Source organism: Microcaecilia unicolor, chromosome 4 (genome assembly GCF_901765095.1).
Source record: "Microcaecilia unicolor chromosome 4, aMicUni1.1, whole genome shotgun sequence".
Taxonomy (NCBI): Eukaryota; Metazoa; Chordata; class Amphibia; order Gymnophiona; family Siphonopidae; genus Microcaecilia; species Microcaecilia unicolor.
Genome location: NC_044034.1, coordinates 329,315,245 through 329,387,333, shown reverse-complemented (window position 1 = coordinate 329,387,333; position 72,089 = coordinate 329,315,245). Strand labels below are relative to the sequence as shown.

Below are 72,089 nucleotides of genomic sequence, written 5' to 3'. Positions count from 1 at the left end.
ATTTACATGAGATTGACTATATTTAAATGTCATGTGTGCAAGTGCCTGGCGCGCTTGCAGTTTATGGCGGTAACCACGTTGATCATCCGTTGTTAAAAGTGTGTGCAAAAATGGCGCTAATGGGCTTGCGCGTTCGCATTGACTTTTGATCGTCCCCCTGTGAATGCACTGCCTTTATCTCCACAGTAGCAGCATAGCCCCTGAGTTCACCAGCATTGTTTCTCTTGAGCGGATAAGGAAAGATGGTCCACTTGCATGAATGGCGTCTCAGAACTCATAGGAAGCAGGAATGCACCAGGGGCAGCTACGAAGCAAGAGCATCTAGTATAGAGCCCGATGGGGTTAAATGCCCTGTTTGGCATCTGACATTATCAAGTGTGCGCTGGTGCCAGGAGATGCAGATCCCACAATGCGCGATGGATGACTCCTCCCACTGCATGCCGGCAGTGTGGTCCTGGCTCCAGAATCACAATAGGGCCATGACACTGCCCTTCTTCTCTTTAAAATAAATCTGGATCACTAGATATGGCCTAGCCTGCCACCAGCCTGCTGAGATGACCTGCAACTTGCTTGGTAAGCCTACCAAAGACCTAATTGTAATAAACTATGGTAACCTCTATGCAGAGCTTAGTGTCGGGTTCTATGCACAAGTTGAAATTCAAGTTTATTTTGATATACCACAAATAAAAGTGACATCTATGCAGTGTGGTGCGAGACAGGGAGGTAGACAAGGACAGACTCAAGAGAAAGAACAAAATGGAAATTTCCAGCAATGCTATGGAAGAAGGAGTAGCAAAAAGGGGTTAAGACTCCTTCACTCACTGCCCAGTTGTGGAGTCACAGTCAGCAAAGTGAATGAAAAAAGAAAAAAAAAGACAAATTAGTTGGCCTGGGGAAAAGCCTGAGATAAGTAGTGGGCTTTAAGTAAATCCTTAAGCATTTTGTGGTAAGTTCCCCTTTTCTACACACTAACTGCACATTATGGGGTGTCTTAAATAGGAAGTAGTAAGTGCTCTTGCATTAATTTTTTGCAGGTCTTGCATGCTAATGGAAAAATTAACATGGGACCTGCAAACAGAAAGTTTAAAAAAAAAACCCTATTTTACAGCTGCATTAAAAATGGGTTTGACGCATTGGAAAATCCTGCATTAAAAAATCGCTAAGCCCATATTTAAATGCATTTTAGTAAAATGGCCCCTACATTTGCTAAACGAGGATGTGAGGGAGTCTATAAGAAGTTACTTACAACTCCCCCATTAATAGCACTCCCATCGTAACAAACACACGCCAGAGTAGGGAGGACATAACTCATCAAAAGTACAGCAGTGAGAGTGGGGTCCAAGCAAGATAAAAACCCTCAGCCCAGCTCACACAGGGAGGCCCAGAGGAGATAAGAGAAGCCCTCACACAAATGAGGAAGTTGCAGAAGCTCCACTCAGGTAGGACAGTGCTCACAAGTCTCCATTAAAAACTGTGTCTGTTTAGTTACTGATTTTGAAATAGCGAGTGATGCTGAAAGAAAATTGCATGTAACGAGGTTCATGTAAATTTAGCAAGCAGCTCAGTAGGGATAGCGCCTAGCACATGTCTCTCAGTCTCTCAGTAAATGTCCATATTCTACACATTCCCAGGAATCCCGCTACTGTACTCTCTCCTTTTCCCTGCAGTACTTGCTGGCTCCACTGTCTCTCTTATCTCCTTTTCCCTGCAGTGTTCTGCTCCACCTTCCTCCTGCAGCTTACTTGCCTGCCCTCAGGCTGCCCCTGATTATTTTCACTTGGGAATCTCCTCCTTGCTTAGAGCTCCCCCAGCTGACATCATAGGGGCTTCCCCAGCTAATTGGCTGTCTGCTTGATTCTCCTCTCCCAGCTGTCATCATAGGGGTTTTCCCCAGCTGATTGGCTGTCTGTTCCTATGTCAGCTGGGAGGGGTGGAGAAACAAGCAAACAGCCAATCAGCTGGGGCAAAGCCCCTATGATGTCAGCTGGGAGTGGAAGACTTTCAGCAACAGGAGATTCCCAAGCAAAATCATTGGGGGCAGCCTGAGGGAAGGCAAGTAAGCTGCAGGAGGAATGTACAGGAGGAAAGTGGAGTCAGTACCAAAGCAATTCGCTATTGAAAAAAAAAATCTCCTTGCTGAAAGCCCCCTTTCCCCACTTGTTTCTCTGCCCCTCTAAGTTGTTCTGTGCTCTCAGACAAGTTTTGCTATTGAAAAATGCAAGCAAAGTGCTTCTCCCAGAAGTCGCCCTCACACAGACAGCTGCAGACCGCATGGAAAACTTTGCAAGTTAAAAGAAGGCACTCCTTTCTGTGCATTGCTCGGAAACAGCTGTGCATAGCTTAGAATCCTAATTTTAACACTAATCATCTCGTTGTAATACATTTGCATAGGATTATCATTGCCTACTACTACTGCGATTGGTAAGATGAATGCAGAATCCCTTTGTGCATTACTCGTTAAATAACATGCATGCTAACCTGGATAGAACCTGTCAAAATCAGACATTCCTAGCATAGTAAGCTTTGTGCATCAGCCCCTAAGTTTTGAAACCAGGACCCAGCTGGGCCTGGTCATGCTGCACTTTGAAAGCTTTGGTGACCCAGGCCAGAGTCAAATTGTTTGCGTTGCCTTTTTGAGATGCATTCTAGTGCAGGTAATGGCACCACAGGAGCAGGCCACGGGAGATCTACTATAATAAAACTTACCCTCAACGTTCTGAGGACACTGACGTCAGTGAAGCCAAGCTCTGACTTCCTTCAAAAAGGTTCGAAGGTTCGCGGTGGTGAAGCCACCAAAATCGCTCCGGGCCCCGCCCTCGAGGGCGGAGCAATGGCAGAACAATGAAGGGGTTGGCAGGGAGGGAGGCGGGGGGGTGGGAAATCGCTCCGGGCCCCGCCCTCGAGGGCAGAGCAATGGCAGAACCACGAAGGGGTTGGCAGGGAGGGAGGCAGGGAGGTGGGGTGGGAAATCGCTCCGGGCCCCACCTTCGAGGGCGGAGCAATGGCAGAACAACGAAGGGGTTGGCTGGCAGGCAGGGAGGGAGGCGGGGGGGTGGGAAATCGCTCCGAGCCCCGCCCTCGCGTCAAACGTCATGATGTTGGGGGCAGAGCAATGGCAGAACAATGAAGGGCTTGGCCGGGGGGGGGGGGGGGGTTGGCGACGAAAACCTTGCTAGCGCCTGTTTCATTTGCTCTGAAACGGGCTTCTTTTACTAGTGATTCTATATAAAAAGGATTGGTTTTTGAGTTTATTTATTCCCACCTGTGAAAGGAGGTCACCCCACTATGTGGCTGAGTTTATTAAGGCTCTAGGCATGCTCTAACCCACACTGCTACAGAAGACTCGGTCCTGAGGTAGAGGGGAAGATTGTTCCAGAGAGTCGGTGCTATTGCACCAAAGCAAGAGTGTCTGGTGATATCAAGATGAGCCTGACAGTGCAAGGAGATGCTCAAGAGACGGTGTTGAGATAAATGAAGTGTTCTATGAGGGTAATAATGAAGAAGGGAGGCAAGAAATAATGGTAACCTAGGTCACTAGGATTCAGTGTTCAGAGAGGAAAAGAAGTAGAGGAGTGGCCTATTGGTTAGAGACCAGGTCTTGATATCCAGCGGTGGCTGGTTCAAATGTTGGGCAAGTGACTTAACTCTCCGTTGCCTCAGGTACAAAATTAGATTGTGAGCCCCTCCAGGGACAGAGAAATACCCAGTGTACCTGAATGTAACTCACCTTAAGCACCTGAAAAAAGGTGCTCAACCATGGTTGAGTATTGGGTGTCAGCATTACTGTACTTGGAATTGCTAGCATAGTTTGGTAAAAGAGATCCTTACTCTTTCTGTATTTAATTTCAATTGGTATGCAGATACCCAATGCTCAACCATAGTATTTTGTATTTGTATTTGCTGTATTGACATTTTAAAAGAAACATCTGTTTCTGGCTGAACAGTTCAGCATGTTAACTCAGGTTTTACAGCTGACACAATTGGATTACTGCAATGTAGTTTAAGTGCTGTGCTTGTCCCGATTTTTCGATTAAGAAACTACAAACTCTGGAGAATACAGCTGTGAGATTAATTTGCTCAGCGATTCAACATGATAGAATTACACCATTACTATATCAACTACATTGACTCCCGATTAGAGAGAGAATTATGTTTTAAATTCTGTACTATGGTTTTTAAGTCTTGATATGGTCCTTCTCCACATTGTATTTTGAATAATCTCTCCTATACCAGATTACAAAAATTTTGGAATGACCTTCCAAATGAAATACACAAAACCAAGATGAAAACAGTTTTATTTCAAAGACTTCTTTTAAGGTGTGAACTTAAAATCAACCCTAATTAATTTCTAATTCCTAATGTTTGTTCTAGCTCATTGTGTTATGGTCCTCAGCATAGCTTGGTATAAAAGGACACATTTTTGGAGGTAAAGTCCATAAACTGTTACTAAGGTAGACCTAGGAAAAGTCGCTGCATATCCCTGAGGGTAAGTAACTGGGAATCTTTGCTACATCTTGGAATTTTGCCGGAAGCTTGTGACCTGGATTGGCTCCTGTTAGAAACAGGATATTTGGACTGTGGTCTGACCCAGAATGGCAATTCCTTATGTTCTTATGTACCAGAGGAGAGGGGTGTGGCTCCCTTCTCCTCCTTAGAGACTGCTGTTCCCCTGTATCTGATTCTGGCTCCCCAACAAAAGGCCAAGTTTAACTCTGGGCACCACGTTTGTAAGATACTGAATCATGACCTCTCTTGTGACTCTGTCCTTTCCTCTTTAGGACCAGTTTTAAGTCCATTTTCTTCCTTATATTTTGTTTTAATAGACTTTTTTGGTCCTTTTTAAATAACAAATTTTTCACGTTTTTTTTAAATTATTATTGGAGGAGTGGCCTAGTGGTTAGGGTGGTGGACTTTGGTCCTGAGGAACCGAGTTCAATTCCCACTTCAGGCACAGGCAGCTCCTTGTGACTCTGGGCAAGTCACTTAACCCTCCATTGCCCCATGTAAGCTGCATTGAGCCTGCCATGAGTGTGTGTGTGTGTGGGGGGGGGGGGGGGTACAAATGTAACTAAAATAAATAAAAACCTTCCCTTTTATAAACATTCTTGCCCCAGTTCCTGGCATATTCTTCCATTACCACAGCACTTCCCAAACCTGTCCTAGAAATCTCACAGCCTGTTGGGTTTTCATACTAGGCTGCCCACAATGAATATGCATGAGATAAATTAGAACGTACTGGTTTCTAATGTATGTAAATGTACCTCATGCATATTCATTGTGGGTAGCCTGAAAATGGACAAACTGTGGGGTAACTCTGGGTGTCAGTTTGAAGTCTGTACTGAGATTCCCTGGACTGAGGGGATGTTAAAACAGTTTCTTCCCTGAAATGTAATAAAATTCAGAACAAAATAGAGGATCTTTAGGATTATTTTTTTACCAGCTGGCATCAAAAAACAGATGTTGTTAGTACAGCTGTAGCAAATGAAGCACAAAGGATATTTAACATCTGACCTTCCCCCTAATATACAGCATTGTCACACAGTCTGCAATTAGAGAATTTCTGCATTAAATAAAAAAAAATAAGAAAATTATAGCCAGATGAGCAACCAGCTGTACAGACATTGCTCATTCTTTGCCTGTTTCCTCCAGTGGGGATACTGCCCCCCTTAAGAGAGATAAAATGGTTTTAATAGCATTATTTCTCTTGGGACAAAGCAGTTCCCAGATAAAGGGTTTATAAATAAGTGTTGCTTATTATACAAGCAGAATCTGTTCCCTCTGTCAGTGCAGCTCAAACACTTATAGCCTTGTTAAAAAAAAAAAAAACCCTCTAGCTTTACATCCTGCCTGCAGCAGTGCTTTGGTCCAAGGTACCTCTTAACCAGTGTATTATATTGCCCCGTGTATGTAATAATCCTTTTAACTACATCATATCATCCTGCTTAAATAACAAGTGGTGTATGCCATATCCTATATAATAAAACACACCTCCAACATTCTGAAGCTGACTGCATGGCTGAGGCATTCCTGCTCTCTGTATCCATCTCCTGAATTGACATCACGTACTTCCGGGTTCATCACAAACAGAAGTGACCAACCACACGAAGTTTCTCGGCTTTAGAATGTTGGAGGTGCATTCTATTAAATAGGATTGGTCAGTTCCTTGAAGCACAGCCAGAGCTCAGCATCCTGCACAGTAATGCTCAGACACCAGAGAGAGAGAGGGGGGGGCCTGACAATGTCTTTCTCTCTCTCACACACACTGTCTCTCACACACTCTATGTCTCACACTGTATCACATTCACTCTCTATGTGTTACACAGTCATTCACACACTCTCTTGGTCTCATACACTCAGTCTCACAGAGAGTCTGTGTCTCACACACACTCTCTCTCTCGTACACACTGTATCTGTGTGAAACACACTCTCTCTCTCACACTGTGTCTCACATACGCACTTGCACACACTCTCATTCTCACACACACACACTCTCTGTCTCTCACAGACACACTCACACCCAGACTCACTCTCTCTCACACACACACACACACTCACACATTCACTCTCTCTCTCACACACAGTCACTCTCACATACACTCTCTCAAACATACACACTCCGAGGAAAACTTTGCTAGTGCCCGTTTCATTTGTGTCAGAAACGGGCCTTTTTTACTAGTATGTAATAATTCCAGTATTACAGGAGTCTGTATCATATCAATCTATAGATATAATAAACCATACATTGTAACACTGTGTATTATATTATATTATGTAGGTACTAGGAAGTATAGGAACCTGTATCTTTAATATGACATATCAACTTATGGATGTAATCATTCACGTATTAGAGCAGTGTGCTGAAACAACTTATTCAAACTTATTGTGCCAATGCAGTACCAATGGGAATCTCATAGTATAAAAATATGAAAGATAGTGTATATAAAATTATTATATAATGTAATGTGTTAATTAAACAGCAGTTAACCCAAAGACCTCAGTTCTAATTTCACCTTCCTCTCTCCTTGCTGCTAAATTAAACCTGGCAGCCCCAGAAATTATAATGGAAACACTGAGGTAAATATTCAGCTGATGGCAGTCTGCGTTTTTTTGTCTGTCAGCTGGTGTTATACCTGGATATTCAGTGTCGGACCATGTCTGGACAGCAGCATTGAATATCTGGGTTTGTGCATCTGGCTATCCCTTAGCCAGTTAATTCCAATATTCAGCACTTAACCACCTAAGTGAAATCGGACAAAAATAGGACTGAGTGTTATGTGGTCCAATTTATCCAGTTAAGTACATAAGTACTACTATTTATCATTTCTATAGCGCTACATAAGTACATAAGTATTGCCATACTGGGAAAGACCGAAGGTCCATCGAGCCCAGCATCCTGTTTCCAACAGTAGCCAATCCAGGTCACAAATACCTGGCAAGATCCCAAAAAAGTACAAAACATTTTATACTGCTTATCCCAGAAATAGTGGATTTTCCCCAAGTCCATTTAATAATGGTCTATGGACTTTTCCTTTAGGAAGCCGTCCAAACCTTTTTAAAACTCCGCTAAGCTAACCGCCTTTATCACATTCTCTGGCAATGAATTCCAGAGTTTAATTACATGTTGAGTGAAGAAAATATTTCTCCGATTCGTTTTAAATTTACTACATTGTAGCTTCATCGCATGCCTCCTATTCCTAGTATTTTTGGAAAGCGTAAACAGACGCTTAGGGCCTCTTTTACTAAAACACACTAGTGATTCATGGCACACCAAATGTGCCACAGCCCATTCATTGTTAATGGTCTGCGTTGCACTTGCCGTGTGGGAATCGCTTGTGCGGTTTAGTAAAAGAGGCCCTTAGATAGTATGTTTAGTGCAGGCTAAAAATTAGTGTGCACTAAACGTTAAGATGCCCATTATATTCCTATGGGTATCTTAGCGTTTAGGGAATGTGAATTTTTAGTGTGCCTTTGTAAAAGACTTCCTCCTAAGTGCTGAGTATCAGTACTTAACCATATAAATGCGACTTTGCCCCCTGACCACCTGCAAAATCAGCTATGGCTTTAGCAGTTAGTGCTGATATGAGTTTTGTTTTTCATTTTATGGTTTTTACATATTTTTTAAAATTCTTCTTAACATATAATATCTATGTGTATATGTTTTTACATATTCTTATATACCTCTCTTTTTATAGTTCATTTATTTTGCATGTATTAATTATAGTACTTTCATGATTCTTTCTTAAGAGTGTTTATATTTAAAGATGTGTTTTTATGTATTCTTGTATTCTTCATTTTTATGATTTATTTATTGTGCATGTATTTATTATAGCACTGTTCATCTTTTTTTAGAGTGTTTTGTACTCTTATCATGTATCCATTTTTTTGTTCTTATGTAAATATTCATGTAGATACTCTGACTCCTGAAGCAGGCATATTTTTGCTGAACCATGGGACAATGTAGAGTCCATTGTATCTGTCTTTTAGTAATAAAGATTTTTATCCATCTACCTCTGGAGTCCTGCCTGATTTGGTTGTCCTGCATCCCTTCCCTACTCTGTTGGACAGTGATCTGGGAATCCTTCTTTGCTGTGTTTTGGGTGACTGGTTTGGGATGGTGGGGATTTCCTCATGCATGGTCTTACTTTCTCCTTTTCGGACACCGGACCTGGCTTGGAGCTCCTAGTGGCACTCTATCCTAAACCCAGCCCTGAGGATAGTCTGGGGGCTGTAACCCATGTGCTTGCTTTGTACTCCAGTACTGGGGGTTCTCTTATTTCCCATATGGATTCGGAGACAATTCAGGAGAGATGGGATCTCACTATTTGAGCTTACTTCTATGTATTGCTGTGTTTTTGTTTTGTTTTTTTTGTTTTTACTTTCTCTGAAGGGGAAAAGTCTCATTATTACACTATCAAATTTTTGTGCACGGCATTAACTGTGGGCTTCATTTATGAATGTGCCTTTACCGTATTTTGTTATTCCGCATTAATGTATTTAATGCATATTAAATAACTCAAACCCTATTAATCTTAGTGGGGCCTATTTACTGTCCCTAATTTGAATTAATGGGCATTAACACTTCATCAGGTGGTTAATGTGCATTTATTAATAAGGCCCTTAGATGGTAAGTCCTTTGGGGAAGGGAGTCACATACAGTACTTGAACTGTAACTCACTTTGTGCATAGACTTGCGATGGTGAAAAATTAAATCAAAATGTAAGGATGTAGGAACTTATTACCAAATGTTTTCCCATAGATGCAAAATGGGGGGGGGGGGGGGGGGGGGGGAACATGTCCTATATCTGGTTCTGTACCCAGTGAGGTGGTGTTTTAGCCCATGCACCCCAAGGCGGAGGGAAAGGGGTATATGCATTCACATATTTGCTAATCCCTGCCACTCACCAAAATATATGCCGCCCTGCTCTGCTGCATCCCCTAGATTCCCAGCACAGGGGCAGTGGAACATCATTTTGGTTAGAGGAGCCAAACAAATCAATTCAGCCCCCACACCCAAGCTCTCTGGCTGCTGCTAAGGTAAAATGTTGGTGGAGCTCTAGCCCTATGACCCACCCATCCCATTCTGTTGCCTGTACTCTAGCAAGATTGCTTGTGGGCTGACACCCAACCTCCACTGGTCATAGTCATTCATTGTTCTAAGTTTATTAATTGAAAGAATTCATCCACCCTGCCATGATCCCCAGCTACTGGGGTCTGATGTTCAGACAGTGAGAACCTCTTCAGTCCCCAGCTCTGCATAGGGGAGAGGGGAGAAGGTGCTTTCTTGTTACAGGACAGGCAGCTGGAGGCTAACGTGGCCATTTCTTTTTATTCATCATTTCCTAATCATTTCATACCAAAAAAAGGAGAAAGTCCGGTCCTTACGAATATGCAGCGTTGTCTGTGAGACCTCGTTTGTCTGGTGTATACCATCATTTGCATCGTATAAAATGCACAATATGTTTATCCTGTAATTGCCCTGTTCAATCAGCATTGCCAATTGACAAGAGATCAAGACTCCTGATGCAGGCACACTTGCCAAAACACAGCCCTGTCACATCATCCCACAATAGACAATAAAGATTGTGGATATTACACGCTTTCATCTCCTCCTCTTTTGTGACCTCACTTCTCTTTTCCTGTTGCATTTGTCTAATCATTTCATCTCAGCCATAATAAGGAATTACAGAGGTGGGAGATGAGACCTGGAATTCACAGCCTGATACTTTTCCTGTGAATTCTAGGAGGACTCACTCCACTTCCCTGAATTACTTTCCAGGTGCAATAAAGTTAAAGTAGCAGAGAAAGAAAAAGGCTCACTCTGATGGTTGGCAGAGAAATGCAGTGAAGCAGGAGGAGAGTGTACCAATGACATGCAGGATTTTGGAATCACTTCAAGATCCTAAGTAGGAAATGCTGCACTAAGATTGGGAGGGTGTTAAGTATGGAAAGGAGCCCCCCTCCGAAGGGACACCACCTTGTAAGTGGTGGAGGGGCTTCCGTGTTTCAATGACTTCGAGGGCTATGCTGAAGGGTTACCCATATCAGACAGGCCTCTGAGGAGAAACCAGACAAAGAGTGTCCCAAACTGGAGGATCCAAGATGGCGTCGAGGGAGGACGTACGTTAGTTGAGTTCCTGTTTTACACCAGAATACCTGAAGAAGTAGGCGCGCTCCCCAGAGAATGGGGAAGAAAAAAAATGCAAAGCCGTGGTGTTGTCCTCCTCGAACATGGCTGGGGTTCCCACCACTTCTCAGTCTACTTTGGAGAGATTCGGGGTCATAACGTCGGGGATCTCGGTTACTGCTTCGGGGAACAACAAGGCTTTATCGCCGAATCTCAGTGGAGAGGGAGTGACTTTGAGTCCCCCTGTTGGCATGACCTCTCCAAGACCCAGAAACAGTAACGCTTCGCTATGGAGGTCGACAGTGGAAACGCCCGAAGTGGGTTAGGATTCTCACGCAATCCGAGGAGGTCCTGGCGCAGCATTGACTCCGGATAATAAACCAACTGGGGGATTGGAGAGTGAGCTCTTCCCCCAAAAAATATCTGGAGCGGTTTATGTGGAGAAATTGGACCTGGTGAAGCCAAAAAATGTCATAATGGACGCACTATGGGAAGTGCTGCAGAGTGTGAATAATTCTCTTCTTCAGATGTCAAAAATTTTTCAGGAATAAATATGTGATTATATCAATACTTATCTAACAAAGTGGAAGTCCAAGATATAAAAATAGAGACTTTGATTACAGAAATGGTTTCTCTACGAAAATCAGTTAATCTGGTAATGAAGGACAGTCATGTTTCTTGTAAAAAAGTGGAACTTCTGGAGAACCAATTAAGGAAAAATAACTTGAGAATGATAAATCTTCCTAAAATACCTTATATATAGAGTTATATTACTAGTGACTTTTGCCTTTGATTTAGATAGGAACAATATTTTGAAATTGTATTTCCAATACATGGCTGATAGTTTTTTGGGGTTCAAAGATAAATATATTTCCTAATATATCAAGGGAATCGCAGACTAGGAGGTGTGAACTCTTGGCTTTTAAGCCAAGAATCATTGCCCTAGGTGGGACCTTCCTAGAGCGATTCCCTTGTAAGTGTTTTATTTCCTTATTACTTATTTGTTGAACCCAAGAAATTACAAGAGTTTGTGGAGTTAAAAGAACCGATGAAGAACCCTCTGCAGCAACTTCCTTTAGTTACCACTGTACCGGCTGCAATTACCGATTAACCTTCCTCCCTCAGAAAATATGAATTTGTAAGATTAACCACTTGGTGTTTTTCTTATTTTCTTTGAGATTGTTTTCCTGATCTTGGATCCCCCAATTGTGGACAATTATATATATTGTTGAGAGAAAATGTTTTTTCTTTTTCCTTATATTAATTTCTGTTTTTCCTTACATTTATATGATAAATTTGAATGTAATTAAATAAAATGATAAATAAAAAAATTTAAAAAAAGTATGGAAAGGAGCCAGTATTGGAGAAGGGGTACAGTGAAGAGAAATAGGTACAGTCAAAGGCACAGAATTGCAGTGGGAGGGAGTGATCACCTTATTAGACAGAATGAAGGAGTCATTTTGGCATGTACTATCATACTATTTTACTATGAGGGATGCTGTGAGAAGGGATAGAGAGGTAGGTACACTCGTGCAGGGAGGAACTGAGTGCAGTGAAAGGAGACATACTGTTCGAAGGTTCCGCGTTAGGAGTCACAGACCTAGAAAGGGATCTGGAGTCATCGTTGATAAGACGTTGAAAACTTCTGCTCAGTGTGCTGCGGCGGCTAAGAAAGCTCACAGAATGTTGAGTATTATTAGAAAAGGGATGGAAAACAAACACGAGGGTGTTATAATGCAGTTGTATCGCTCCATGGTGCGACCGCACCTCAAATATTGTGTCCAATTCTGGTAGCCGCATCTCAAAAAAGATATAAAGGAATTGGAGAAGTTGCAGAGAAGGGCGACAAAAATGATAAAAGGGATGGAACGACTTCCCTATGAGGAAAGGCTAAGAAGGTTAGGGCTCTTCAGCTTGGAGAAAAGGCGGCTGCGGGGTGATATGATAGAAGTCTACAAGATAATGAGCGGAGTAGAGCCGACAGATGTGAAGCATTTGTTTACACTTTCAAACAATAATAGAAGCAGGGGACACAAGATGAAGCTAGAATATGGTAGATTTAAAACAAATAGGAGAAAGTTTTTCTTTACTCAACGTGTAGTTGGACTCTGGAACTCGTTGCCGGAGAATGTAGTGACAGCAGCTGGCCTTACGGAGTTTAAGGGGGGTTTGGACAGATTCCTGAAGGAAAAGTCCATAATTTGTTTTGGGGGGAGGGGGGTTGGCGGGTTCTTGGAGCCTGGATTGGCCGCTGTCAGAGACAGGATGCTGGACTTGATGGACCCTTGGTCTTTTCCCAGTATGGCGGTGCTTATGTGCTAAGGAACGGGTGCAGTGGAAGGGAGGGATGCAGTGAGAAAAATGAGTGCAGTGGAAGGAGGAGGTGCAATGTCCCTAGTATGAGGGATTCAGAGAGATGAAATGTATGCAGTGGAAGGAAAGGGAAAGAGAATGGGTCTTCATATACTACATTTCTGTGGTTACAATCAGAATGGTTTGCATATTATATATACAGGTACTTATTTTGCACCTGGGCCAATGGAGGATTAAGTGACTTGCCCAGAGTCACAGGGCATTATAATGGGAATTGAACCCAGTTTCCCTGGCTTGCTACTCCTCCACACCATTAACCTTGTTCTTTTTTTTCTTCTTATATACTGCCTACGTTCAAAAGCTGATGAAGCAGTGTATATTCAAGTATTTTTCTGTTCCTTGAGAACTCACACTCTGAGTTTCTACTTGAGTATTAAGTAACTTGGTCCAGATCACACAGAACTGCAGTTGGATTTGAACTAGGCTCACCAGTTTCTTAGCCCACTCTTTTAACCATTAGACTGCTCTTTTGTTTCTCTCAAGAAGCCAGCTCTCAGTTCACAATAACGCATTGCTTACTATCCTATGGCTGTTTAATTTCCTCAGCAGTCTCTCATGAGGGGCTTTATCAAACGTTTTCTAACATCCAGACACTATATCAACAGGTTCACCTTGATCCACATTTATTCATGCCATTTATAAAATATAACAGATTGGTGAGGCAAGACTTCTCTTGGCTAAATCCATATTGACTTTGTACCATTATGCCATGTTTGTATATGTTTTCAGTAATTTTATTCTTCGTTTCTGCTATTTTGCCTGTGACATCAGGATGAGTAGCCTCTAGTTTCCCAGATCACCCCTAGAACCCTTTTTAGAAATTGGCATTACACTAGCCACTTTCCATTCTTCAGGCACCATAGTTGATTTTAATGACATATTACAGATTATTAGTAGTAGATCTGAAATGTCATTTTTGAGTTCTTCAGTACTCTGGGATGTACCATCCAGTCCAGGTGATTTGCTCCTCATTAGCTTGTCAGTTTGGACTGTTACATCTTCAGGTTCACTACTACTACTACTACTACTAATAATAGCATTTATATAGCGCTACCAGACGCACACAGCGCTGAACATTTGACATAGAGACAGTCCCTGCTCCTAGAGCTTACAATCTAGGTAAAACAGACAGACAAGACATTAAGGGAAAGGGAATTGCGCGCAAGGGTCACTGAGATTTATTTCAGGTCCTCCATATTGTTGCCTTTAAATTCCATTTCCAGGGCCAGTGTTATACATGCAATAAGGACTGTACTAAATGGAAGGGAGAGGGGCAATGAAAAAGAATGGGAGAAGTGAAAGGGAGGGGTGAAATTGAAGAATGGGTGCAGTGGAGCAAAGGGGTGCAAACCAGAGAAAACATTTCTTCACTCAAAGTGTAATAAAACTCTGGAATTTGTTGTCAGAGAATGTGTTAAAAGCAGTTAGCTTAGCAGGGTTTTAAAAAGTTTTGGATACTTTCCTAAAAGAAAAGTGTATAAGCCATTATTAAGATGGACTTGGGAAAATCCACTGCTTATTTCTATGATAAACAGCACAAAGTCTGTTTTAATGTTCTGGGATGTTGCCAGGTACTTGTAACTTGGATTGCCCAGTGTCGGAAACAGGATACTGGGCTTGATGGACCTTTGGTCTATCCCACTATGCCAATGATTATGTTCTTATGTAATGAGCAATGTGAAAAGAAAAATGGGTGCAATGAACAGGAAGTATATCTGTTATGAGAGGGATCAGATGTAGTGGGAGGTAGGAGTGCAATGAGAAGAATGGGTGCAGTGGAAAGATGTTCAGTTTGAGGTTATGAGTAGGGTGGAAGAGGGAGGTGCTGTTAGATGGATTGGGTGCAGTTGGAGAGAGGGTGAAGGAGTAGCCTAGTGGTTTGTGCAGTGGATTTTGATCCTGGGGAACTGGGTTTGCTTCCCATTATAACTCCCTGTGCGTCTGGGCAAGTCCCTTAACCCTCCATTGCCCCAGGTATAAAATAAGTACCTGACTGTATATAGTATGTAAGGTTCTAGGTCAGTCCCCACCCACCAATTCCCATCTGGACAATTCCCACCTAGAACAGATCGCACTGAACCAATTCCCACCACACCAGGGAGGACAATTCCCATCCATAACCCCAAAAGTACAAAGCACACTAGGGCAAGTAATCTCCCTCTCTTTCCTCTTCCAGATCATCAGGGGGGGGGCAGTACCTCCCACAACATTATCTTTTACACATCTCGTTCCCCTTTCAGACATGGAGTTTTAGGGGAGGGCAATGCCCCCATATCCCTCAAACTAGGTTTCAACTGGGATCTAAATAAATAAATAAGTAAATAAATAAATAGATAAATACAGACTGCAGTTCATTTGGGGAGGGGGTGATGCCCCACTAGGTTTCAACTTAATTCTTGTTTAATCTGGGATCTACATGTCATAAAGAAGTAAAGAAATACAAACTGCAGGTTTTTTTTTTTTTGTTACATTTGTACCCCACACTTTCCCACTCATGGCAGGCTCAGTGCAGCTTACATGGGGCAATGGAGGGTTAAGTGACTTGCCCAGAGTCACAAGGAGCTGCCTGTGCCTGAAGTGGGAATTGAACTCAGTTCCTCAGGACCAAGTCCACCACCCTAACCACTAGGCCACTCCTCCACTGTTGCTACTATAGATTCTACATGGAATGTTGCTATTCCACTAGCAACATTCCATGTAGAAGTCGGCCCTTGCAGATCACCAGTGCAGGACGTCAGACTCACAGAAACAGAAGCCTGCACAGCCTTCTACATGAAATGTTGCTAGTGGAATAGCAACATTCCATGTAGAATCTCCAATAGTAGCAACATTCCATGTAGAATCTCCAATAGTATCTATTTTATTTTTGTTACATTTGTACCCCTTGCTTTCCCACTCATGGCAGGCTCAATGCGGCTTACATGGGGCAATGGAGGGTTAAGTGATTTGCCCAGAGTCACAAGGAGCTGCCTGTGCCGGGAATTGAACTCAGTTCCTCAGTTCCCCAGGACCAAAGTCCACCACCCTAACCACTAGGCCACTCCCCCACGGGGGGGGGTGGGTGCTACCAAACTAGGTTTCAACCTAATTATTTCCCTCAAAATGACACACATTATAATTTATAACAAATTACCAGTATTTATAGGACCCAACACAAGAAAGAAGCAACGGTCAGTGTAAAAAAAAAAAAAAGGCTAGGGAGGGGGGGAAATGACCGGGGGGGGGGGGGGGGGTGGATGAGGGATGAGGAAGTTCTTGGTGGAAATTGTCCCCCTTAAGTGGGAATTGTCCTAGGTGGGAATTGTCTTGGGGGTAATTGGTGGGTGGGAACTCTCCTGATGTAAACCACCTTCATTGCAACCCCAGATAGGCAGTGTATCAAGTCCCATTCCCCTTCCTTAAGAGAAAATGGGTACAGTAAAAGAGAGGAGTCATATTTCAGTCCATCAGATGAGCATTTTTCCTAACATAAATGCTTGAAAGCCGAACAAATTTGTACAAAATAATTAATGAAATGAAAAGATTACTGTCACCCTGTCTTTTTTTGTAAATGCCAGCCTTGAGTGGGTGGAAAGAGCTTGTTCTCTCTAAGAGCCTCTGCTCTCATTATTAGATTTTTTTCATTTTACAAATTTGTAATTATTGCAGGGAATTAAATGCTGGTATAAAGGTGTAGAATTGAAACCAAACTCCTCCGTTTGTGTAAGAGAGAGATTCCAGGACAGCTCAATATCACATCTCCACCATCCAGCTCTGAGCTTCCCTTCTCTTTCTCCTCTTTTCTTCTGGTTTTCCTTCATTTCTCCCTTCCTTCTCTTTCTACCCTACCCTCCTCTCCCCACCCCCCATACACACTTCCTTTTACTTCTCTCTCCCTCCTTCACTCTCAGAATGGCAGTGAGGGGCAGGAGACAGGTACACCCCCTTGGAGGTAGTCTTCAGCTGTTATTCTCTGAGGAGAGCAAAGAGTGTATTATTCTGTCAGGAGTCGGGAGCTGTACCCACTCTGCTGATGGAGTTATTGTGCACAACTTCCCGTTATAGCAAATCTCTCACAGCGAGTCCCAAATGGTGTGTGTGGGCAGCAGCAATTATCCTCGTATTGCAGCGCAGCATGAAAAAAAAAATCAAAGAAAGATCCCCCGAGCCTGGGTTTTCAATTCTGCTCATTCCTTTCAAAAGCAGTTCTGGGCCTTCAGTAGTAATGCCCTTGGTGCTCTAAGTAAATGGCAGGGCAGGGGGCAGGCTTTGTGCCAGCCACCGCTTACTACCAGCAACACCATTAGAAAAAAGCCAATGGAGACAGCACAGTCAAAGAGCAGCACGCCACCTTTTCCCACAACTGCAGACAGATCAGCCCCTGCGATCTGTGTGTTCACTGGGGTTTCTGGTGAATTCAGCCCCTGCTGTCAGGGCCGGCTTAACCATTGGACCAGATGAGGCTCTGGCCCAGGGCGCTGGCAACCAAGGTTACTAAAATACCCAGCCTCTGACCTCACCTGATCTACAGGTTAAGCCTTTTCTTCCCCCTCCCTGAAGGTCCAGCACTGCTCCCTCACCTCTCTCAGCCCCCCTCCCCCCCCCCCCCCCCCCCCCCCCCGCGGTCCTGTAAAGTTTATGTCAGTCCCTGGAGGCAGCAGAAGCACTGTGACAGGCTGCCTTCAGCCAGCCCCTGGATCTTCCCTCTGCCATATCCAGCCTCCTCTGATGTAGGACAGAGGGAAAACTCAGGGGCTGGACAAAGGCAGCCTGTCATGGTGCTGCTGCTGTTGCCAGTGACCAACATAAACTCTACAGGACTGCAGGGGAGTGATAGAGGTGAGGGGGCAATGCCAGACCCACAGGAAGGAGGGCAGTAGAGAGGGAAAGACAGACTGGATAAGGGGGATATATGCCAGCCCAAGGGAGGGAAAGATGCCAAACCCACAGGGGGAGGAGGGTGCCACCAAAGCAGGCTCAGGGCGCCACTATCCCTTGAGCCGGCCCTGCCTGCCGTCTGCAGGATTCTCGGTTCCTCGGTTTTAACATAGTAACATAGTAGATGACAGCAGAAAAAGACCTGCACAGTCCATCCAGTCTGCCCAACAAGATAAACTCATATGTGCTACTTTTTGTATTTACCTTACCTTGATTTGCATCTGTCATTTTCAGGGCACAGACTGTAGAAGTCTGCCCAGCACTAGCCCCGCCTCCCAATCTCGGCTAAGCTTCTGGGAGGCGGGGCTGGTGGTTGGGAGGCGGGGCTTTGTGGTGCACTGGAGTCTCTGGTATTTTCAGTGCCTGTGCTCTGGATATTACTGGTATTTGCCAGTGTTGGCATATGCATTTCAATGAAGTCTCTGGTGTTTTGACCCTCTCGGTTTTTGCTACATTCATAGAAACAGAGGGAAATGTGAGGAGTGGCCTAGTGGTTAGGGTGGTGGACTTTGGTCCTGAGGAACTGAGTTTGATTCCCACTTCAGGCACAGCCAGCTCCTTGTGACTCTGGGCAAGTCACTTAACCCTCCATTGCCCCATGTAAGCTGCATTGAGCCTGCCATGAGTGGGAAAGCGTGGGGTACAAATGTAACAAAAAAAAAAATCTGGTCTACCCATCTTCACCAGTTACTAAGTTACAATCCCCCTTTCTCCCTCAGAGATGCTTCTATGCTTGTTCCATGCTTTCCTGAGTTCAGATACTGTCCTGTTACATTGTTACAGAGCCAGCTAGATTGAGAGATGATCCGAAGGTCATGTAGTTCATCTTCAGGTGCTTCAGACAAACCCTGACATCTACCCCCTCATTGTATAAAGTAGAATGCACATTTTCCCACTTAGCATTCAAAACTTGCATGCGATTACTGCCTTTTTGAACAAATTCACTCAAGGTGATGTACAGCAAGAAAACGTCAAACATAAGCAATAGACAATTACAGCAGTAAAAATATTCTAACAACAGTACAAAATATGGTATAGTATGCTACATTACAATGTCAACAAAATACATAATAAAAAACAAATAATTAGCACTAATTGAAGTCATGACTGCACTAAGTCGCTATTCTAGAAACTAGTACGCCAAAGCTATAGTGCATAACTCCAAGGAGGCATTCACATGAGCAGGGCCACTGAGAGGGGAGCAGGGGAGGCAAAATTCCCCGGGTGATTGCGTCCCGACAGGAGGCGAGAGAAAACTCCGGTGCTGGGCCCCCCTTGGAGACTGGGGAGGAACAGACACAGCAGGACTTCGGGCCAGGGCCTCTGGTTTGGCTGGCAGGGGTCCCCCCCCAGGCCCCGCCAGCAGAAGAGGCCTTCCTCCAGTGCTGCTCTTCACTCTGCCGCATTGCCTGCCAAGCATCTGCTTTTCCCTTCAGGCCGCGCATGCTCAGTTTTGAAACCGAGCATGCGCAATGTGCCAAGGTATTTGCAGTTGCAGCAGGGGGGGGCAGCAGCGGCAGTGATCCTGGGGGGGGGGGGGGCAGCGGCCCTGGCCCAGGCCCAGTGCCCTGCACATGAGTGGCATAGGCAGGTCGGGGGCGTGCCAGGCATGTACACACTAAGGGGTCAATATTCAAATTAGCTGTTTAAAAACATTGTGCGGAGCTAAGTGGGGATATTCAATGTTACTTAACCGGTTATAGGGGATATTCTAGCTAGTTTGTGGGCGATCTGGGGTTGGAGTTAGAGCGAACCAGAAACGCAGCCAGTTATCAGTGATTTTCAGTCCGCTAACTGGCTAGTAACCACACCCAACAGCAGAACAGCTGCCCTATCTTTATACAGTAAGTTAACCGGGCACCGGTCTGAATATCGACTGGTGTCTGGTTAACTTTCAGGTCAGCGGCTATACCCGGATATTAAGTGCCAGGAGCTGTACATTGGGCCCCAAGATTTTAGAATGGTGTCAGTGACTCACACGTCTGCAACATTTAGTCTCAGTCATTTATACCAGCCATTGATATGGCATAAGCAGTCATGCCTAAGTGTTAGTGTGTAAATGCTGACTTATGCTAGTATTTTATAATGGCAATTATGTGCATATTTGCCAATATAGAATTTGTGCTTGGAGCACAACATCCTAGCACCTAATTTTCAGTGACTTATTTAAAATTACTCTCGACTGTATATCTAATCTTACAGCAGGGAAATAACTATTCCATGACCCAAAGTCCTTAGATGAGCATGTTTCTGTAAGGTTTAAGTACATCATTGTACCCAGAGAAAATGGTAAAAGCAGTTAGCTTAGCAGGGTTTAAAAAAGGTTTGGATAATTTCCTCAAAGAAAAGTTCTTAAGCTATTATTAAAAGATGGGCTTGGGAAAATCCATTGCTTATTTCTAGGATAAGCAGTATAAAATTTGTTTTACTCTTTTGGTATCTTGCCAGGTATTTGTGAACTGAATTGACCTCTGTTGGAAACAGGATACTGGGCTTCATGTACTAATCTATGATTTTCCACCAAAACCAGATTTTAGTCCTGCATATCCAATTTCTTGACCAAAGCATCCCAAGACATCTAATTGTACTTTACTAATTAAAACTGCTGAGGTCAGTCTGACTGATATGGTCTGCTGAACTCTTACTAGCTTCATCCCAGGCTTATTCTCAGGGCTGCTTTTGCCTATGGGCAAAAGAAGCAGCTGCCCTGGACCCAGTTTAACAGGGAGCCCATAAGTAAAAGTGTCTCTGAACACAGGACCCACTCCTGCTGAACTTAGGTGCTCCACAACAGCGATCTCTCCTGACTGAGTCAAATTCACAGGCAGCACTAATATTTACCCTGCCAGTCAGCCAGCTTGTTTAATTCTGAATCCAGGCTAAAGGGTGTCTGGCCCCTCCCCCTCCCCTCAGTCCAGCAGTTTGCTTCCCTTCCCTCTCTCCCTCCCTCCCCCTCCACTTGGGCAGCAGATTTCTTAACTCTCCCCCCCCCCCCCCAGTCCCACTGCTTCCTTGTGAATAAAAAATGGTGTACAGATGCAGAATTTCCATACCACTGATGACTCTGCTGGTCTCGGCCCTCAGAATCAGGAAGTCCATGTCAGAAGGGGTGGGATCAGAAGAGCCATCAAGTGGCATGGACTAGATAGTGGCCCTACACCTTTATGCTGCTTTTTGTTCACCAGGAAGTGCCTTAGCTAGCAAGGGATGATGTTTAAGTATATTGCTGCACCAGGAAAAGGGGGGGGGGGGGGGACCAAGCTTCTGAATGGGAGAGAGAAGAAGCTGTGGATGGGAAAGAGATAAAGAACCCCCCAGTAAATACTTCTTACGTTCAAAAAAGTGGTCAAAGTGTCCTGCTTATTCTCTTCAAATACATCATAGTACAGGTGATAGGGATAACATCACATCAGGGACTTCATCATGTGGATTTTCATCATGCAGAATACGAGATTTACAGAGGGGCTCTAGAGTAGGATGACCCTCACCTTGAGTTTGTTCACAAGATAACAAACATGTATGATTTAGCCTCACTCTTAGACCAAATGAATGTAAATATAGGTCATGGGTATTCATTTCGGATATTCAGGTCTAGGAGTCTGGAGTGCTTTCCTGACAGGGCACAGGTGATTTACTCCTAGGTCAGTGTAAGCAGCACTTCTATAGGACAGTTTAACAGGTCCTGTTCGTGACGTCCATTAGAAATGGATGAATTTTATCTAAAGACCTGGCTATGCTGAGATCCTATTTTATTGGTGTGTGTCAAGGTGACTACACGCCTAGTCTGCAGTTTACACAGCACGTGGCGATTTGGATAAATTTGGACTTTACAAAGTTTACACAAGAAAGGAGAAAAGGATTTTTAGTAATGAGAGATGAAGTTAAGAAACCAGGGGCTTCTTTTCTTTTAGCCTATCCATGCAAGTGTCAAATACATTACTTAGGAGTTAAATATGTGTTTTATGCAACAGAACAACTGAGAGCCTTTTTGGTCTTGAAGAAAATCTCTGGTTGGAATATCCTATCTGAGAGTTAGCTGATTTAAGTATGTATATGCGGGTTAATCATGCTATGTCTTTTATTTACTTAGTAATATTACTTTATTTCCTCCCTTAGGGATCATAACATAGTAACTGACGGCAGATAAAAGGGGGAAAGGGAAATGGGACTTGATATACCACCTTTCTGAGGTTTTTGCAACTACATTCAAAGTGGTTTACATATATTTAGGTATTTATTTTGTACCAAGGGAAATGGAGAGTTAGGTAACTTGCCCAGAGTCACAAGGAGCTGCAGTGGGAATTGAACTTAGCTCCCCAGGATCAAGGTCCACTGCACTAACCACTAGGCTACTCCTCCACTCCTGAACAGTCCATCCAGATGGATTTAGCGTACACGTTTTTGTGAGAAAAATGTTCAAATGCAGATTTATGCCACTTTTTGGATGTTTTTCTCTTTTGAAAATGAGCTTCTAAATCAGGTGTGGACGTTATTCAAAAATACCATCTTGGAAGCCCAGATCAGATGCATTCCACGTATTTGCAAAGGTGGAAAGAAGAGAAAAGGACAGCCAGCATGGTTAAAAGGTGAAGTGAAAGAGGCTATTATAGCCAAAAGATTGTCCTTCAAAAAATGGAAGAAGGAACCAAATGAAGAAAATAAGAAACAACATAAGAACTGACAAGTCAGATTTCAAAGCATTAATAAAGAAGGCTAAAAGAGAATATGAAGAGAAACTTACCACAGAGGCTAAAACTCACAGTAACAACTTTTTCAGGTAAATCAGAAGTAGAAAGCCTGTGAGGGAATCCATGAGACCATTAGATCATGAAGGAGCAAAAGGGACACTCAGGGAGGACAAGGCCATAGCAGAGAAACTGAATGAATTCTTTGCTTCAGTCTTTACAGAAGAAGATGCAAGAGATCTGCCTGTACTGGAAATGGTTTTCAATGCTGATGATGCGGAGGAATTGAAAGAAATCTCAGTGAACCTGGAAGGTGTATTGAGCCAAACTGACAAATTAAAGAGTATTAAATCACATGGACCGGATGGCATACATCCAAGGGTACTCAAAGAACTCAGCCATGAAATTGCTGATCTGCTGTTAGTAATATGTAGCCTGTCGTTAAATCATCCATAGTACCCGAAGATTGGAGGGTGGACAATGTGACACTGATTTTTTAAAAGGGTTCCAGGGGTGATCCGGGAAATTACAGACCGGTAAGCCTGACGTCAGTGCCGCTGAAAATAGTGGAAACTATTATAAAGAATAAAATTATAAAACACGTGGACAAACATGGTTTAATGGGACAGAGTCAGTATGGGTTCAGCCAAGGGAAGTCTTGCCTTACCAAATTGCTTCATTTCTTTGAAGGCATGAATAAGCATGTGGATAAATGTGAGCTGGTTGATGTAGTGTATCTAGATTTTCAGAAAGCTTTTGATAAAGTTCCTCAAGAGAGACTCCTGAGAAAATTAAAGAGTCATGGGATAGGAGGCAAGGTTCTGGTGTGGATTAGGAATTGGTTATTGGACAGAAAACAGAGGGTAGGGTTAAATGGTCATTTCTCTCAATGGAGGAGAGTGAACAGTGGAGCACCGCAGGGATCAATGCTAGTTAACATATTTATAAATGATATGGAAATTGGAATGACAAGTGAGGTGATTACATTTGCAGATGACTCAAAACTATTCAAGGTTGGTAAAACACATGCGGATTGTGAAATATTGCAGGAAGACCTTAGGAGATTGGAAGACTGGGCATCCAAATGGCAGACGAAATTTACTTTTAAATTATTGATGATCAAACATTTGAAACAGAATTATTAAAGGCAAACATTCTGTGGTCATAGTAATACATCATTTCCGTTTATGTCCATCTTATCTGGATCATCAATTTTACCCCTTTTACTCCCCCTCTACCCATCCCCCCTCTTTTAACCTCTGTACTATGAACTTCTTACTTCATGGTATCTATTCCTTCCGAAATCTATCACCAGACTTTACCCATCTAAATCAAGGAGTATATGTCTACTGGGTTATCCATAATTTAGGGATTGCCAAAGTTGTTAAGTACAGCACTTCTTGCTTTATGAGAGATAGTTTGCAAATATGTGTTCCATATATTGATAAAATTCTTTCTTCTTTTTGGGTTGCCATAGGCCGCCCTGGCTTCCCAAAGCATTAGCTCATGGAGCCTATTCCTCCAGAGCCAAACAGATGGTGGTTCCTCCTGCATCCAGTATCTAAGTATACATTTTTTCCCCACTGCATATGCCTTATATAAGAATAACTCCCCATTTTTATCTGAAATCCCATATGCATTGCTTTTGTTCAAGAGTACTCCTCTCCAGGAGGGGAGCAGCCCTTGCCCTAATAATTGTTGAAGGTATTTCTGTACCTCTCTCCAGAATTATTTTATTCTGTCACATCTCCAAAATGCATGCAAAAAGGTATTCCTTTCTCTGTGACATTTAGGGCATTGGGCATCAGCTATGGCAGACGAAATTTAATGTTGACAAATGCAAGGTGATGCACATTGGAAAGAATAATCCAAATCATAGTTACATGATGCCAGGGACCACCTTGGGGGTCAGCACTCAAGAAAAAGATCCAGGTGTCTTTGTAGATAATATGCTGAAATCTTCTGCTAAGTGTGTGACGGAAGCCTAAAAAACAAACAGGATGCTAGGAATTTTTAGGAAAGGGATGTTGAATAAGACTGAAAATACTATAATGTGGCGACCGAACCTTGACTTTTGTATTCAGTTGTGGTCGCTCTATCTCAAAAAAGATATAGTGGAATTAGAAAAGGTTCAAAGAAGAGCAACCAAAATGATAAAGGGGATGGAAATCCTCTCATATGAGGAAAGGCTAAAGAAGTTAGGGCTCTTTAGCTTGGAAAAGAGAAGGATGAGGGGAGATATGATTGAGGTCTACAAAACCCTGAGTGGTGTAGAACGAGTAGAAATAAATCGATTTTTTACTCGTTCCAAAAGTACAAAGAGTAGGGGACACTCAAGGAAGTTACATGAAAATACTTTTAAAACAAATAAGAGGAAATATTCTTTCACTCAATGAACAGTTAAGCTCTGGAACTCTTTGCTGGAGGATGTGGTAATAGCAGTTAGTGTATCTGGGTTTAAAAAAGGTTTGGACAAGTTCCTGGAGGAAAAGTCCATAGTCTGCTATTTAGACAGACATGGAAAAGCAACTGCTTGCCCTGGGATTTGTAGCATGGATTGTTGCCACTATTTGGGTTTCTGCCAGGTACTTGTGACCTGGCTTGGCCACTGTTGGAAACAGGATACTGGGCTAGATGGACCATTGGTCTGACCCAATATGGCTACTCTTATGTTCTTATGGAAAGATAATCTTAAGGGGAAAAGTAGGAGTGGAGAGAGGGAGGGAGAACAGATGGATGGGTGATCAGAAAAATAATAAAATTTGATGGTTTATAAAGTGATAGGAAACCCAGATCTTTATTAAATCCTTTCTAATTATTTGCAAAGTATTTTATCATTTTAACTTCAAATGTCTTATGTTCCTGGATTGTTTTACCATTTTCCTCTTAGTATTCTGACTATAGAGTCATTGATGCAGTATTCTGGTCCTGAAAAGTGCTCCCCCACAGAGACGTCACCTTGATTTGCTTTGTGGCATCTGTTCTTATGTCTGTGTGAATTGATTCTTGTCTTTAACATCTGGCCCGTCTCTCCAGCACAGCACCGGTCTGCACATTTTCTGCACTGAATTACACATACTACATTTGAAGAAAAACATGAGAAGAATCCCTCAATGCAGAGTGTTTTTCGCTATGATTAACTGTGGGTTCATGTGATGTGTGCTGGCACAATTTGCAGTTTGATATATTGCAAAGACTTGTGCCATTCTCTTCTTTTCTGAGTTTTGAGGTACAAATTGTGTCAGCACATATATATATATATATATTTTTTTTTTGTTACATTTGTACCCTGTGCTTTCCCACTCATGGCAGGCTCAATGCGGCTTACATGGGGCAATGGAGGGTTAAGTGACTTGCCCAGAGTCACAAGGAGCTGCCTGTGCCTGAAGTGGGAATCAAACTCAGGCCCAGATGATCAAAAGCCCTGCGCTGTTCCAAACAGCGCCCTAAAAATAGCGCTGGGACAGCGCAGGGCTTTTCTGCATCAATGATCAAAGATAATGCATGCAAATCTAAGCAGCGCTATTATCTTTGATTATCATGTTTAAAGTGCAGGAGAATTGTGCCGAGCATGCGCTTAGCACAATCCGCCCGCACTTGTTTGACAGGTCTGGGCTGTCAAACGCCCAAACCTGTCAAACAGCATGCCGAACAACGAGGCCACCGCCGCACAAACCATCTCCCACCCTCCCGCCCAGCGACAGGGGGGGGGGGGGCTGGAGGTCCGGTGGATCTCCAGCATCCCCACCCTTCCGAACCCAATCCTTAAGTGGCTGCCTCCCAAAAAACGCTGTCCTACCCTCCCACCCACCGATGGGGGGGGGGAGGCTGGAGGATCGGTGGGTCTCCAGCCCCCAAACCCCCCAGAAATTGTTGATTGGCCGCCTCAGACCAAAGGATCTCCCACTGTGATCCATCGATGGGGGGGGGGGGGCTGGAGGTCTGGTGGACCTCCAGCCCACCCCAAATCCTCCCCCCAGCGTTGTCCTTAGATTCCCTGGTGGTCCGTGGTGTGCTGTGGTGTCGTGACACCCCCCCTCCTGGCCCCCCTACCTTTTGTTGGAGGAGGGACGCAGCCTGCCTGCCTTCCTCCTCTTCCAGTCAGTTGACACCCAAAATGGCGGTGCCCAGCCCCACCCATTGCATCCTGGGATGTGCTGGGCGGGGCTACAGACCATGTAGCTGGTCGCTGATCATTGGGGATGAATGTGTTAAGCGCCAATTAGCATGCATTTGCAAGCTAATTGCGCTAGAAGCCCTGTTTAGCATGCATTTGCATGCTACTTGCACTGAGAGCCCTCGAGTGCGCTGTTTCAGGCGCTCGAGGGCTCTGATCATGGGTCGGCTGCAAACTCTGGCGCTAGTATGGCGTTAACAGCCTCTAGCGCCAGAGTTTGCTTTTGATCATGAGGGCCTCAGTTCCTCAGGACCAAAGTCCACCACCCTAACCACTAGGCCACTCCTCCTCCACTGTTGCTACTATTTCAGATTCTACATGGAATGTTGCTATTCCACTAGCAACATTCCATGTAGAAGTTGGCCCTTGCAGATCACCAATGTGGCCGCGCAGGCTTCTGCGAGTCTAACGTCCTGCACGTACGTGCAGGACATCAGACTCACAGAAACAGAAGCCTGTGCAGCCTTCTACATGGAATGTTGCTAGTGGAATAGCAATATTCCATGTAGAATCTCCAATAGTAGCAACATTCCATCTAGAATCTCCAATAGTTTCTATTTTATTTTTGTTACATTTGTACCCCACGCTTTCCCACTCATGGCAGGCTCAAAGCGGCTTACATGGGGCAATGGAGGGTTAAGTGACTTGCCCAGAGTCACAAGGAGCTGCCTGTGCCTGAAGTGGGAATCGAACTCAGTTCCTCAGTTCCCCAGGACCAAAGTCCACCACCCTAACCACTAGGCCACTCCTCCATATCACAGGACCCACATGGAAAAAGCATTCAAAGTAAGGGGATTCTACTCATGCTTTTCTCGAAATCTAGTATATATATGTAATTCAATGCAGAAAATGTGAAGAAGAGTGCTGTGTTGGAGAGACAGGTGAGATGTGAAAGACAAGAATCAATTCACACAGATGAAAGATCAGATGCCACCAAGCAAGCCAAGGTGACACCTCTGTGGGGGAGCACTTTTCAGGACTACAGCACTTCATTAATGACCTTATGGTCAGAATACTAAGAGGAAATGTTGAAACAATCCAGAAATGTAAGATGTTTGATGTTAAGTTGATGATACTTTGCAACTCACAAAGATTTGGGTTTCCAATCACATTATAAAACACAAACTTCTACTGATTTGACACCATCTGATCACCCATCCATCTCCCCCACCTCTCTCTCTGTACTCCCTCTCCCCACCCTGCCTTTACCCCTGAGATTTTCTTTGGAATACATTTATGTTTTATGTATATATTCTGATATTTTGTCATTTTTTTGCTCATGCTGTCCTGACCTAAGAAAGTACATAAGTACATAAGTATTGACATACTGAGAAAGACCAAAGGTCCATCGAGCCCAGCATCCTGTTTCCAACAGTGGCCAATCCAGGTCACAAATACCCGGCAAGATCCCAAAAATGTACAAAACATTTTATACTGCTTATCCCAGAAATAGTGGATTTTCCCCAAGTCCATTTAATAACGGTCTATGGACTTTTCCTTTAGGAAGCCGTCCAAACCTTTTTAAAACTCTGCTAAGCTAACCGCCTTTACCACATTCTCTGGCAACGAATTCCAGAGTTTAATTACATGTTGAGTGAAGAAACATTTTCTCCGACTCGTTTTAAATTTACTACATTGTAGCTTCATCGCATGCCCCCTAGTCCTAGTATTTTTGGAAAGCGTGAACAGATGCTTCACATCTACCCATTCAACTCCACTCATTATTTTATAGACTTCTATCATATCTCCCCTCAGCCGCCTTTTCTCTAAGCTGAAGAGCCCTAGCCGCTTTAGCCTTTCCTCATAGGAAGGAGGAAGGAGGCTTGGCCGCCAAAGGTAGCTAACATTTTATTGGATTAACAGTACATTTTAACTACCTTATTTTACATCTTTTGTTTTTATTAACATTAAAGTGGACTAACAGGCTACCACACTAGTTTTTCCGAATTAGAAATGGGTATATGTAAGCAAAAATTGAACTATTTATTTTGCTGTGCTGTCCACTTCAGCACCTCTCACCCATCCTGTTGCCTGCAAACAAGAAGGGAGGAGGAGAGTACCTCTGTTCTGATCTGCAACTGCTCCAGGCTCACCCCCTCTCCTAAAAGACAGAGGTGGGAGTTGATTTAGCAGAGTGGCTATTCCTTGTTCTCCATGGACAAGCAGGATGAGTCAGCCACACAATATGTGGCTGACATCCTGCTGAATAAGGAGAACATCTGTTACAGGTAAGTAACCTCACTTTGGGCTGTGTCCCAGGCTCATCTTCCTTCCTGTTCCCCACAGCTACCTGGAAGAGGGGGAGGGGCAGGAAAAAGGAGGGATTGAAGTATGAAATAAAGGCTCTTCTATATCTAATAGAGAGATCAGTGCAGAAAGCTGCACATTAGAGTGGCTGACCAAATGGTTTCTAATGCAAGCTTTCCACAAAAAAATTACCTGTGGAATGCACTATTCAATGAGCATGCAAATTGGAGTGGAGTGGAGGAGTGGCCTAGTGGTTAGAGCACTGGTCTTGCAATCCAGAGGTGGCTGGTTCAAATCCCACTGCTGCTCCTTGTGAACTTGGGCAAGTCACATAACCTTCCATTGCCTCAGGTACAAACTTAGATTGTGAACCCTCCTGGGACAGAGAAATATCCACCTTGAGCTACTATTGAAAAAGGTGTGAGCAAAATCTAAATCAATAAATAAGTAAATTACTACTGTGTAAAATTGTGGCAGTAATGTGCAGCTCATTGCAAATTGTTCCCCTTCCATCTTCCATCCTGTCAGTGATTCACTCATGCACTGATAGGAGACAAGCATTAAAAAAAAAAAAAAAGTCACCATCTGTCTACATTGGCCCCAACGTTCATGGTAGTCTAGCGGACTCCTCACTTTCCCTTAATCTGACTCAATCTTTCTTTCATCTGAGACGGCTTCGGTCAGTCAGAAATTCAATAAGTAAGGACTGTCTCAAAACGCTGACATCGGCATATATTACTTCACGTTTAGACTACTGTAACATTGTATATGCTGGGATTACTCAAGCAAACTTAAAGCGATTACAAAGAATTCAAAATACAGCAGCACGTATGATCTGTAGGGCCCGGAGGGATGATCGAGCAACACCTTTATTGCATCATCTGCACTGGCTCCCGGTCGAAGCAAGAATAAAGTTTAAGGCTCTTGTCCTGACACACAAAGCCTTTCACACATTAAACCCTAGCTACTTGTCGAATTTAACAATCCCCTACACCGCTATGCGAACTCTCAGATCCCTAACAGATAACAGGTTAGTCATTCCCCCTCTTACTAAGGCTAGGTGGGAATCTACACGGAGATCGGCTTTTTTCTACCTGTCACCCTCCCTTTGGAATAGCCTTCCAAAGGAGATCAGATTAGAGAAATCTTATCTCCATTACCGAAAACTTCTGAAAACCTTTCTCTTTATAAACTACGTAGAACAGAACTTAGCATAATAAGATAAGGTCAAAAAGACAAAGAAAAATGGGATAGCTTAACTGGATATTAGATTTTTAACTTGTATTGATTTATTATGTAGTTTATCTTGATTGCTGTGCTTTCCTGTCATGAATGGAATTCCTATGTCTGTTTATTTGTATATACCAATTTTTTTATATATATGTAAACCGTTCTGTTTTGCAGATGCAATAAGATACGGTATATAAATTAACATAAATAATAATAATAAATAATAAATAACTCAACACAACTTCCTGCCTCTGATTTAAAAATAAATCCCTGGTGTCTAGTGGCATTCCCTCCTCCAAACATGACCCTCTCCCTCCCCCTGACAAAAAATTCCCTAGTTTCTAGTGGCACCACTCCCTCCCCCCCCCCAGCCTGATCCCCTTGCCCCACTTAAAAATAACAATTCCGGACTCTAACAGCCGCCAGCTTTATTCCCGGATATTCAATCCTGGGATGCACTGAGCAGGGTCGTCCTACCAAATAAATGATTTTTCTCCTAATTTGGTAGCCTGGACAGAGGCTATCCAATAAGGGGAAAATTCCCTTCTTTGGCAGACTGACCCTGCTCGGTGTGTCCCAGGATGCACCATGCAGGATCAGCAGGAGCAGGTGCCACCATTTTCCAAGATGGTGGCACAAGGCAGGTGTGAGTGAGCATTGCTCCTGCCTTTTCAATGTACACCCTGGGGGAGGGTCTGGGGTGTTGAAGAGGTGCAGCTAGACCCCAAGGAAGTTTTGTAAAATTGGAGGAGGAGGGTCAGGATGGGGGAGAGAGGGGTGCAACTAGACACCAAAGTCAAGGCGGGAGGTGGATCATGTGATTTCTTTTTGTTAGGATCAGGGGGGGTCAGATTGGGTGAGGAATAGGGCCACTAGTCTACCAGGGATGTTTTGGGGTGTTGGGGTTGGGTTGGGTGTTTGGACTGTCAGACATCATCTGGGGCAGAGAGATTAGGGATTGGGGTGGCCCAGTTGGGCTTATTAGCTTTTCCACCCTAATGCAGAGGGTGAGCTGTGCCATTTCAGACTTAGCAGTAATTTTCTCAGCTTGTGCTTGCACTGTTTTCCTTTTAAAACTTCTCTGCATCAGGCCAGAATAGCTAATAACCTACTTACCATGTGTTATATGTTGTGTGCCAATGTCTGCTGTGCGGGCTATCTCCTGTGCCAAACGTGTGGGCCTGTGGTAAATTTCTACATGGGCCTCAGGGAGCACAGTTCTGTGTACTCCTTTGATGATAAAAGCAGCCCTGCTTATGATGCCCCCAGCCCTGAAGTGTGGGTCAGCCATCTTGCTTTCAACACCCTTTCTCCCACCTTAGTCCCTGTACTGCTGGATTCACTGGGGGGGGGGGGGGGCAAGCAATAGCACACTGGCACTATTTTTGTCTAGGTGGATGTTGGGGAGAGGAGAGGGCAGGGAAGGACAGCAGTGATCTTGCCCCAGGACTCTTTCTATGGGGAGACTTGCCCCATAAGGTTGATCCAGTCCTGGCTTTACCCCACTGTTTGTAGGGATTTGTAGTTCCGATTTCCTAAATGCATTCCCTAAGAAAAAGCAAACCTACGAATCCCTGCATGCAACCAAGTAAACCCAGGAGTGGATCCACCCTGTTCTGGCAAATCTGCAGCCAGCTGGCATCCTGTGTGGGGAGCAAGCAGGCTTGTTTCTGGGTTCTCTCTCCTCTTCCTATGTATATAGGAAAAGCGGCACTCCTCTGCCCAGTTATTATCTGTCCTGGGTACAGTGGGAAGTGGTTTGTGATTTATGGTTTATTGAAACTTACTATACCGCCTAAACTAATCTGCAGATCTAAAACACAAAATTCCGCAGGAGGAAAGGAACTGCAATAACCGATAGGAAGAACGTCAAACTTTACTCAGCCAAAAGAAAACAAGAGAAGGAAAGATTCAGACCAGTGAGGAGGACATGAGGGAGCATGGTGGTGTCTGGGGGAGGGACTGGTGTAATTCCGATTGGGCAGAGTTGTTCCCTCTTTCAGGGCAGGTGGGAAGCTCTGTGAAAAGGGTCTCGGAGACAGCAGCCAATGAACGAGGACACTCAGCCTCCCCCCCCCCCTAGTCCCACCCCCTTTCCCTTGGCAGGAGAAGATGTTCTCTTAGGGATGGCTAGCAGCAGAGTCCGGGCTAGAAGCCAAGTTACTAGTTAGCCGTGGGAGCTCAGAGTCAGCGAGAGCTTCACGAAACAAGGAATGTCGGAGGAGACCAGGGTTCAACCTGCTCCCTGATGGCTTTTTTTCTTCCCCCCTGCTCCCCTCTCACTCCATGAAGGATTAGGCTTTGCGCTTCCCTAGTGCTGCAGATGAGAACCGGTAAGAAAAGACTTGCATGCTGTGGCACCCCCCCCCCCCCCCCCCCCCAGTCCTTTCCCCTTCTCCGTGCTTTTCGGAAGCTTAATAACCTGATACCTGGATTAGACAGGCAGCTGCAGAAATTCTCTGCTGCAAAGAGCTACAGCTCCCCGCGATCGTGGTTGTTTTGGGGCAGAGGAGAAAGGACTGGGAAATGTCAGCTGGACCAGATGTTTCACTTTGTCCACAATGTGTGCTGTGTAACTTTCTGAGAGGCAGACTGTGAAAGGTTACCTTTACTGAAGCGTAGGATACGGAATGAACACACTGTGAACAGAGATAAAGACAGATGAGAGGTGGGAAAGATGAAGAAAGAGAGAGGGCGAGAGATAAAAGAAGAAAGGGACAGAGGAAGACGAATAGAGAGAACTGGTGATGGAGATCTAGGAGGAGACATGAGAGAGAGAAGATGCTGGTCAGTTCCTAGAGTATGATAACTTATGATACAACAACAATAACACACACTAACCTATACCTGTGTCCAGACATACACTGAATATATAGAAACAGCGGTAGCCGCATAACATAGAAATATTTGCAGGTATTTTTTTCCTAGATGCATATACAAGGACACACACAATCTGTGCAAGCATTCGCGAACATCACAATCACACACACACACGAGGTGGAAAGTGGCCAGGGTGCTTGACTCTTCCGAACAAAGCCGCCTCTTTCCCCAGGTGTTGCATAATTTCATTTCAAAGGGAGAGCGTTTGGATGCTCCTCCTCCTCCCAGCATCTACCTCCCAATCCCCCAAAAGATACTGCTGTACTGTTTGTCATCCGAAATCCATTCATACCTGTTTGGCACTCCCCAACACAAATACTACAGACCTTTCATTAATTAAGACAAAGGGGCGACCATCTGGTATTCACCATACAGGGAAGAGACGCAATATGAAATGTCTGGGGGAGGAGAAGCTTCAGGAGGGAGTGAAAAGGGGTTTTGGAGTCAGAAAAGGTGATACCGTTCTCCTATATTCAGAATTGCTGGGTTAATTCTGCGGTGACCAGCGCAAGCCCTTTTTTGACTATAGAAATTCGAACATACTTATGGCTTCGTTCAGCTCTTAACGACTCGACTGTAATCAAATAATGAACTCGCCACCATATCCCTGCACTGACTCCCCCCCCCCCCCCCCAAAAAAAAAAAAAAACACACACACACACACACACACCTCGAAGGTTGAGGGAACAGTTATCGTGGCTGTGTCTGAATGTCTTTGGCTCGTGTTGATGTTTTTCAAGCTGAAATGTCAAGCTGCCCTTTAATTTTTGAAAATTAGGACTTGTCATAGAAATAGTGGCAGAGAGAAAAATAGCAGTGGAGGCTGTCAAGGCGTGGTTGCCCTGCAGAGATAATGGGTTTGTTTCTGTAGAAACGACCCCGCAGGTTGTGTACGACAATCCTAAAGGTTTTCAGGAGTGTCATATCACTGCCAAAAACAGGCATGATTTTGACTCAGATTCTGTAATGCAAGTAGCCAGGTCGTGACAATGACGTGTTAGCCCTGGAGGGGCTGGAAAGGGTCCCATATGCAGTCCTCAGCTGAGAATATTTGAGCAGGTCTCAATTAAGACACCAGCACCATTGATTCTGTTAAGATTTGCAAGTGCTTTTTAAGCAGAACCTTTGGGGGAAAGCGGTGTATCGAGGGTCGTGAATAAACAGAAATAAAACGCGGAAATATCATTTTGGCGCCGTTTCTGTGCAAAGTGGAGCAAGGGTAACATCTTCCAGCTGCTTTGCAACTCACACCTTAATATTTCCTACCGGCACTGATACTCTTGAATTTCCTTCCATAGTGAATCTTCCATATTCATTTGGGGTTTTAAAGCTTGGGACACAGAGTAAACACACACCTCCATATCTTAGATCCCTGTTGCTTCAATAGAAGCATAGTTTAATTTGGATTCACTCAATGATCATGATTTTCTTTCCTCTGGGGGCTATGAATGCTGCCTCCCTAACATCCTCTGCAGTCCTGGGGAGTGGAAGACCTGAACTGGGATCTTTTTTCATAGACAGTAAATAGACTTATACAGTCTGTGCCAGAGCTGGTGGTGGGACGCGGACTGGTGGTTGGGAGGCGGGGATAGTGCTGGGCAGACTTATACGGTCTGTGCCAGAGCTGGTGGTGTGAGGCGGGGCTGGTGGTTGGGAGGCGGGGATAGTGCTGGGCAGACTTATACGGTCTGTGCCAGAGCTGGTGGTGGGAGGCGGGGCTGGTGGTTGGGAGGCGGGGATAGAGCTGGGCAGACTTATACGGTCTGTGCCAGAGCTGGTGGTGGGAGGCGGGGCTGGTGGTTGGGAGGCGGGGATAGAGCTGGGCAGACTTATACGGTCTGTGCTAGAGCTGGTGGTGGGAGGCGGGGCTGGTGGTTGGGAGGCGGGGATAGTGCGGGGCAGACTTATACGGTCTGTGCCCAGAAGAGGACAGGTACAAATTGAGGTAGGGTATACACAAAAAGTAGCACATATGAGTTTATCTTGTTGGGCAGACTGGATGGACCGTGCAGGTCTTTTTCTGCCGTCATCTACTATGTTACTATGTTATACCTGTTTCCATAATAGCTCAAGGTGAATTATATTCAGATACAGTAGGTATTCTCCTGTTCCCAGAAGGCTCATTATCTAACCTAGTCTTTGGGGCACACCCATCCATTTGGGGTTTTTAGGATATGCTCATTGAATTCAATGGGATATCCTGAAAACCCTGACTGGCTGGGTGTGCCCCGAGGACTGGGTTGAAAACCCCTCTAACCCCCTTGTTTACTAAGCCACGTGGCAATGCCGACACAGCCCATTCAAAGTGAATGGGCTATGTTAGCATTAGTGCGTGGCAGCAGCTAGCATGGCTTAGTAAACAGGGGGGTAAGTTTGTACCTGAGACAATGGAGGAGTAACAGTGGATTTTGTATTGAGCTGCCTTGATTCCCATGAAAACAAATTGAAAACTTATATTTAAAGGCACAGAAGAACAATGCCCATGTGTGCTTTGCTTGCAGGTTTGCCTGGTGCATATGTACAAGAGCTGTGATTATTGCAAAGCTCTTGTGCACATGCACTTTCCTCCCCCTTGCTTTCAAATAGTGCCTATATCATTTGCAATTTTTTTGTCAGCTGAGCTATTTTTCTGCACAGCTCCCCTGGTATTAATTGGGTGCTGTTCCAGATAGCATCAAGTTCTGAGCATTTATTTATTTAGATTTTGCTCATACCTTTTTCAGTAGTAGCACAAGGTGAGTTACATTCAGGTACACTGGATATTTCTCCGTTCCAGGAAGGCTCACAATCTAAGTCTTGTAGCTGAGACAATGGAGAGTTAAGTGACTTGCCCAAGATCACAAGGAGCAGCAGTGGGATTTGAACCAGCCACTGCTGGATTGCAAGACCGGTGCTCTAACCACTAGACCACTTCTCCTTAGTATCATGAGGGAGATAAAGACAGTTTGGCCTATCCAGTCTGCCTGGACCTATCAGACTAGATTCTAAATATCACGCCTAAAAATTCAGCGCCAAAATGAAATTCACCTAAACTTATTCTATAAAGTACACCTTAATTTAGGCATACTTTATAGAATAAGCCTAAATTTCCACATGGTATATAGAATATGCCAAGGAGCCATGAGAGCGCCTAACTCTAGGTGCGGCCATTTACTTGGTGTAAATACTGGTGCCTAAGTTAGACGCAGAGCAGGTATATTCTATAACCCTGCGTGTAGCTTTCTGGAACGCCCACGACCCACCCATTCCATTAGAATTTACACACACTGCTTTGCAGATTACGCTTAGCAGGTAGTGCGTGTAAATTCTACATAGTTCTAATTAGAGCTGTTAATTGCTTGTTAACATTCAATTATCAGCACTGATTAGCTTGTTAACTAATTAAGTTATGTGCATTGTTATGGAACGATATCCGTGCGGAAATCTTGGTGTGATTATATAGAATCCAGGGGATCTTGCCTGTCTGTCTTTCACCATGAATATTCATGAGATAAATTTGCATATAGCAGAGTCCCATCATGTGCACATTTCTCTCATGCATAGTGGTAATCCTGAAAACTTGACTAGCAAGGTGTGCCTCCAGGAAAGAGTTGAGAAGCAGTGACCTACAGGACTGGAAACAGTTACACTACCACCCCAATAAGAAAGATGTCGCCAAAGGAGTTTAAACATTACTGATCTCAGCAACCTCCTGGCTTGTCCACTGCGACAGCCACTAACATAGCGTGACCTAAGTTTGCACATGCAAATCCAGTTGTATTCTGGATTTGCACGTGCAACTTAATTACTTAAGCCAATCATTGCCAATAATTTCCACTTAACACAGGCAATTATTGACACTATCTGGCATTAATTAGAATTTATGCACAGAACTGTCTAAGTGGATTCTATAACGTGATGTGCGTAAATTCTAAGTTGCATAGGTGAAAAGGGGGCATAGCCATGGGTGTAGGGCTGGAATTAGGAGGCTGCAAACAGGGCAATTGCCCTTGGCCTCCATAACGTAGGAGGCCCCAAACCTGCCTCAAGATAAAGAAGGTATAGGCTTGAAGGCCAGTTTTTGGGCCCTCTTCCCGGTTTCTGTCCCTGAATGTCTAACACCACCTTTGCATGGGTGTATCTCAAATCTATGCATGTTATTATAGAATACACCTGGTCTGCGCCTAATTTAGGGATCAACATTTACACCAAGTGTCAACTTGCCGTAACTGCATGCCACTGAATTTAGTCACGTGGATAGGCGCTCGGCGTATTCTATAAACCATGTGGAAATTTAGGCTGATTCTATAAAGTACGCCTAAATGTAGGCGTACTTTATAGAATACGCCTAGGTGTATTTCATGTTGGCACCGATTTCTTAGGCATGATATATATAGGGGATCTTTTGCTAAGGCTTAGCTCAAGTAATCTGCAGCATGGCCCACGTTATTCCTATGGGCACTGCTGCAAATAACTCGAGGTAAGTTTTGGTAAAAGACCCCCCCCCCCCCCCCCCCTAGAATCTAGTCCTAAATGTATAATCTAGGGTTTCTCAACCCAGTCCATGGGGAAAACTAAACCTTTCTGGTTTTCAAGATATCCACAGTGAATATGCATGAGATATATATTTTAGGCACTGCCTCCATCATATGCAAATATATCTCATGCATACTCATTGTGGATATCTTGAAAACCAGATTGGCTTGGGATTCCCCAAGGACTGAGTTTACAAACCATGGTATAAACTCTTTATCCATGATTTTTTAGCAGCACTTTATACAGTAGATAGTGTCACTTTAAATTCTTACAGATAGTGCCAGGGCAGATTGCAATTGTTCTCTGCCTATGTCTATAGATAGCTGGCAATATTTAGACATCATTGGTATATGCAAAAAGGGATAAGAAGTGAATAGCACAAGCTATCAGGGTAACTGCAGCACTTGCCACTGTATACATGTATTCAGTACCACCACTTTTTTGCCCACAAATTTTGGTATTGCAGAGCGTTATTCTAAAAATGATGCTCCAAGTTGTACTCAAAGGTGAGAAGGACAACTGTGGCTCTAACACATCAAATATGCCCAAACAATTGAAGAGTCCAATGTTTCAATAAGATATATTTATTTATTTATTTAGATTTTGCTCACACCTTTTTCAGTAGTAGCTCAAGGTGAGTTACATTTAGGTACACTGGATCAGGGCCATGCCAAGGGTCTTTGGAGCCCCCCTGCAGGAGATCAGTTGGTGCCCCCCCCCCCCCCCCCGCAGATGAACAGTTGGCGCGTGTGTGTGCGCGCCCCCCTCCCCTCATGAAAATGATCGCTGCCCTCCCGCTCCCATGTCCCAATTGCCTGCCCTCTTCTCCCCCCCAAGATCCCTTTTAAATTTACCTCCGTCCGGCAGTGAAGGCGCGCCACAGCGTCAGTGAAGGAGGCGACGCTCCCGACGTCTGTACTAGTCTTCCCTTCACTCAATGTCCCGCCTTCTTCTGACGTCATTTCCTTGACGTCAGAAGAAGGCAGAACACTGAGCGAAGGGAAGACTAATAGAGACGTCGGGAGTGATGCTGCGGCGCGCCTTCGCTGCCGGACAGAGGTAAATTTCAAAGGGATCTTGTTGGGGGGGAGAAGAGGGCAAGCAGTTGGGATGCGGGAAGGCGAGGTAAGCATGGTGTGGCGGGGCTTACCTTGCTTACTGTGTTGGCACGGCCCTGCACTGGATATTTTTGTGTCCCAGGAGGGTTCATAATGTAAGTTTGTACCTGAGGCAATGGAGAGCTAAGTGACTTGCCCAAGATCACAAGGAGCAGCAGTGGGATTTGAACTGGCCACCTCTGGATTACAAGACCTGTGCTCTAACCACTAGGCCACTCCTCCACATATATGAGATCCTAGTGTTAATTTTAAACAAGGAGGAGACCTCAATACACCCAGACACAAATGGCAATTTTCGCATCTTTAACTGGGGTTGTTATATTCATCATTGGTCTCACCTTCTTGTGGTGTTCAATTTTTTGAAAACTTTTTTTTAATTCTTTTTTTTTATTTTAATCCTTCAAATTTTAAACATAGCTCCTCTTGAATGTTATTCCTTAATTCTTTTAATTTTCCTTCTGCTATACCTTAGCTGAACTTATTTTCTGTTAATATAAAAGGTTGAGCACTTAGCTGTGACCCGACGGTGGCCAAACCCGTTTCACTTTCACTACTTCTTCAGGAGCCGTGCATCATCAACTTTCTTAAGTATCAAAGGATGGTGTCTGTCACACATTCCAGTGATCACATTCCATCTGGTCCTGTGCGGGTTCTCTACAGCTGATCAGAAAATAAGTTAAGCTAAGGTATAGCAGAAGGAAAATTTAAAAGAATTAAGGAATAAAATTCAAGAGGATCTATGTTTTAAAATTTGAAGGATTAAAATAAAAAAAGAATTTAAAAAAATGTCAAAAAATTGAACACCACAAGGAGGTGCGACCAATGATGAGACCAATGTATTGAGGTCTCCACCTTGTTTAGAATTAACACTAGTATCTCATATATCTTATTGAAACACTGGGCTCCAAGTTGTACACCATTTAAGAACATAAGGATGGCCATACTAGGTCAGACCAATGGTCCATCTAGCCCAGTATCCTGTTTCCAACAGTGGCCAATCCAGGTCACAAGTACCTGGCAGAAACACAAATAGTAGCAACATTCCGGAATCCCAACTAGTAGCAACTTTCCGGAATGTAAAATAGTAGCAACATTCCGGAATCCCAAATAGTAGCAACATTCCATGCTACCAATACCAGGACAACAGTGGCTTCCCCATGTCTGTCTGTATAGCCAAACTTTGGGCACAAGGATTTACACCAACTGAAAATCCTGATGCATAAGTTAGGCAGGGCCGCCGAGAGACTGAGCCGGCCCTGAGGCAGGACTGCTGCTGCCACCCCCACCCCAGGCAGGACCACCGCTGCTGCCCCCCCCAGGACATCGCATAGCCAGGCTTTTAAAATTGGGGGGGGGGGGATGGAGCCCAAAGTGGGGGGGGGGCACATTTTGACCTACCTCCCTGCCCCCCAATGCAAATCCACATACCTTGATTGATAGGGGTCCCCAAGCCTTGCTAGCAGAAGCCTTCCTCCAGTGCTGTTCTCCGCTGCATTGCCTGCCCTGCGGCTGCTTCCTCTCACATCCTGCATCCTCAATTTCATCAAAACTGAGCATGTGCAATGTGAGGGGAAGCAGGGCAGGCAGTGCGGTTGAGAACAGCGCTGGAGGAAGGCTTCTGCCTACAGGGCTTGAGGACCTCCGTCAGCCAAACCAGAGGCCCCGAAACCGAACCAACTTGGAATCCTGTGTCTGCTCCTCCCCAGCCTCTAAGGGGGGGCCCAGTGCCGGAGTCTGTCTCTTTCCTGCTCCTGTCGGGCCCTTAACAAGCCAATCAATGTTCTTAACAGCAGTTAACAATCAATAATAAGCACTAATTGTCAATAATTAGAATTGATGTGCATAACTTGCTAAGCGTATTCTTTAAAGTATTGCACCTAAATTCTAATGTATGTAGGCAAAAAGGTTATGGGCGGGGAAATGAGCGTTTTGTGGGCGTTCCAAAATTTACGCACGTTGTTAAAGAATATAACTCAATGCACCTAAATCTACAGGCCTGGATTTACACCACCTTTTCCTTGATATAAATGGAGGCACAACGTTTTAGGCGCTAAGATATCAATTAAGCGTATTCTATATTCTATAATCTTGCATGCAAGTTTTTGTGCTTATAGTGTACAATTGCTTGTGCAGATTGTAGAATAGTGCCAGTTATGCGCCTTAATTGTCTAAAATTGTCTAATTAAGAGCAATTAGACACTAACAGCCAATAATCTGTGATTACTGGAGTTAATTGGCACTAGTTGACGCTAATTTGTAGTTACATTGGGAACTGCACTTAGACATTCTTCTGTAAGGATAGTGTCTCACTTCTATAGCGTGTAATTGCAAGAGAGCTGTGGACATGGGTGGGGCAGGGGTGTGCCAAGCTTAACGCACACACTTGAAGGGCTGGATTCAGTAAATGGCGCTGAAAATTATGCGCTGGGAAAATACGCCCTCATTATGCTCTGGGATGATCACCCTTTATAGAATAGCGCCTAGCGGGGATTCCCACACTCAACTGTGGTATGGGGACTTATGCCTGCTGATGCACAAATTGAGCATGATCCCTGGTATTCTCTAGCACTGCACCTAAATATTGTGAATGCCCTTGACCCACCCATGCCCCTCCCATCACCATGCCCCCTTTAGAGTTGGACCCAGAGTTATAGAATAGTACCAGATGTGTGCACAAATCATAATTACTGCCAGTTAAGTGCTTGTTAACTTCAATAATCAAATGATTACAGCTCATTAACTAATTTTGTGCATGGATCTGGGATCCACGTTCAATTTTTGGCACCTAAGTTTTGGCGACCTGTATAGAATCCGGGGGTAAGTACCTAAGTTTGGGTGACCTGTACCGAATTTCTATAGTGAATGTATATAAAACTTGTTTTTCATAACTCCTAGCAGTAAAGGGAGAAAACGGAGGTGGACATTTAGTAGGGAAAAGGCTGAGGCTTCCTTCACTCACACTCATGGAATGGAACACTTCCAAGCAGATGTGTACAGATGGGATTATAATTATTCTTGGTGCACGTGTGATCACTGATGTGACCCTCTCTTGGCAGACATTGTAGGTCAGGACATCGGAAGCACGTTCCCATAATCAGTACTACTTGAAGTTCAGTCTCTTGAAAACAGTGAAGATGTCATAAAGCACAGATGAATCACATGTTTAATATCTCTTCTCCTTCCACTTCCCCCTCTTAATTATGTTTTCTCATTAGACTTCTCGTGATGAAACCGGCCAGCTGGATAATTAATTAAGCCCATTCTGACAGAGATAGGAATGGCAGCTGTGTCAGCAAGGGTGGCAATGACTCAATGGAAGGGGGGGTAGTCACAAAGGAAGGGAGGGCCAGTAACAAGGTAAGGAAGCAATAGGATGGGGACAATGATGGGTCCTAATAGCAACAGGCTGGTGGCAGTGATAGGTCAGGATAGTGATCAAATGGGAGCATTGAGTTAAGCAGTAACAAAATTGGGGTATTGATGGTTTGGGCAGCAACAGAATGGAGATAGTGATGGACTGGGCAGCAACACCATTCAGGACTGGGATGGCATAGGCCACACAAAATTTTGCTTGCTATTCAGGATGGTGGAGGCGTGGAATGGCCTCCCGGTGGAGGTGGCATGTGGGATCGCTTAGGAACAGGAAGAATTAGGGGTTACAGAGGAGGGGCAGACTGGATGGGTCATATGGCCTTTATCTGCTGACATGTTTCTATGTGTCAGAGTTGCCAATGAGCCTATGATAGCTCCTCACAGATCTGTCTGCTGACTTTCCATATATTGGACACACAAGTCATGTCTACCTCTGCTCAGATTTTAACGCATATTGGGGGCCTCCTTCTAGGCACCCCAAAGCCGCGCAGTGAAAGCTTATTCTATAGAATTCTATAATGGCCAGATTCCATTATAAGATATTAGCATAATCCAGCTTCCCAGCATTGGCATATCTAAAATTTAGGAGCCTGCACTGCAGTTATACCAGCCATAGACCTGGCCTATCTGCAGGCATGTAAATGTGGCAGGGCTTGCATAACTTACAGTATTCTTTAAGCTGAGCACATAAGTGGCAGCCCCACCATGCTCCACCCTATGAACACCCCCTTGCATTTATGTGCTATGCTGATTATGCACAGAATAGCACTTATTCACTTAAGTGTACACTTACCTGGGAAAGTGATGGTGTTCTGTACATCTACGCACAAAAGTGGTGAGTAAATGGGGCACCCTTATTGAGTTCTTGTTTAAATGAAAGGTTCTGCACGCCTTTGGTAAATTAGCACCTTCTCACTGTTATCAATGCAGTGCATAAGTACATAAGTATTGCCATACTGGGAAAGACCAAAGGTCCATCAAGCCCAGCATCCTGTTTCCAACAGTGGCCAATCGAGGTCACAAATACCAGGCAAGATCCCAAAAATGTACAAAACATTTTATACTGCTTATCCCAGAAATAGTGGATTTTCCCCAAGTCCATTTAATAACGGTCTATGGACTTTTCCTTTAGGATGCCGTCCAAACCTTTTTTAAACTCCGCTAAGCTAACCACCTTTACCACATTCTCTGGCAACTAATTCCAGAGTTTAATTACACGTTGATTGAAGAAATAGTTTCTCCGATTCGTTTTAAATTTACTACATTGTAGCTTCATCGCATGCCCCCTAGTCTTAGTATTTTTGGAAAGCGTGAACAGACGCTTCACATCTACCCATTCAACTCCACTCATTATTTTATAGACCTCTATCATATCTTCCCTTAGCTGCCTTTTCTCAAAGCTGAAGAGCCCTAGCCACTTTAGCCTTTCCTCATAGGGAAGTCGTCCCATTCCCTTTCTCATTTTCGTCGCCCTTCTCTGCACCTTTTCTAATTCCACTATATCGTTTTTGAGATGCAACGACCAGAATTGAACACAATATTCAAGGTGCGGTCGCACCATGGAGCGATACAAATGTATTATAACATCCTCATTTTTGTTTTCCATTCCTTTCCTAATAATACCTAACATTCTATTTGCTTTCTTAGCCGCAGCAGCACACTGAGCAGAAGATTTCAACGTATCATCAGTGTGTGCTCCTTCGGTAAATTAGCACCGTCTCACTATTATCAATGCAGTGTGCACTCCTTTAGTAAGTCAGCCCCTGTTTGCTATTATTAATATATAGTGTGCTCCTCTGATAAATTAGCACTTCAGTGTTATCAGCGCAGTGTATGCTCCTTTGGTAAATTGGCAACTTATCACTGCAGCGTGCACTTGTTTGGTAAATACAGATAGTATATGTTCAGGAGCATCACCAGCAAATTGTTCAGTGTCTAATAGCACTTATGTACGCCATTATTTCCATCTCAAAAGGCCTGCTCCTCCTCCAGTTGCTTATCACTCAACCTGGAGCTGCCATGTAATTCTGCCCTGCTTCTTGCGCCCTGCCAGAACCCATGTATATGGGGACCAGCAGTATTCCAGAGACTTGCTGGTGCTTTGCTGTCTTTATGGTAGAATGACTACATTTATTTATTTTATTTATTAGGATTTATTTACCACCTTTTTGAAAGAATTCACTCAAGACGGTGTATGGTAAGAATAAATCAAACATAAGCAATAGACAATTGCAGCAGTAAAAATATTGAAATAACAATATAAAGTATGGCATAGTATATTACTTACAATGTCAACATAATACGTAATATGAGACATTTCCCCATGGTTCTGCTAATGACCTCTGGATTCCTGGATTCCCACACTAACATAAAGAGAGAACATTTGCCTGGCAGTTGGACTTTCCAGCACTTTTCCAAGGACATTAATCTGGGGCAGCCACGTATGTGCTCTGGCTTTATCTTCAGTTGGAGAAGATATTATATTTTATTTATTTTGACATTTATACCCCACATTATCCCGAACATAGTCAAGTTCAATGTGGCTTACAATAAATACAATAACAGGCAAGGTTTACAATACTATGGACAAAATATCAAGTAAGAGCAGAGCAGCACAAATAAACTAAATAATAAACCACTGATGGCCAGTTACAAACGAACACACTCCATCAATTGAATATTCAACTTCACTGGTGACAGGTTATCAACCTTTCAATGACATCAGTGTAGTGTGTGCAGTGGCAAATCAATGCAGTTGTGGTAATTCAGCACCTTTTCAGTGCTATCAATGCAATGTGTTCCAGTGTAAATTAGCACCTTCCCAGTGTTATCAGTCTATCCTGCACTCCATTGGTTGATCAGCAGCTGTTTGCTATTGCAGTATGCACTGCTGTTAATGTAGTCTGCACTCTAAATTAGCACCACGGTGTTATCAGTGTAGTGTGCACTCCTCTGTTAAATCAGCACCTGTTTACCATTATTATTTATTTAGATTTTGCTCACACCTTTTTCAGTAGTAGCTCAAGGTGAGTTACATTCAGGTACACTGGATATTTCTCTGTCCCAGGAGGGCTCACGATCTGAGTTTGAAGCTGAGGCAATGGAGGGCTAAGTGACTTGCCCAAGATCACAAGGAGCAGCGGTGGGGATCTGAACCAGCCACCTCTGGATTGCAAGACCGGTGCTCTAACCACTAGGCCACTCTTTCACTCAGCAACATTCCATGTAGAATCTCAAATAGTAGCAATGTTCAGTGTTCCACTGCACTAACCACTAGGCTACTCCTCCACTAGCAACATTCCATGAAGAAGCCTGCCCTTGCAGATCAGCAATGCGGCCACGCAGGCTTCTGTTTCTGTGAGTCTGACGTGGATGTCAGACTCACAGAAACAGAAGCCTGCGCAGCCACGTTGCTGATCTGCAAGGGCAGGCTTCTACATAGAATGTTGCTAAAGGAATAGCAACATTCCATGTAGAATCTCAAATAATTTATTTGGATTTTGCTCACACCTTTTTCAGTAGTAGCTCAAGGTGAGTTTCATTCAGGTGCGCTGGATATTTCTCTGTCCCAGGAAGACTCAGAATCTAAGTTTGTACCTGAGGAAATGGAGGGTTAAGTGACTTGCCCAAGATCACAAGGAGCAGCAGTGGGATTTGAACCGGCCACCTCTAGAGTGCTCTAACCACTAGGCCACTCCTCCACTATTAGTAGAGTGTGCACTCATTTGGTAAATTAGCACCTTCCCAGTGTTATCAGTCTATTGTGCACTCCATTGGTTGCTACTGCTAGTGCAATGTCTACTCTTTTGGTAATTAGCATCTTCTCAAAATGCAGTGTGCAGTCCTTTGGTAAGTCAACATCTGCTTTCTATTAATGCAGCGTGTGTTCCTTTGGTAAATTAATTCCATCTCGATGTTATCACTGCAGTGTGCACTCATTTGGTAAATCAGCACCTTCTCAGTGTTATCAGTGTAGCCAGTATTCCTTTGGCATAGAACTTGTTCTCTTGTTCCTCCCCCTTTCCTTCCTTTGCTTTCTCTTTTTCTCCATTTCTTTTCCCCTGACTTGCTTCTCTCCTTTTCAGATTCTCTCTCTCTCTCTCTCTCCTTACCTTGTTCATTTTCCTCTTGGTCGTGCCCCCCCCCCCTTCTTTTTCCTCTGCTGAGCAATACCTGGAAGCAGAGCCAACAGTGATGAAGAAACATCACTGTACAGGGTTATTTTGTGCAAGAAGTGGGACGTGCAGTGGCTTTGCTTCTTCTCTGAAACACTCATGCTTTGAAAGATTTCTCCATTGTCTCACTGTGCGCCAGGCTCAAGTGAATTAAAAAAAAAAAAAATTCAGTAACAGGCAGCAGTTGTCAAAAGCAAGCACAATGTCTTGTCATCCCAGAGGACTGGGCAGTGCAAGTTCAGTTTTATTCCTCTCTGACTCGAGTTTCAAACATTACAATTGTTTCCATGTGTCAGACACATACAATACAACACGTTCTCTCCTGGATTCTGAGTACTTTGCTAAAATTCAGGGGTTCTCAATCCAGTCCTCGGAACACATCCAACCAGTCAGGTCTTCAGGATACCCACAATGAATATGCATGAGATATAAATTTGCATGCACTACCCCCATTCTAGGCAAATCTATCTCATGTATATTCATTGTGGGTATCCTGAAAACCCGACTGGTTAGATGTGTCCCGATGACTGGGTTGAGAACCCCTTGCTGTAATTTAATGCAGTTCCTTTCTTCTATTTTACTTTTGTGAATCGCTTTGAATTTACTTTTTTTAAAAATGCAATCATATAAATTTTTAATAAATAAAAACATTTACAGTTACTGGGGAGAAAAATCACTCAGACCAAAAAAGGTAGATAGCCTGAAAAATTCTGAAGGATTTCAGCATGCGTGGTCCCCATCTGACTGCCATCAGTATCAGAAGTGTAAAATCTTCCTACAGAAATAAAAGAGAATTATTCAGGAGGTGTGAACCTTCCTGGAGGCTGGTGAATAACAGGAGGTTCCAGCTGTCCTCAATGGCTCTCCTTGAAACTTCACCACCAGAAACATGTCCACGGCAATTCTATAGAGGGGCATCGATTTTTATGTGCCTTGAGTATGTCTTTTTGGAGTTTATTCTATAAAGAAAATTAGCCGGCTGATATTCAGCTGGTGGTGGTCAGCACTTTTATGTCCACCGCTAGGTGTATTCCTGGATATTCAATGCTGGCCATGTCCGGGCACTGGAATTGAAGATCTGGTTTTAGGTTGGCCACTAAAACTTATGCAGTTAAGTGCAATATTCAGACCTTGACCACAAAATGAATCACACAAAGATAGGGCTGAAATTTATGCGGTCTGATTTAAGTGGTTTTCCTAATGCGGTCAAGGGATGAATATCGGCACTTAATCAATCGCACCATCAAATATTGATGCGTACTTACAGAATAGCGTGTAGCTGGAAAATGGTCGTTTACTTATGTATATGTTAACATATATGACTAGAATGTGTGCATTAATGCATGTTCTTGCCACCTAAATCTAGATGGCTCCTTATAGAATTACCCCCTTAGTGGGGGGGGGGGGGGGGGGGGGAGGGAAGGGAATTCCTTCTTCTCTGGACTGATCTAGCCCAGGGGGGTGTCAAATTCATTTCAATGTCAGACCTCATTGGAAGAAAATGGTATTTTAAACAGGCTGCCTGGCTCCAATGTTGCAGCCAAATGGAGAGACACATTTACATATCCAAATAAGTATGTTTAGCCACTAAATCTTAGCACATCCCCTGGGAGACATGGCTGGGTACTTTCTCAGGCTCTCCCATTTACTATTTTTGTTTTTTATTGTTTCCAACCTAACAATAGTTGGAAAGAATTATTTTTAAAAAAAACTGATTGAGAATGTACTATCTGACTGTCTGCACAGGGGCAAAATAACTCCAAAAATTCAATGGAATGGGATAAAACTTGGCATGAGGGGGAAACAATGAGTTTGAAAATGGGTCAAATTAGACCAGAGATTCCAGAGAAATAAGCTCCCCAAAAATGTTCAAGTGCATTTCTATGGTAAAAGGAATTCCAACGTCTGTAACACAGAAATGCAGAGTGAAATGTAGCAGTTGGAGAACAAAGCAAGACAGTTTAAAAGGTAGCATTTCCTAAAACCCCTAAACTACCCCCTCACAACTGCCACACCCCCAGACTGCTCCCACAGCCCAAAAACTACCCACCTACAACTGCCTCCACCCCACATACTGTACCACACCACCTCACAAAGTGCACCTTCCCAGAATACTCCTATAGCTGTCATACCATCCCACAAACTGCCCTCTCTTCAAACGATTCCCTTATAACTTCCCCATAAGCTGCCCTGTCCTTAGAACTGCTCCCACCCACCCCCAAAACTACACACTGCAAACTACTCAACTCCGAAAAACTATCCCCAACTGCCTCACCCCCAAAATTATCCCCACAACTACCCCACCCCTAAAACTAGTCCCCTGCAACTACATCTACATACTCCAAACTACCCCACCCCCTAAATCTTGCACATCGCTAGTGCCCCCACCCCCTTCTACCTCCCCCAAAGACAGGACAGATAGATATATATACACACACATGTAGACCCCACAGATGGACAAACAGGGAAGCAAATAATTCCCTATCCCTTTATTTCATTTTATTTATTGTTAGTTCTATTGTGAAAATTACTTCACAAATCATGCAGTATAGTTATTGGTTGCTATGTGCATTGCCAAGTAACATCTGTTGCCATGGGCAGGGCTTGCATCTTTTCAAACTGCCTTCCCCCTCTCATCTCCTCTCCTGATCAAACACACACACACACAGAAGGTGCACACACACTTGCTAGCATGCACACATACAGACATACCAACACACACACATGCACAGATACACACAAACAAACGTGTACACACACACACACGTTTACATTTAGAAAGGTTGGAAAGAATTCCGTTAGTCATGCTGTGCATGCTTTTCTCACTCTTCTTGGTATTTACACTATGCCAAAGCACTTCATTTTGAAGTTCACAAGACGTATATACAGGCATATCAAGGTGGAAGTTCTTTCTTAGGGCTGGGTATTTGTTTACAATATGGGGATCCCATTTCATCATCAAATGAAAACTAGCAGAAAAAAACATGAAAATTTGTGGGGGGGTTGCTGAAAATGTAGAGATAGTGTGCATTATTGCAAAGAGGGTGCTGATTGCACATACAGGAACCAGCATACGTGTGTGAACCACTGCAAATGCGTGCACAGTGTGCACTCTTTCAAAAAGATGTCGCCCTCTTTCAAGAGTGTGCACTCAACAATTTTGCTCCCATGCTGATAAAATGGCCAAATGACAACGAATAAAACATTCTCAGAAATTACACAGAAAATGACATGACATGAAAATGTCTGGCTGCTCATCCCTATTCTTTTTCATCAGGCCGGTGATACCCAGAACAACTGGGATTATTTCTGTATTTCTGCCATATTTTCCTGATCTATGATTGCATCTATTAATACTGATGATCTTCTGTCTCTCCATATGTAGTATATAATAGCTGCTTTGCACTGACACTTCTGTTAGCAGTACTGTTTTTACATTTTCACCACTGTTTAAAATCTTCTAGTGTTGGGCTTTTTATCTGTGCGAGGCCTCTACTTGCCAGCACCCAGCACACTGTCACTCACCACCCCTGTAATCATATGAGATGCCACCAGTGCTGTCAATGCTGATTAATGATGGCCTTTAATTAAAGCATTTAAAAAAAAAAACACGTGTCTCTGTTAAAGCATTCTGTGGTGTGTGCATAATGGCACCCGTTCGCCCCAGCAATCTCTGAGAAGGAAGATAAAGAAGGTTTTTTTAAAGGCTGTAGCTAGGTACTCTATGATCAGAGCTGCTCCTGATGGCTGGAAATGGAGTAGAGAGGGGGGGGGAGAGCGAAAGGGAAAGAGAATGGGGCTTGATATACCACCTTTATGTGGTTTTTGCAACTACATCCAAAGTGGTTTACATATTATATACAGGTACTTATTTGTATCTGGATCAATAGAGGGTTTAGGGGCCCTTTTACTAAGCTACGTAGGTGTCTACGCATGCCGAACATGCACCAAATTGGAGTTGCCACCTGGTTACCGCTTGGCCCTTGCTGTAATTTGAATTTTGGCATGTCTGAAAAATATTTTTTATTTTCTGTCGCATGTAATGGACGCGCGCCAAATGGCATTACTGCCCAGATTCTTTACAGCTAAGTCAATGGCTGGTGGTAAGGTTTCAGACCCAAAATGGACGCGTGGCAATTTTGATTTTGCCGCACGTCCGTTTTTGGCAAAACAAAGAGGCCTTTTTCGCAGGCGTGCTAAAAAATGGATTGGCGCGCACCCAAAACCCACACCTACACTACCACAAGCCATTTTTCAGCGCACCTTTGAAAAAGGACCCCTAAATGACTTGCCCAGAGTCACAGGCAGCTGCAGTGGGAATTAAACCCAATTCCCCAGGACCAAAGTCCTCTGCACTAACTACTAAGCTACTCATCCACTCCAGAGGACATTAGGAGCTAGATTCAATAAATAACACCCAAAGTTAGGCGTCGGGATTATCCGCACTAAGCTAGTATTCTGTAAAGGACACTTTGCATGGAAAATCCTTTATAGAATTCTAGTTTAGCATGCATTTCATGCCTAACTTTGGGCGTGAGGATTTACACTTGCTAAAGGCTGGTATAAACGCTTGCACCCAACTGATGGCAGTTAGGAGCAGAAGTTTGCAGTGTTTCCCCAAGTCCAGTCCTGGAGTATCCCTTGCCAGTCAGGTTTTCAGGATATCCACAAATGAATATGCATGAACTTGATTTGCATGCACTGCCTCCATTATATACAAATCTCTTTCATGCATATTCATTGTGGATATCCTGACTGGCAAGGGGTACTCCAGGACCGGACTTGGGGAACACTGTTCTGTAACATTGTGCCTGACTTCTGGGAATGCCCCTGACCCGCCCATGCCCCTCCCATGGCCACTCCCCTTATGGAGTTGCACTGTTTGAAATTTAGGCTCAATGTTATAGAATAGGGCATAGGGCAAATATGAACGTGACTCCTAATTACTGCCAATTAAGTGATTGTTAACTCCAATAATTGTTAGTGCCTAATTGACTAGTTTACATGCAGATCAGGGATCTAGGCCCAATTTTGAGTGACCTATACAGAATCTGAGGATAGATGTGTAATTTTATAGAGGATTACCACAGCCGGTAGAAAGGTAAAAAATAAATGGCATGGCCATGCGGTAAGATTTCACTTACTGCCTGGCCATACGTGGGAGAGGGGGAAAACAATGCCACCCTTTGGTGGTAACTGGGTAATACATGGCACTGCCCGATTACAACTGAGTTAGCACCATGCTGGAAAACATCTAGCTATTTTCCGTAGCACGGCAAATGATGCTTACCAGGGCTGGAACTACCACTGGCACCCGCGTTGGGCCGGCGATAGTTCCAGATTAGCATGCGGTAAGCTCGCATTGGGCTTAAAGTTGCCAGATGAGTCAGTTTCCCACCCAATTGGGCTGTTTTTTAAGCGAGGATGTGGGAAATTTTTGAAGGCTGCGGGCTGAGGGAAATTGGGCTTCTTTTTCGCTGCAGCTGTGCGGGTTTGAGTCAGGCTATGGGACTCTCTCCTCGGTCTCCTCCATCCCTCTCGTGGACACCGCGGTCACCATCTCTCCTTTCACCCGGAAATGCACCCCTATCCAGCCCATCCCTCATCGCTAGACAACCTCCCATTCTCCCAAAGGAAGTTTAATAAACAGGAGGAGAGCAGGAGGCGAGCCTGAGGCGACGTCGGAGGAGGGGATGTTAATGATGTGGGGGCGGGGTTAATGGTGTCAGGGCGTGGCTAATGACATTGGGGATGTGGCTAATGATGTCAAGGTGGGGGTTGATGTTAGGGGTGGGGTTGATGACGTCAGGGGCGGGGTTTGAATTTGTGCAGTTTTGGGCTGGTTTGGGGCTGATTTTGGGTGGGGAAAATTTTTTAAACCTGGCAACCCTTACTGCTGCTCTGTAAAAGGGTCCCTTAATGCAATCTGTGGGTAGGCGTGGGGCATGGGCGGAGCCACAATTTAAGTGCCTTATCTGAGCAAGCACAAATGTTTATGGCTTCAGTCTAGTTGTGGTTTCTGCCACTTTGGCTTTACTATTTTATAGAGGAATACAGGTGCTTATGTGTCTTTATAAAATATGCTTAAAATAATCACCTACTTGGCCTTCACACATAGGCAACCTGTTTTACAACTACCCTCCATGTGTGTTAGAGGCCCAGTGGAGGGGCGAGGAGTCTGTGGTCTATTAATGTTATTCCATTTTTCAAAGATTCACCATCAAATCCAGGGCAGCATAGGGCAAGGGCATGTTGCAGCTTTGAGGGAGACTCAGAATGGCAGAGGTTACCATGAGTTTCTAGGTGACATAATATTTCCTATTCCCCCCCCCCCCCCCCAAACAGCGTGAATCCATGAGTTCTTCGGACCATTCAATCTGTCTATATTTACTTTTACTTTATTTGGATTTATACCCCACAATTATCCACGTCTCCGTGACTGCCACTAAATCCAAGTCCGCTTCCATCATTGTAGACTCAAGATCTAGAAGTTTGTTTCCCATACTACGGGCATTTTTATACAAGGCTGTCCAGATTTTACTCTTTTTATTCTCTTCTATAGAGGCATTAGATGTCCAACCTTCCTTGGGGTTAATTATGGCTTCGTGGCCTTTTATACCTATCCCCATCAATTTTAGTTTAAAGCCCTCTTTAGTACTTTAGCCAGCCTGTTGCTGAAGACATTCCTTCCCTTCCTTGACAGATGGCCACCATAACCATTCAGAACCTCTTGGAAAATCATCCCATGGTCTACAAAACCAAAGCACTCTCATTGGCACCAACCACGCAGCCACGCATTTATCTCCAAGATGCGAGCTTCTCTCATTTGACCTTTACCTATGACAGGGAGGATCAATGAGAACACCGCTTGCGCACCTAGATGCTTCACCCTCTGACCCAAAGCCACAAAGTCTCATATGATATGTTCAGTAGGATATTTAGCTGTATCATTTGTGCCAACATGGATGAGTAGCATAGGAGTGTGGTCCGTGGGCTTGATGAGTCTAGGCAATCTTTCCACAATATTGCGAATTTTGGTACCAGACAGACATCACACCTCTCTGGACAACATATCTGGCTGGCAGATGGGCGCTTCAGTACCCCTGAGAAGTGAATCTCCAACCACCACTACCTTTCGCTTTCTTTGGGCCAATTGTCTGGCTGTGATGGCATTTTTGGTCATTGTTTCCTCCTGTTTTTTTTAGATGTTTCTAGCTCTTCTACCTGTCTTTGGTCTACATGTCTGCATGTCTTTGGTCAATGTATTCTACTATTTAGCTGCATTATATAGAAAGCTGGCAATATAGAATGATTTGTAGATGACCCCTTACAAGCATAGGAAGGAAGGCTGTGGAGGGCTTAGAGCCCAATGCATGTTTCTTCTGATGCCACGGAGTGTAAAAGAATGATCCATTATCGCCCATTGTGATGTCACAATAGAAATACTAGGATTCCAAATGCATCTATTGAAAAGAATTTATTTACTTTAGCATTTGTAACTTGCAAAATAATCAACACCATTCTGTGCAGCAAACAGCTATGTACAAACAAATAAAAAAAGCCCACATAAACATAAAGAATAGCATACATATTATATACAAAACCTGCTAACCAATACCAAAACAAAAACCAAACTACAAATGCAGGTGGTTTCGCCAAAACATGGACCGTGTGGGGTCTATTTAATAATGTACCTATCTGACAATCCCTATTCTTGAAGGCTCCTTGTGCTTTTTTGGCTACTTTGCTCCATACCGGTATGCTTTGGATTCCCTCTACTACATTCCCTTGCCATTTTCAGGACACAAATCGTAGAAGTCTGCCCAGCGCACAGGTTAAACCCTTTTGAATATTAGGCCCAAAGGGGTCCTCTTACTATGCTGCAGGGAAAGGGACCCTGTGGTAGTGCTGGGGGCTGTTTTCCAGTAAAATGCTCCCCCCCCCCCAAAAAAATGGCCACACGGTAAGATAACTCTTACTGCGTGGCCACGTGGCAGGGAGCACTTACTGCCACCCACTGAGGTGGCGGTACGGGCTCCCACAGTAACCTGGCGGTAACCGGGCAGCGAGTGGCAATGCCTGATTACCGCTGGGTTAGCGCCACGCTAGTGAAAAGACTTCCCAGAGCATCAGAAATGGCATGCATTGGGCATACCGCCGCTTTGTAAAGGGCCCCCTAAGTTTGTACCTGAAGTAGTGGAGGGTGAAGTGACTGTCCAAGACCCCTAAGGAGCATCAGTGGGATTTGAACCCTGTTTTCCTATTTGTTTTTCTAACCACCAGGCAGGAGTAGTGAAACAGCTTTTTGGTTGGGGAGGGAGGGGGAAACAAACCAACCTCTGCCTCCATCCCCCAAGTCTCCTAGTTGATAATGCTATATGGGCAAAATGTTGATCAGGTCGTGGCATCTGTGGCCTGTTCTGTTCCATTGCTTATGCTCCTCCACTGCTTTTACTTAGCCTATTTTTCTACCACTGCCCTTGATATCTGTCTGAAGTTTACTATATATATATTGCTGGCCTCTACAGAAGGCTATTTTAGGCCTTATTCCCCTCCTTTTTGGTCCTTAAAAGTTCCAGACTTAATTCAATGCCCAGTCCCCCTCCTGTGGCTTACCATCAAGTGTTGTGGTAATACACACAATCATCCAAACTATAAAAGATGTTGTCCCACACATCTGTCCACCCCATGCTCACTGTGCACTCTGTGCAGGCTACCCAAGCCCCTTTTGGAAGTCTGATGCAGCTGTACCAGTGGTGTAGCAAGGGGGGGCGGGAGGGGCAGTCCGCCCCGGGTGTTAGCTCGGGGGAGGGGGGAGCTCCCTGCCAGCTCCCCCCCCCCCCGGGTGCAGCACGATGACACCCCCCCGACCCAGTGCCTACCCTCCTCAGCTCCCTCCAACCAGCTGAGTACCCTACCTTTAAAGAAATTTCAGGAGCCGTGGAGAGGCGAGGCACAGCGCCTTGCGCCTGCAAGTAAAAGAAGCGAAGATCGTCATTGGGCCTTCCCTCACGCTGTCTGTCCCGCCCTCCGCTGATACAACTTCTTATTTCTGCAAGGGCGGGACAGACAGCGTGAGGGAAGGCCTGATGATGACGATCCTCGCTTCTTTTACCTGCAGGCGCGAGGCGCTGCGCCTCGACTCTCCACGGCTTCCGAAATTTCTTTAAAGGTAGTATGCTCAGCTGGTTGGAGGGAGCTGAGGAGGGTAGGCACTGGGTCGGGGGGGTGTTGATGCGCTGAGGGGGGGGGTGTCATCATGCTGCACCCGGGGGGGGGGGGTGCAACGGCGAACCGCCCCGGGTGGCAGCCCTCCTTGCTACGCCACTGAGCTGTACCACTATTTTCTGGCTTGTGTTCCCCTCTTTTTGACTCTCTAAAGTCTTATGACTGAACAAACACTCAAGTCCCCCCCCCCCCCTTCCCCGTTCTCCACCTGCCTTACCACTGCATTCTGGGTCTGTGAAAAGCATGACTAAAGGTTTTTCACAGCTTTGGTTGTCACAATCTCTGGCATGTAGACTATACTAGGTCCGCCTCCACACCCTCAGTAAAGGATTTTCTCATGATTCCTCTGAATCTTCCTCCTCTGTAGCTTTAGTCCATGACCCCTTACCCTTGAATTTCCTCTTCTATGGAACATTTTACTTTCCCATACTTTATTGAAACCCATCCAATATTTCAGTGTCTTCATCATATGTTTCCTGTTCCTTCTTCCCTGCAGCGATAATAAATTGAGTGTCTTAAGTCCAGAATTTGGCAGCTAAGATTTAATGCAAACAAATGCAGGGCCATGCATTTCGGCTGCAAAAACCCAAGGGAACAGTACAGTTTAGGGGGTGAAGTACTTTTTGCATGAAAGAGCGGTGGGACTTGGGTGTGATCATATGTGATGATTTTAAGATGGCCAAACAGGCAGAAAAGGTGAAAGCGAGAGCTAAAAGGATGCTTAGGTGCATAGGGAGAGGAATGGCCAACAGGAAAATGGGTGACAATGTCTCTGTATAAGTCTCTGGTGAGACCTCATTTAGAGTACTGTATACAATTCTGGAGACTATGCTGTCAAAAAGATACAAACAAGATGGAATCAGCTCAGAGACTAGCTACTAAAATAGTCAATGGTCTTCGTCATAAAGCGTATGGGGACAGACTTAAAGATCTAATATGTATACTTTGAAAGAAAAATGGGAGAGGGAAGATATGATAGAGGTGTTTAAATACCTCCACGGGGAGTCTCTTTCAACTAAAGGAAGTTCTGGAACGAGGAGGCATAGGATGAAGGTGAAAGGCTACAGACTCAGGACTTACCTAAGGAAATACGTTTTCATGGAAAGAGTGGTGAATTTGTGGAATGGCCTCCCAATGGAGGTGGTGGAAACAAAGACTCTATCTGACTTCAAGGAAGCTTGGGACAAGGACGTAGGATCTCTAAGGGACAGGAAGAGATAGTAGATGGCATGGATGGGCAGACTGGATAGGCCATATGGTCTTTATATGCCTTTATTTTTCTATGTTTGTTTATTTCTCTTTGCATTTGTATTCAGGCTTTGTATCATTATGGTGTTAGGGGCTCATTTTCAAAACAGAAAAACATCCAAAAAGTGGCACAAATCAACAGATAGCCTTTTTTTTTTTTTTTTGTCGAACCATCCAAATCACTATTTTCAAAACAGTTTGTATGCAGTGCATCCAAATCACAAGGGGATGTCTGTGCAGCCAGTCTAAAAATGTGGCTCCCCCACCCACACCCCCAATACATCCCAATTGCTTGATTTTGTTTGTTTTTCCCTTGGACTTTTTTTTTTTTTTTTTAAAGGGTCCAAAGAGATAGATGCACTGAGCACAAAACCATCTAGCAAATGGACATTTTCAAAACAAAAAGATGTTTTTCTGGTTTGAAATTCACTGTGTTCCCCACTCGATTTTTGAACACTTTCAGCAAAACGTCCAAAACAAGATTTAGACGTCATATCGAAAATGCCACTCCAGATATACTCATGGTCATGGTTTTGGGGGAAGAAACCGAACAGAGGAAGCTATAATCTGCAGGATGTATCATGCAGTCCACAAGACCTGCATGTTGACATAAACTTTTATTCCAGTCTGGAACGTACAACGCCTAATGTGGCCATGTTTCGCCTCCTAGAGGCTACGTCAGGGACTTAGACTAAACATGAAAACATATAATAAAAATAAATTTAACATACATAAATAAAAATCATATGAATGTATAATCTATATATATGTTAGAAACATGATTATAAAGTCATAATTCTAAAACTGTTAGTAATTAAAACACATATACATAATAAATTAGTACTTAGAAAATAAATATTACTTCACACACACACTAGGTAGAATAATTAAAACTATCTTTGCCACTACAAATTAAACCATTAAAAGGGCAAGTAAAACAATTAGAATCATATTGTACATGCTCAGTGGTGTCTCTAAACTCACAAAGGAGAGGAGATAAAAGAAAAAGACTGGAACTGATGGAGCGGTCCTCTCTAATCTACATGGAAGAGAGCAAGGGCAAAAAAGTGGTCAGGATTGTACCTTTATTTGTTATTCAAACATTTGTTATATTATCAAATCATCAGTGATATCAAGCAGTGGCATAGCCAGACCTATCATTTGGGTGGGCCCACAGTTAGGATGGGTGGGCCTTCCAACACCTTCTCCTCACTTGTCCTGCATCTCTCTCCCTCTCCTCTGACCCTAGATCCAGCATTAGCCCCCCGCCCATTGCTTGGTAGCCTTCTGGTCTATCACAGCATCTTGTCTGGTGCAGCAGCGATGCATCGTTGTTGCCTGTGTCAGCCTTGCATGCTTCCGTCTGCCACATCCAGGAAACAGGAAGTGATTTCAGCGAGGGCGGAACAGAATCCTGAATGTAGACAAACCTAATAACTGTATATTTGTTAAAAGCCATTTGATTCTGTCCCTTTACGTTTCATTTGACACTTTCTTGTTGCCAACAGCATAACTGGCCAATTTATTTTTATTTACTTTTAATGACTCTGTTGCTGTTATAAGAGGATTCGGAAATGCAACTCTTCGGAGCTGGTGGGGGGAAGAGGGTTTGGTGGTTGGGAGGCGAGGATGGTGGTGGGCAGACTTATACGGTCAGTGCCAGAGCCAGTGGTGGGAGGCGGACTGGTGGTTGGGAGGTGGGGAAAAGTGCTGGGCAGACTTATACGGTCCTGTGCCAGAGCCGGTGGTGGGAGGCGGGACTGGTGGTTGGGAGGAGGGGATAGTGCTGGGCAGACTTATACGGTCTGTGCCCTGAAAAAGACAGGTACAAATCAAGGTAAGGTATACACATATGAGTTTATCTTGTTGGGCAGACTGGATGGACCGTGCAGGTCTTTTTCTGCCGTTATCTACTATGTCACACATGCTGGAATCGGTATTGAAACGTACAATGTATCAAAGAATCACAATACACATCGTTAATCGGCCCCCAAATCATGCGCAGAGCAGCCAAGCGTTATGTTAGCTGCTCTGCGCATGCCACAAACAGTCAAATCACAAGCACATGGCAAATTGAATTGACACATAAAAAAATAAAACTAAAAAAAGGATCGGGAGGGGGCAAGGGCGCTCATCAGGAGCGTCCTGTACGGACGGCCTTGCCCCCCGCCGCTGCTCCCCACTTTCCGCCGCTCCCCCACCCCGAAAAAGCAAAATTGTAGCAGCCCCTGCCCCCCTCCCTTCCTCACTACTCTCAGCTCCGCCTCCCGACATCCTCCGTCTGTGCCCCGCCCCCTTTGGGGGTCGTCGCCACCATTCCCCTTCTCCATCGGGCCCCCCCCCTCTTACCGGGCCCGTGCAGCGCTCTCTCCTCTGAAGGCGCTGCACGGGCAAGAAGAACGCTGAATCTACTGGCTGCGTTTATGCTATTCACTTTGTACCACAATAAAGAAAAATATCATAGAATAAGTTTAAGGAATCAGAGAGTTAGAAGTGGTTTTTATTCTTACCAGCACAGCTTCAGATATCAGTTGAAAGTCTTGGAAAATATCACATGTACAGAATCTCAGAAAAATATCATCACATGTACAGAATCTAATATCAATAGCTTAGGTAATAATCATAAGCAATCAGACTAATTTGATAAGGAACAATTGTAAGGAGAACAAGGAAAATGAGAGAGATAGATCAGCACATGTTATCTAAGACCATGGAGAGATCAGCACATGTTATCTGGAAGCATGGAGAGAGAGACAGAGAGATCACAGGTGTTTCCTGAGACCAGGCTTTCTTAGAGAGAGAGAGAGAGAGATAGAGATAGGTCACATGTTATCTGAAAACATGTAGAGATCAGCACAAGTTATCTGAAAGTATGGAGAGAGAGAGAGAGAGAAATATATCAGGGGTTCAAGCAGGAAATATATCAGTGGTTCTGAAGCGAGATAAAATATAAAGAAAGGAGAGGATAGTTCTGTTATAAAGAAATAGTGCTTACCAGAAGCAATGCAGAAATAAAGAAGGGAAAATATATTTCCTGGAGAATAGCCAATTAGCAAGGATGCCCTGAATCAGGACAGAGAAAAGTCTCCTGCAAATATAGGCTAATTCTGAAGATTCTTTGTGCAGGTATTCTTATAGAAAAAGTGATGTCGTCAACCTCCCCCCTCCTACACCAATCGAAGGTAGCATAGGTGTCCTGCCAACACCCTATTGGTACATTTGACCTTGACCATCTTGTAACTGAAGAAGAGATGTGTATTCCAGATACTGGGCTGCCATAGTAACAAAAGCCAGGGATGTCTGCATTCCTGTCTATGGCTACCAGCAGTGACTAGCAGCCAGGTACAGAAAAGACAGAGGGGGGGGGGGGGGGGGGGGGGATGGGAGGCAGTGCAGCACAGGTAGAATAGAACATCTTTTTACATATGTTACTATGAATACAGCAAAGGGAAGCCTGTGGGACTGATGCTGAACCGGTGAAGATGCTGATGTAAATCACAGAGGGAGGGGGAGCTGCCGGGCCACAGGAGGGGAAATGCTGGATCTGGGGGCGGGGGAGAGTAGAGTGAGGTGGCTGCCACTGAACTTTTTTAGTGGGCCATTCAGGATGGGCCAGAGCCAAGAATGGGTGGGCTAGTGCCCACCCATAGCTATGCCACTGATAATATCAAGGCAGTTTACAAATACCAGTAAGTCAAGCAGGATGAGAAACAATAAAAAGAATGTAAAGGCAAACAAAGGAAGGGAGTGAGTACAGGACAACAAAGTAAACAAACACAGTGAGGCAGTAACAATAGTAACTGTTCCTGATGTTTGACTCCATTGGGTTTTACAGTTACATGACCAAGTGTGGAATGGATGTATTTTGAAGATAGTCCTTCACCACAAAGGGCAGTAAAATGACCCCCAGAGCCTCATTTAGCATAAGGGCCTTGAAGATAATTCTTCCCTCCACATCTCATCTTATTGTTTGTGTAGCTCCAGATAACACCCACCCACAGGGGTCCACCTGGGGGTCCTTGTGGTAGCCTCCCTTTTCTGAACTGGAGGAGAGGAGGGTTAGGGGTGATAAATGATACAGACATTTAAATATTTGAAAGATACTAATGAACAAAACAAACATTTCGCAAAACTGGGGAGGCTACAGAACTAGAGGACATGAAATGAAGCTGTAAGAATGGAAAATGGAAAGCAACATCGATATATATATATATACATATATATATACATACATATTTTTTTCATAGAGGGTGGTGAAGCCTGGAATGCTGTTCCCACAGGAGATGATAGGGGCAAAAACAGTGACGGAATTCAAAAAGGTGTGGGATAAACATATATGGCAAGAGGATAGAATAAAAGCATAGAGTAATTCCACTCAAAGTAAAACATGAATGACTTTCACAGTTAAGAAATAAAAGGCATGGGGGGAGTGGTAACTTGCCCACAGTGGCAGGTACAACCCTGACCACCTTTCTGGCAGAATAGGAGGACCATGATGGTCTTTATCTGCCATCATTTATTGTGTTACTGTGTTCTCTTCCCACTCAACCATACTCAGGACTTCGCTTCTAGTCATGTTTTATAGTACGAGATAGACCTATAAACATTTATGTCTTCATATTTACAAATCATTTTTCTAAGTTAAAGTAAGAACTCGGGATTAAAATTCTTCTCTTTTCCCTGCTCCTGTCACTGGCCTCTCCCTTCTCCGTCTCCCCTTCCCCACTCTGCCCTGTCCTCTCTCCCTCCTTCTCCTTCTCTGTAGTGTCTCTCCCTGACATGCTGCCTCTCTCTTAGGCCCCCTTTTACTAAGGCGCACTCACGTTTTCAGCGTGCGCTAAAATTGTGGGCACACTAAACGTTAGAGACGCCCAAAGGAATGCATCGGCGTCTCTAATGTTTAGCGTGCCCACAATTTTAGTGCGCGCTAAAAACGTGAGCGCGCCTTAGTAAAACCGGGGCAGGGACGCCGAGAGACTGGGCCAGGCCCGGGACAAGGACGGCCCCTGGGGCCCCCCTCTACCCGCCACCGGGCCCTCTGCACTGACCTTAAGCGCTTCACCTTCGAAAGCGCAGCAAGCAGCAGCAGACCACTCCTTCCTTCCATGTCCCGCCCTCGCGGAAGTTACATCAGGCGAGGGCAGGACACGGAAAGAAGGAGTGATCTGCCGCTGCTTGCTGCGCTTTCGAAGGTGAAGCGCTTAAGTTCAATGCCAGGGAGCGAAGGCGGGTGGGCAGGACTGCGGCGGCAGCACCAGGCCCCCCTCAGAGGCCCGGGCCTGGGGAATTTTGTCCCCCCCTCTCGGCGACCCTGAACCGGGGGCCTTAGTCCCTGTCTTTTCCTTTCTTGTAAAGTTGTTAGTGAGGTAGGTCCTTTGACAAGTGATTTCTGTTAGGATGCAGAGGGCTGATCTCTGAAACAGAAAGAATGCAGTGCTGTGGCATAGCCACAGGTGGGTCAGGGCCCACCCAATTTGAACTCAGGCCCACCCAAAATTGTGGCACTCTTGCTGTGGCTGACGGGGATCCCCAAACTCCACCAGCTGAAGATTTCCTCCTCCTCCTCAGGCAGCCAGCACTGATGCCGACACCAACACCAGCTCCTCTGCACATGCTCAGTTTTCGTGCAGGCGCAAGCGCTTAACATATGCAGCCTGCTGGTGGTAGCATCAGCTTGAAGCAAGTGCTTCCAGCTGGAAGAGTGCTGGCTACTCGAGGAAGAGGAAATCTTCAGTTGGCGGGGTTTGGGGATCCCCGTCAGCTCAGCTATTTAATATTTGGGGTTTGTGGGGGGGAAGGGGAGGGGCAGAGAGCCAGGAGGAGATGAATTTCGTGTCCACCCACTTTGGGCTCAGGCCCACCACAAATTGACCATCTAGCTACACCCCTCATGCACTGTTTGGAAGAATTTGATAAGACTATGAGGCCTGTTTACCAAACCACAGCAAACAGTGAGGGTGTTAGTGTGCAGTATCTGTTAGTATGGGCACAGGTTAATGGCTACCACAGGCTGAATCAGCCAACACATGCTGTTTTCAAGGCAGGTTATGGGCAGAGATGGGGTGTGGACAGTGTTTGCACTTAGTGGACACCAGTTAATGTGTGTTAACTGTCAAAGCTGCTGAGAGTAGGGGTGCAGTTCATACTTCCTCAAGAGGTGGTGTTAAGTGCTACCACAATACCAGCATCATGCCCCCTCCCCCACCCCTTGAAGCATATTAGCATCATGCCCTACTTCTCCCCCCCCCAAACCCTGAAGACCCCCCCCCCCCCCAGTGCTTACCGGAATTGGTGGTCTCGAGGTAGAAGCTATGTCCAGTCACTTTTGCCCTCTCTGGTGCTGGGTTCAAAATGGCAGTTGTGACTCTGTCCTGTCTCACCACCATCCTGGCATTATCTCACCTTTCTTTCACCTCATCTCCTTCCTAGTATTCTTCCTAAGAGCTGTACAAATCACAGCCAAGGATTCAAAAACCTTATTCTTACCAGGGGCAGCTCTGGCCCCAGAGCTGCCACCCGAGATGAGTCCTTCTGTTCAGGACCTATGGCACTGCCTTCTTTTTTCAGCTTCGTCTACCCAATGCAAACAAAGATGGCAGGAAACAGGAAATGTTGGCCAGAAGTAGCAGATCTGAACAGGCACAGCTTTTCATGCACACAAATTTTGCCCCTCCGGTTCTTCAGTTCTAGCTGTAACAAGCACGTGAGTAGAGGAGCCAGGGAAGCTGGGATCTGATTGGTTGAATTCCTTATGACAGGCATTGGGTATCCACCCATCAAAATCTGACCCACATGACTTCTATACTATTGCACCTTCTCAATGAGGTCCCTGAAGTGGCCCTGCTTGCACCCTCCGACTACTAATGCTATTACTGGGAGAGGCTGGCACCCTTGGTAACTGCCCAGGCTCCTCTATCTAAAATCTAATGCTAGTGTTCAGAAATGTTTTGCAGTGTAACACAAGCAAAAGCCAAATTCTCACTCCTCTTTATTCTCTTTTGCCTAGGCTCGAAGGTACTGAGGATGACTGGGGACTTACTATGACTGTAAGAGCACTAGGGTCTTTCCAAGCAGCTCCTTGTTAGTAAGACCAGCACATGCTCCTGGTGCTGAACCATCATGGGAAGTGTCAGCAGCCTTATCTCTGGGCATAATTTCAACAGCAAACACTGCCGGACTTCTCAATACAAGTTAAGGAAGTCATCTCATTTGAAGAAGCTGAACAGGTACTCAGACGGGCTGCTGAAATTTGGCTTCTCACAGGAGTCTAGCCACGGGAAGTCCAATTCCAAAATGGGCAAGAATGAAGACTTCTTCTATATCAAGGTCAGCCAAAAGGCTCAAGGGCCCCAGAGGCCCGACTACTCCTCGCTGTCTAGTGGGGACCTAGGGACTCAGGGCACCGTAAGCACCGAGTATGCCAACTGCACCAATCCTCCGAAGCTGATGCATTTCTCCAACCAGTTGGAGGTGGTGAGTAAAACTCATATGGCAGTGCATGATTGTGTGGACACGAACTCTGCTGTGGATATTAGAGAGTCATATGTATGTGTCACTCTCTGGGCCCTTTACCTGAGATCGCCACCCACTTATACCTGCCCTGAACCCAGGAGGTGGTGGGAGAGGAAGGCTATGGGACGTGGGCGCTTGGGAGATTGCTAGCAACCAAACTCCAGCATGGTAAAGGACCCAGAGAAGCTGGAGAAATGGGCCCTTCCAGGGCTGCCGAGGAGGAGGGGGGCAAAATTCTCCGGGCCTCACCTCCAAGGGGGGCCTAGCAAGCTTTCTCCTGCTTGCCTACTTCCAGTTCTGTCCTCTCTTGCTCCTGCGTACCACCCAGAACCCGGATAATTGCATTAGTGTGATATTGCATTATTGCAATCATCCAGATCCCACCAGCTGAAGGAGCAGGAGAGGACAGACTGTGGAAGCAGGCAGGTAGGAAGAGGCTTGCCGGTGCTGGGCACGGGCACCCCCTTGGAAGCAGAGACAGAAAGGTAAGGGGACGGGCTTGAGTGGTGGGGTGGTGCGTGCCAGTCCGGTCCTGCCCTGGGCCTGGCTGTGTCTCTTGGCGGCCCTGGTCCTTCAAAAATGTTTCTTGAGGTCCAAATGTTTTGTTTGCCCCTTGTTGATCTGATGCTCAAAAACACAACTTTTGGTACCCCTAACACAGGGACTTCCCAAACCTGTCCTGATGACCCCACATCCAGTCAAGTTTTTAACATATCTACTATGCAATGTATGTAAATTCATCATGCATATTCTTTGGAGATATCCTGAAAATCAAACTGTCTGTGGATTACAAAAACAAGTTTGGGAAACCCTGCCCTAATGATTTTCACTGGGGCTCAGCAGGACACAGAAGAACCCCACTATTCCAGTGTCAGCTGTGGATATCATGCTTTGATACTTCCAGGATGATGCTACTATGTAGTGTTTCCCCACAGAACCCTGCAAGCGTTAGTACAGGGATGTCATAGGCCAAGGGAGACTTCCTCAAGTCAGGACATAGGTATTACTATGGATGGCAAGTGCTACCCCAAAAAATTGCTTTGCCACCCCAACCAGAACCAGCACCTGTAAGCTGCTCTGGCTAGGGCTGTGACTATTATGCTGGCAACGGCTGCGCCAAATTACACAGTAGCTTCTTCACATTTACAAATGAGGGCAGGAATAATTCAAAACTGCTCTTTGAAAGGTGAAGCTCCATCAAGGGAGTCCTAAACAGTTCAAACAACATCTGTTTCAATCATGCAGGCTCCTTATAGGAGCCCAGTGATTCAAAGCATAGATTTGAATCATGTGACCCCACCCAAGTAAAACAGATGTTGCTACCATGTGACTCAGGGGAGGTGAAGAGAAGCAGAAGCTGAATGGGATTCGGGAGTGGAAGGAAGAACAGAAAAGGGATGGGACTTGGTGGAGGGTAAGGGGAGCAGAATCTGGATGGAACTCTGGGGAAGGGGAAGTGGAAGCAAAGCAGAAGCTGGATTTAACTCAGAGGGGAAGGGGAAGCGGAGTAGGAACTCAACCAAACTCAGAGGGGGAAGTGGAAGTGGAAGCAGAGAAAGGGGGACAGAGATTAAGAATTGGACTTGGAAGAACTGGGCTTTGTGATTGATTGGGAGAGAGTGTTGGGGGACAGAGCAAGGAATTATGGATGGAAAAGACTGAATGGGAATTTGAAGGAGATAGTGAAGGGGGTGTTAGGGAATAGTGAGACATGGGAATTTGGAGGGGTTAGGTATGAATGGAGGTGGTTAGAGTCAGGGTGTGAAATGGGAATAAGAGAGAGAGGATGAGGAGTGGGAAGAGGGTGAGACATGGTGTGAATAACCAGGAAGACTGGAGAACAAATTGGAGGCATTGAAAAGAATGGGGGTGCTATGAATGAGTACGAGAGAGAAAAGGGAAGGAGTTGAGTGAGGATGGAAATGGAGCTATAAAGATGCTGAAACAGAGGCAATGGGTGAATGGGTAGAGGGTAAAAGATAGAATGGAAGTGAAAGAGAGACAGAGATGGAGCTGGTAAGGGAATGAGAGGCAGTGGAGGGTAGTTGAGGGCTGAGAGGGTGAGTAAAGAGGATGAAAATAGGGAACAAGGGAGTGGGTGAAAGAACACAGGAAAGGAGAAAGACAAAGGGAGCAGTGGTATTGCTGGAGAGGAGATGAGATGGGAAAAGCTTGCAGATATACGAGAGGTGAAAAGAACGAGACTAAGGATTAGAGGGTGAGAGAAAAGGGAGGGGTCAAAAAATCATATATGGATGGATGTACAGACAAAGAAGACAAACGTGAAAAAAGAAACACACACACACACAAAAAGAGATTCAGTGCCAGACAGATATAGAGAAGGAAGGGAAGAAGGACAAAAAAAGAGACAAAATAGAAAGGCAAACATGGAAAAGAATTTAAAAGGTGACACAAGAAAATGGAACAGACTGGAACCAACCCAATCAGAAACTTACCCAGACAACAAATGTAGAAAAAAAAAATATATATATATATATATATTTAATACTTTTTAAGGATTTGAATGTATCCACTTTAAGAAATGTATGTCTTTTCCATTTTTATATTTAGCATTTCTATTTCTCTTTTACCAGTGTTGCATTACGTATAGAGTCTGGCTTTCTTGGGAAGGAGGGGGGGGGGGGGGAAATCTCCATTTCAATTTTTGTCTGCATGTCTTTTGGGTTTCCCTATTCTGTATCAGGTGAGGGTTTGTCCATATTCTGCATATGTGACTGAAGTGAAGAATTCTGCTAGTATTTAGTGTCTGTGTAGGAGTTTGTAAAAGTTCAGCATGTTCCAGTTTCCCAATAGCAGGTATATTGGTGCTCCAGGAACCAGTGTAATATTCATAGCACTACCATTTCAAAGCTGGGTTAGGGCTAGTAGGGTTTAGTGTCTTTTTGAAGGATTTTGTGTCATTTCACAAGGTGTCTCTCTTTAATGGAGGACTAGCCTAATGGTTAGTGCAGAGGTCTGAGAACTGGGTTTGATTCCCACTGCAGCTCCTTGTGACTCTGGCCAACTGGCTTAACCTCCAGTTGTCCCAGGTACAAAATAAATACCTGTATATAATATGTAAACTGTTTTGATTGTAACCACAGAAAGGCAGTATATCAAATCCCATCCCCTCCCCACTTCCCCTATTTGAAAGCAGGCTCTGGGGCACGAGCCAGCTTCACCCAAAATAAAAATACTCAGGACTAGTGGTCTCTACATCCTGTAGAGTCACCACACAAACAAAACCCCCATCTGCTTTCAACAAAGCGTCTGGCATTGGAAGGAGCATGTACTATAGGTGATAATTACAATTTGAATATTTTTTGTATGGCAAGTTATATGGGGGAATAGTTCAATTGTTGGGGGAATAAGGCATTTGTGATACAAAACTGGAGCTTCAGTTTTGTATTTTGAAGTTCTGACCAATGCTTTAAAGAATCCAGACTTCACTCCCACTCAGAAGAAATTGTTGAATTACTATTTTATGAATTATAATGGCAGCCTTACCAGGTAGCTAAAACTGGCTGGAAGAGGAAGGGTTTGTTTATGTATAGGAGGCCTAGTGCTTTATATTGCTAATTTAAATATAGGGGGAAAGAGGGGTATAATGTGCAGAAATGACGCTTTGTCTTGCCCTCCTGTTGCCACCTCAAATATTTCTGTCTAGCTAACATCTACTTATGTTAGAGCTTCAATACACACAATGCAATGGATTGACACCATTTAGAACTAGACTCAGCAAACAGCCCAGACTGAAGTAGTGGGGCTGTTCTAGCTGGTTATGGTCTTACCAGATATCACTCATTAGTGAGAACATTTAGGGCCCTGTTTACAAAGGCATGCTAGTGTTTTTAGCATGCGCTAACCGTGTAGATGCCCATAGGAATATCATAGGCATCTACACGGTTAGTGTGTGATAATTTTTAGCATGCACTAAAACGCTAGCATGCCTTCTTGAACAGGGCCCTTAGTTTGCAGCGTAGGCATGGGGGTAACATCAGAACTGTTGCTGCACTAAGGCACTGTAACTTTGTTTTGGCATCATGCAATGAGAAAACAGAGCAGATGGTCCACGAACCCATTGCATCAGTACCGGGAGACACTGCCGCTCCATCTGCCTCAGTCAAATGCAATATCCTAGGAGAAGTGCTGCAAAAAAATATTCCCTGTAGGGAAGTCATGGTGTTGGAGTTCTGCATTATCCCTAATCCTTCTGTTGCAGTATAGATATAGATATAGATATAGATATAGATATAGATATAGATATAGATATATAGAGAGAGAGAGAGAGAAGATCTTTGAGGCTGCCTCTGGCAAAGTAAGGCTTCATGGGGTCCTGTGCTGGATGTAGGGAGAGGCATGGAGCAGCAAATATATGCAAGAATGAAAGCCAGGGTTCCTGCTTATTTTTACTCATTGTGAAGGACTCTTATAACCATGGAAGCAAGGGAAAGGGAAATGGGACTTGATATACTACCTTTCTGTTGTCTGTTTTATTATTATTTGTTTGAAACCCAAGTATAGGTCCGGATTTGGAGAGAAGGAATTATTTATGACATGATACATATGATATGATATATTACTTATCCACCAACTCTCAACGATTAGGTTCAAAATGGATTCCAAATATACACAAGTACAGTTATATCAATTTACAGATAAGATTTCTGAAAAAGATAAGTTTTTGCTTAAAGAGAGATAAACAGGCATAGTCCTTAATGTAACTGGCAAAGAACACCATAGCTGAACTGTAGTTGGTCAGATACCCTTTATCTACCCATGGAGATAAGGAAACAAGCAAGGCTTAAAGCATTCTGTCTACTAACCAGTCTCTGTTTCCTCACTAGGATGCCGAGAAAAATGTCCTAAGGACAACAGCTCTCAAACCTGTGCAGTCTCGAAGTTCTGGTAACAACCTTCATTCTTCCCCAGAAAATGGAAGTCATTCATCTCAACATGCTCACTCCTTGGAGAAACCGAAGGAGCCAGAGAGCAAATCTTCAGGTTACTCTGGGGGAGCCCTCTCTGATTCTGGTAGGAACTCCATGTCCAGTCTTCCAACACGTAGCACAACCAGCAGCTACCAGCTTGACCCCCTGGTTACAACCATGGGACACATCAATAGATTTGGGGGCTCTGCTCATAACATTACCCAATGTGCAATGATACAGGACAGCAACATGTTAAGCCTGAAAGCCATGTCCATTTCTGATGGTGGGAACTCCAACAAGATCATCAATGTGCCCAGTAAAGTCCACCACCTGTCAGAAAAGATTTCCTGCATCCGCGCTCCCATTTCCACTGATGAGAACACCATCCAGGAGCTGGAACAGAGACTGATGGAGAAAGATGAGGAGCTACAGGAGTTACAAAGCAGCATGGAGGCTAAGGAAGTGGCCACCTGCCAGGTCTATGAGGAGAAACAGCGACGCTGCAAGGAGGAGATGGATATGCTGAAGCAGAAGTGCAGCACCAGGCTAAGGCAAAACTCGCAGAAAGCCCAGAGGAACCAGCAAATCCTGCAGCTTCAGGTCTTCCAGATGCAGCAGGACAAGAAACAGCTGCATGAGGACCTGCAGACATTGCTAAAGGAACGAGACCTGCTGGAGTCCAGGCTAAAATCCTATGAGAAGGAGAAGACTAATTTTGCCCCTGCATTGGAGGAGACACAGTGGGAGGTGAGTCAACTGCACTTCACATCAGCTGTATTAATACAGTCCATTATAAAGCTAGATATCAGAAGCGGCAATAAATTAAAATACGCAATTTTTGCACCAAAAACTGCATCAACAGATATTTTCACCTGACAACATATAAAATTCCCACGAGAAAGTTCCATATTATGTTACACACACACAGGGAGTTCCATCAAAGAACATGTTGAGATTGTTTCTAAAGGACAAGGGTGCCAATTTCTATGCTATATGTTTCTCCTGAGTCATAGAGGTGATAGGCTCTGTAGTCCAAGAGGTGTAAGGATTTTTATCCCGTGGTTCAATGCCTAAAGGCTATTAAATTAAGTACTGCTAAGTGATCTCTTCTTTTTCAGGTGTGCCAGAAATCTGGGGAGATCTCTCTCTTGAAGCAGCAGCTGAAGGAATCCCAGTCAGAACTGTCCCTTAAGACGAGTGAGATACTGAGTTTGAAGGCTCAACTGAAAGATGCCAAGGTTAAAATAGAGGTACAGGAGCAACACTCCCGAGAGATAGAAAACTTGCTCCACACTAAGGATGTGGATCTGGAGGTATGTGAAAATGAGCTGCAACGCAAGAAGAAAGAATCAGAGATGCTGAGAGAGAAGGTGAAGCACCTGGAGCAGGAGGTCCTGGAGCTCAGGGCTGAGACAACACATCATAGAGACCAAAGCAGCCAGGAAAGGGAAGGATTACATGGTGTGGAAAGCAGGAACGAAACTTTGCAGAAGGAGGTGGAGGAGCTGAAATGTGAGTTAGAAGAAGAAAGGCAGAACAACGAGCAAATGACTACTGTATTCCAGAACGAACGACAAACTTGGAAGGAGGAGAAAGAGAAGGTGATTCGCTATCAGAAGCAGCTACAGCAGAATTATCTTCACATGTACAAGAGGAACCAGGCCCTGGAGAAATCTCTTCGGCAACTCTCTCCGGGTAATGGTGAAGAAGGAGGTGCCCAAGAGTTCAACCTGGACCTTGATCTGCCAGACTTAGAGGTTCCTTTTGAAGACATTATAGCCACAGAAATCTGAAAGCATTTCTGTTTCTGTCCATTTCCAACAGTGGCCCAGCCGTATTGTCGTACTGCGTTGGTGTACCTTTACGACTTGTGATATTGATGGCCAACGTACCTCTATGGCAAATGTGTGGTGTTGTGTTTCAGTGGTTGTGGGTCCAACCGCCTGCTCTGTGTGGTCTGAGATTACATTCAAATGTCTTGCCCTCTTCCTGCAACCATGACATGTCAGCAACCACAAGGCCTGTGAGGCTCTGGCTCTTTTGGCAAGGAAATAAATTGGGCAAACATCAACTCTTACCTTCAGGCCATTCAACTGTCAGAATCTGCAACCCTTGGTTCCAATGTAGTTTAACAAGCAAATAAGGCCTTACTGTAGCCCTGAAATGTTGACTATGAGACCTAGAGCTCCCTAGCTACTTCCAAGGCCTCTGAAAAAGAAAATAGAATATGAGCTTGAGTGACTTGTATTGAACGCTGTAAATTCTTGGTCACTGAGGTAGGGGCTACCCGGGATTAGGTGTTTGCCAAGCCTATGCTCTCCAAAGCCTTCTGAATTCATTGAGTGATTCATAAAGGCCAATGTCATAAAACGGTTAAAGAAAAAAAAAAAACATGCCCTGAAATTTAGCAGCACTGATTTCATCTCAAGAGTTTTTAAAAATATTAACTCATGAGGCAATAGACAAATAGTATGTAAAAAAGTATGCTTTTAAAAATGTGTGCTATTAACTCAGTGCACCTTTTTACATCAGAAGGTAAAATTAAAATGGTAATAAGGTCTCTAATCTTACTACTGTTTTTAACTTCAGTGGTTACATATAGAAGTCAAGTCTAACTTGCACCTCTAAAAACTAGCCCAGCCAGGGATCCCCCAAACCACAGATACTCTGTCCTGAGAACCCACCCATCCATTCACCTTCTCTCCAGTTAACTAACTGCTTCTCACTCACTCGCCCACAAGCCTACTCTCCACTCACTTAACTATTCCCACCATTGCTAGGGGCAGACTCCCCCTGACTCAGGGGTCCCTGACTGCAGTGCTTAGCCTGATGTGTTTTTTTTAAGACTGGAAATTTA

General features: G+C 44.4%; 1 protein-coding gene across 1 annotated transcript; it reads left to right on the top strand.

The window, feature by feature from the left end:
- The first annotated feature begins 32,512 nt into the window (after nucleotides 1–32,512).
- On the top strand, nucleotides 32,513–71,025 carry LZTS1 (leucine zipper tumor suppressor 1). The gene is made up of 4 exons (XM_030199640.1): nucleotides 32,513–32,586; nucleotides 63,796–64,262; nucleotides 69,149–69,979; nucleotides 70,351–71,025. Exons 2-4 carry the CDS (start codon nucleotides 63,909–63,911, stop codon nucleotides 71,023–71,025), a joined length of 1,860 nt encoding a protein of 619 aa, XP_030055500.1. The 5' UTR covers nucleotides 32,513–32,586; nucleotides 63,796–63,908.
- Nucleotides 71,026–72,089: the final 1,064 nt, after the last annotated feature.

What these genes read in the sequence shown, in the direction of transcription:
- LZTS1 (XM_030199640.1), top strand. Translation starts at nt 63,909, where the DNA reads ATGGGAAGTGTCAGCAGCCTTATCTCTGGGCATAATTTCAACAGCAAA. An exon ending in TCTCCAACCAGTTGGAGGTG is followed by an intron (nt 64,263 to 69,148) that starts GTGAGTAAAACT and finishes TTTCCTCACTAG; the next exon opens with GATGCCGAGAAAAATGTCCT. An exon ending in TGGAGGAGACACAGTGGGAG is followed by an intron (nt 69,980 to 70,350) that starts GTGAGTCAACTG and finishes CTTCTTTTTCAG; the next exon opens with GTGTGCCAGAAATCTGGGGA.